Below are 72,089 nucleotides of genomic sequence, written 5' to 3'. Positions count from 1 at the left end.
GGGTGTATGTGTCTGTGTTTGTGTGTGTGTGACTGTGTGTGTCTCAGTAGTTCTATAAAAACTACATTTTCATCTTCAAGGTTCAAAGTAAAATAGACCACTTTAATGAAAAACATAACAAAAAGCCTTTATTGGTTCTCAATGGCAACACAACAACTTTGTCCTTTGCTCACTCAGTTACTGTTTGCAGACCCAGGAGCATTGCCTATAAGATACTGACTATTTTAGTCCCTGATACATAGTGGGAGCTTGATAATTGGCATGTTTTAAATACAATATTAATCTCTTTTATGACATATTTTCCATGTCTAAAATTATTGACTTTTGGTTTTTTCAAGTTCTTTCTAAAAGTAAGAGGCCACTCTATGACAGCTTATAGACAGTATCTCTTTAACGTCAGTTAATAGAAATGGTTTAGAGAAAATTATGAAGTGAGTGATGTTAACTTTCATTTTCCCTTACGTCCCATTCAGGTACTACTTTTAGCAATCTTATAACCCATAATCAATCATTCTCATTCAAAAATACACACTTCTAGCGTGATGCTTATTATGGAGAAGGAATAAAAAATAGAAATTAAAGACATCACTCTAGGGATCTTCATTATAATCTCTTTTAGAATGCTGTATCTCTACATCTATTAAAGTATCATAATTTATAACTATATACTAATTTGTATGACTATTCATGTTCTAATTATCTATTATTGCCTAAAAAATGCTCAAAAAGTTAACAACTGGAAACAACAAAAGTATTATTATATTTCATTATTTTATAGGGGAGAAATTCAGACAGGGTTTGTTGGGTGGTACTTTTTTCCACGTGCCCTGGATTGGGGCCACTTAGTGGTATTCAGTTGGTGTCAGAGCTGGTCTGGAGGGACAAGATGGTCACTCACATGACCAGCACCTTGGAGGTGACGGGTGGAAGGTTGGGCTCAGCTGAGCACCCTTCTACTCCATGTAGACTGGAGGCCTCTCAACAAGGTCTAACTTGCAAGATAGTAGAACTTCTTGCATGGCAGCTCGGGGCTCCGAGAACAGGGTAGAAGAAATCTAGCATAGTGTCTTAGATACAGCAAAGAATGAATAAATACTTATGACCCAAATGAATGCACTGCCTGGAAATAATTTCATTGTATTAGATAACTAGAAATAAGCTCCATAACTCAAAGGTATGGTTAATTAATTTTTAACATCAAAGGCACTATATTAAATCACACTCAATCAATGAGTATGGGTTTATGGATAATATACTGTTGCTTCACTTAACTTGACCACAACAAACTCTCCATTTGAGCACTGATAGTAAAAGTGCTTGGGTACCAGTTACATACATTACACTCTTCTGGATGCTGCAGAGGATGCAAGAACAAAAAAGGATTCAAAGCTTCCTGTATCATAAGTTATATGAGTACAGGGACCTTCTACACTGCACGGTGTGCAGTATTTGTTGGATAAATAAATGAAACCCTCTCAATAAGTATAGGTTTTTCTTACTGTTGAAAAGTCCACGACATTATATTTAGATTTGTTGTCGTTTTTATTTTAAAATAAAAATGTATTTTGCTGTTTAAAAATATAAATATTCTAGCATTTAAAATATTTATTCTTTCACACAGTTCATCTGCATGCTTCTATTAAATAGCAGTAAATTAAGATGGTAATTCATCTGGTCAATAAGAACAGGTTATACATGAAACTAGTTCAAAATCAGCATACTTAATTCTCCAGCTCATTATAAGATTCTTTAATTTTACTTGATTCTTATCAAAAGACAAATAAATTTAAAGTATGAAGACATGATTTGCAGCTTTGAATTATCGTCCTAAAGAACAAAACGGGAAAATATTTGTGCTTTATTAATCATTCAGAAACTGAAATTAAAATCAAGACCAAAACTAGAACTAAATAAAATACCAGTTTATGTTGGGAAGAATTAGGGAAAAAGAATAGCAGGCCACATTTTTTTTTTTCCTGAGGAAGATTCGCCCTGAGCTAGCATCCGTGCCAGTCTTCCTCTATTTTTTTTGCATGTGGGACACCTCCACAGTGTGGCTGGTGAGTGGAGTAGGACTGTGCCTGGAATCTGAACCCACAAACCCAGGCTGCCAAAGTGGAGTGCACAGAACTTTAACCACTCAGCCATGGGCCCAGGCTCCAAAACCACATTTTGAAACACGCATAACTAGTATCTAAATAACAATATCTACCATTTATTAAGCACTTACAATGAACAAAGCACAGAACCGTGTTGTATAATTCACTGTTCAAAAGAATCAGTGAATTGTCACACCAATTTTACAGATGAGGAAACTGAGTCCTACAGTTGTTAACTAGTTTTCTCCAATTTATCCAGTTAATAAGTAACAAACTAATATTTGAACCCAAGTCTGGTTAGTGCCAAAGTCTGCACCTAACCACCTTAGTGTATATGTGCTCTATTTATTTATTCATTCAACAGATAATGATTGGCTGGCTAAGAAGTATTAGGCAAACAATAAAGATAGGAACAAACCAGACAAAGACCCTGATCCTTTGCAGCTAACAATGCAGTTTGGAGAGAAATTAAGACATGTATAGAAGTCGTACTGTAATTAATGGTGTGAAGAAAAATAGAGTAGGTGAGGGGGATACGGATTTCCATATTGAGGTTGGTGTTAACATATAGTCAGTGAATAATATCTTGCTGAAATATTTAAAGCATTTTTTCATTTGTATGCTTCCAGGACCTTGAAAACGTGGAGGATACCATGTTTCTAATTATAATGAAAATCAAGTCACTGCAAGGAGCTCTGTACTGATTTATCCCTTCAGGTACAAAACGGGTTTAAACTCACAAGCACAGAAAGCTCCCTAACATATATAGTAGTAGTCAGCTGGTAACTCTTATGAGGCCTAGGGCATTACCTCAGACATGCAGAGTGTTAAAAACACAGGAAGTGAGAATGTATTTTTTCTCTTACAAACCATCTTAAGGGATGAGTATGGCCAAATTAAAATCACTTAACTAATAACCGTAGAGCAGAGCATGGTTATACATTCTACGTTTTGATTTACTATTACATAATATATTCTATTTCATAGGATATATTGGTCAATGTTATAATGTGTAATATATTATATATTATTGCAATATATATTATTGACCAATTATTGACCAATATTATATGGGTCAATATAATATATTTTTGGAGAGGCAAGAAATTGATTGCTTTGAATCAGCCTAAAGGCAAGGGTGGATCTAGTGGAAGTAGACTAGATTAGCTCAACATAACCAAAAGATGAAGATGAGGCAATGCCAGCTGCCTCACTGGACCAATCTGTGGTCCTCCCTGGGTGACATTAATATGACTTAGTCTCAACAAGCCCCAGATTTTGATGTCTCTTATTAGAGAGAGAGACCGTGAACGGCCAAGCTTGCACAAGGTATCTTGCCCTCTGGCTCAGTTAATGATGGCCTGGAGGACTAGGTGATGCTGCACAGACCTGGCCCATTGGAGAGTTGTTGACAGTCTCTGCTTCAGTGGGTGCCACGTTCTCTGTTTACATTCACCACAATTTCGTCAGTGCCTCGCAGAATGTCTGGCTCGTGATAGGAAATTAATAAGCATTAGTTAAAAGAATATTTTTCAGATATCAATGTAGCTGCACTCTATAATAGCCTGTTATGAGCACGGGCATGTAAAAGAGTATAATATTCTCGGGGCCAGCCCAGCGGCACAGAGGCTAATTGCGCACATTCCACTTCAGTGGCCCGGGGTTCGCAAGTTCGGATCCCAGGTGCGGACATGGCACCGCTTGGCAAGCCATGTTGTGGTAGGAGTCCCACATATAAAGTGGAGGAAGATGGGCACGGATGTTAGCTCAGGGCCAGTCTTCCTCAGCAAAAAGAGAATTGGCAGCAGATGTTAGCTCAGGGCTAATCTTCCTCAAAAAAAAAAAAAAAGAGTATAATATTCTCTTTTCAAAAAGTTTCTTTGGATCAGGCAGTCTTAGGAAAACTGGTTAAAACCAAGCAAGAATCCTCTTTTCACTGTTTCACAATTCCTCCATCAAAGCATTCAAATATTCAACTTTACTTAAAACACTTAGAGTTCTTGAGGCCTTTACCATTTATTGAATGTTTTTATCACTGAATTGAATGTATTTTATTAGTTAACTAATATAATAATGAATAACTGGTATTCGCTTTAGCTGCATAAAAGCCTGCAGTGAAGCAGGGTTACTGAAAGTATAAAGGCAAAGGATGCTTAAACAGAGGAATGCACACATGTTTCGGTGTTTTGTCTTCTCCGGAGATTAGCCTTAGGATTCAGTTCGCCAAATGCTTTGTGCAGTGAAAGTAGCAATCTGCTGTACTGTTACCCCAGCAGCCCAGATTTACAAGAACTGCCATCATCTACCAATATAAGGACCACTAAAGAATTAAAAAGATAGCTATGAAAAGAATTATAATAACCATTTTTTAAATTGTGCTTTATAACTATTTTGATGTTTGCTTTATAAATTGGAATAAAATCTAGGATGGGAAATCTTACCTCTATTTACAGTTGAAAAAACTGAGGGCCAGAGAAGCTGACTCCCCAAAGGAAATATAATACTCATCTATAGAATTGAGGTTCAAAATCCTATCTGACTGGCTCTGAAGGCCACGTTCCTCCCTTTACATTATCTTGCCTCTAATACGTTTTTTAAAACTGGGACTTGAGATGTTAGTGTGTATCTGTAAAAGAGTACCTGGAGAAATAGCACAAAATCAACTTGCCAACAGCTGGAAAAGAGGAAGCTACTGAATAACCAAAAACCAGACCATCTATTAGAGAAGCAAATCCTAAGAGACTGACAATGACATCCATTCTGTAGTTGTAGACACTTCTGGGAAACCAAACAAAATTATTTTTACCAACGGAAAAAGAAAGTTGCCCAAACGCTTGCAAAAGACATCATCACATTAAACTGTAACTTTAGATAAAATATTCTTCTGACACCTGCAGACTAAATTTGAATTCTTGTGACAAATATTTTAGGTGATGAGCAATCTAACAATAACATCAACCACTATGACTTCATCCAGTAAATTCATTCTTTAGAAATTTCTCATGAGACATTTCCTAATTGTTGTAACATTATGTTCTCTTCTTTATATAGAAAGGTGAAGAAACTGCTGCGTGGTTGATAATCTGGTTGAGAGCGCAGACGTTATCTTTTACATTGTGTAAAACAAAGCCAGCATTTAACACAGTACCTGGCAGAGAGCAAATATTCCGCAAATGTTGAATGAACACTTCTCCATTATATGAGATAGATTTGAACTGATCAAGGCACACTGTCGTACTCTGTCACTAATGGAACTGGAAAGCTAACTGCAGAAAGCCACTGTGCAGGCAGTGTTCATGGAGCCACCAGAAGTTAAATAGGCTGAGGTGGGGATTTAGACATGATTACAATCCACTCTGACAACACCACCAAGGCCTTCAGAATGTTTTGCCAATTCACTTGGGAATGAAAAGAACATAGAACGTAGAATCAAGTGAAAATGTAGCCCCCTTCCAACACCTCCCAATTATGTGACTTGTGTGAATATCAAATGAGATAATCAATAGAAAAGGTCCTTAAATTTCAAAGCACTTCACAAATTTTAGTAATTAATATTTTGGCACGTATTCCCCAAAATCATGTTTCCGTTAGTATCTCTCTTTAACATTTTGGTAACATGGTCCAAATCCCATCAATTAATCTGCAGTTCTCTATATGGATGAGTTTTCTGGAAATTTTGAATGCATTTAATCTGAACGTTGTGTAGAAATGACTATCCATAACTAGATGATTCTGCTGTCTTCTCCCTCAGTTCTAAGCCTTCATTTTCCCACTGAGAATTTGAGGAGGCAGGCTAGACCAGAAAGAGTACTCAGAAAGGATTCTGAGGACCTGAGTAACTGCCATATGATCTTAGGGAAATAATTCAAGTTCCCTTAACTTCCATTTGCATACCATTAAATGGGATTTTCTCCCTAACTCATAGTATAGCCGTGAGGATCAAATAACATGATGTACTTCTTAAATAATCATACAAATGTAAGATAATATTGCTGAACATCAGTTCACCATTTTGATATTTTTTTTCAGATGTCAATGGCAGAATCCTGGATGAATGCATATTTCTACCAGAACACTTGCCTCTTATAGGTATTGTCTTATGTGTCTCTTCCCTCCAGTACATGCAGTGAGGTTTAATTTTTTATTTTTCGCTTTTGACTTTTCAGATTGAATTTATTTTTAATTTTTTTAATTTATTTATTTTTTGGTTTTACAGTCCTTTAATATGTCTTAAAGTATTTTGGTTCATTTTGTCAGAATTTTGGTCATGTTTTACCTTACTTTTTCTCATTTTATTTTTTTAATTGAGGTTATGATAGTTTACGATATTGTGAGATTTCAGTTGTACATTATTATGTGTCACTCACCGTATAAGTGTGCCCCTTCGCCGTTTGTGCCCACCCCCAGCTCCCTTCCCCCTGGAAACCACTAAACAGCTCCCTTTGTCCGTGTATTTGTTTATCTTCCACATATGCGTGAACTCATACAGTGTTTGTCTTTCTCTTTCTGGTTTATTTCACTTAACATAATACCCTAAAGGTTCATCTATGTTGTTGTAAATGGGATGATTTTGTCATTTTTTGTGGCTGAGTAGTATTCCATTGTATATATATACCACATCTTCTTTATCCAATCATCAGCCGATGGACACTTGGGTTGCTTCCACTTCTTGGCTATAGTGAATAATGCTGCAATGAACACAGGGGTGCATAAGTCTCTTTGAATTGTTGATTTCAAGTTGTTTGGATAAATATCAGTAGTAGGAGAGCTGGGTCATCTGGTATTTCTATTTTTAATTTTTTGAGAAATCTCCGTACTGATTTCTATAGTGGCTGCACCAGTTTGCATTCCCATCAGCAGTGTATGAGGGTTCCCTTTTCTCCACAACCTCTACAACAATTGTCATTTTTTGTCTTGGTGATCATAGTCATTCTAACAGATATAAGGTGATATCTTCATGTAGTTTGATTTGCATTTCCCTGATGGTTAGTGATGTCTATTGGCCATCTGTATATCTTCTTTGGAGAAAAATCTGTTCATATCATTTGGCGGTTTTTTGATCGGTTTTTTTGTTGTTCAGTTGTGTGAATTCTTTGTATATTATGGAGATTAACCCCTTGTTGGATATATAATTTGCAAATATTTTCTCCCCATTAGTCGGTTGTCTTTTTGTTTTGACCCTGGTTTCTCTCGCCTTGCAGAAATTCTTTGGTCTGATGAAGTCTTACTTGTTTATTTTTTCTTTTGTTTCCCTCATCTGAGTAGACATGGTATTCAAAAAGATCCTTTTAAGACCCATGTGAAAGAGTATACTGCCTATATTTTCTTCTAGATGTTTTATGGTTTCAGGTCTTACCTTCAAGTCTTTGACCTGTTTTGAGTTTATTTTTGTGTATGGCATAAGGTAATGGTCTACTTTCATTCTTTTGCATGTGGCTGTCCAGTTTTCATAGCAGCATTTACTGAAGAGACTTTCCTTTCTCCATTGTATGTTCTTAGCACCTTTGTCAATGATCAGCTGTCCATAGATGTGTGGTTTTATTTCTGGGCTTTCAATTCTGTTCCATTGATCTGTGTGCCTGTTTTTTATTCCAGTACCATGCTGTTTTGATTACTATAGCTTTTAGTATATTTTGAAGTCAGGGATTGTGATGCCTCCAGCTTTGTTCTTTTTTCTCAGGATTGCTTTAGCTATTTGGGGTCTTTTGTTGCCCCATATGAATTTTAGGATCCTTTGTTCTATTTCTGGAAGAATGTCATTGGGATTCTGATTGGGCTTGCATTGAATCTGTAGATTGCTTTAGGTAGTTTGGACATGTTAACTATGTTTATTCTTCCAATCCATGTGCATGGAATATCTTTCCATTTCCTTATGTCATCGTCAATTTCTTTCAGTAATGTCTTATGGTTTTCATTGTCTAGGTCTTTTACTTCCTTGGTTAAATTTATTCCAAGATATCTTACTCCTTACTCTCTTCATTGTGATTGTAAATGGGATTGTGTTCTCTAGTTCTATTTCTGTTAGTTCATTATTTGAGTATAGAAATGCAACTGATTTTTGTAAGTTGATTTTGTACCCTGCAACTTTGCTGCAATTGTTGATTATTTCTAATAGTTTTTTGATGGATTCTTTAGGGTTTTCTACATATAAAATCATGTCATGTGCAAACAGCAAGAATTTCACTTCTTCATTGCCTATTTAGATTCCTTTTAGTTCTTTTTCTTGCCTAAGTGCTCTGGCCAAAATCTCCAGTAGTGTGTTGATTAACAGTGGTGAGAGTGGGCACCCTTGTCTTGTTCCTGTTCTCAGAGAGATGGCATTCAGTTTTTCCCCATTGAGTATGATGTTGGCTGTGGGTTTGTCATATATGGTCTTTATTATGTTGAGGTACTTTCTTTCTATATCCATTTTATTGAGAATTTTCATCACAAATGGATGTCAGATCTCATCAAATGTTTTCTCTGCATCTATTGAGATGATGATGTGGGGTTTTTTCCTCATTTTGTTAATGTTGTGTATCACATTGATTGATCTGTGCATGTTGAACCAGCCCTGGATCCCTGGTATAAATCCCATTTGATCATAGTATACAATCTTTGTAATGTATTATGGTATTTGGTTTGCCAATATTTTGTTGAGGATTTTTGCGTCAGTGTTCATCAGTGATATTGGCCTGTAATTTTTCTTCTTTGTTTTGTCCTTATCTAGCTTTGGTATCAGGGTGATGTTGGCCTGATAGAATGTGTTAGGAAGTGTTCCATCTTCCTTAATTTTTTGGAATAGTTTGAGAAGGGTAGGTACTAAATCTTTGAATGTTTGGTAGAATTCTCTAGAGAAGCCATCTGGTCGTGGACTTTTATTTTTTGGAAGGTTTTTGATTACTGTTTCAATCTCTTTACTTGTGATTGGCCTGTTCAGATTCTCTATTTCTTCTTGATTGCATTTTGGGAGGTTTTAAGAGTCTAAGAATTTATTCATTTCTTCTAGATTGTCCAATTTTTTGGCATATAGTTTTTCATAGTATTCTCTTATAATCCTTTGTATTTCTGTGGTATCTGTTATAATTTCTCCTCTTTCATTTCTAATTTTATTTGATCCTTCTCTCTTTTTTTCTTAGTGAGTCTGGCTAAGGGTTTGTCAATTTTGTTTATCTTTTCAAAGAACCAGGTCTTTGCTTCATTGATCCTTTCTACTGTATTTTTTGTTTCCACTTCATTTATTTCTGTTCTAATTTTTGTTATTTCCCTCCTTCTGCTGATGTTTGGCTTTGTTTGTTCTTCTTTTTCTAATTCTTTTAGGTGTAGTATAAGATAGTTTATTTGAGATTTTTCTTGTTTGTTAAGGTGAGCCTGTGTTCTAGTGAAGTTTTCCCTTACGACCACTTTTGCTACATCTTATATGAGTTGGTATTGTGTGTTTTCATTTTCATTTGTCTTCAGATATTTTTTTTATTTCTCCCTTAGTTTCTTCAATGATCCACAGCTTGTTCAGTAGCATGTTGTTTATTCTCCACATCTTTGTCCCTTTCCCAACTTTTTTCTTTTAGCTGATTTCTAGTTTCATAGCATTTTGGTCAGAAAAGATGCTTGATATGATTTCAATCCTCTTAAATTTATTGAGGCTTGCCTTGTTTCACAAATTATGGTCCATCCTTGAGAATGTTCCATATGCACTAGAGAAGAATGTGTAATCTGCTGTTTTTGGATGGAGTGTTCTATGTATATCTATTAAGTCCATCTGGTCTTAGTTTTCGTTTAATTCCACAATTTCCTTGTTGACTTTCTGTCTGGATGATTACCCATTGGTGTAAGTGAGGTGTTAAGGTCCCCTACTATTATTATGTTGTTGTTATTATCTCCTTTTAGGTTGTTAATAGTTGCTTTATGTGCTTGAGTGCCCCTGGGTTGGGTGCATATTTATAAGTGTTATGTCTTCTTGGTAGAGTGTCCCTTTTTTATCCTTGTATACTGCCATTCTTTGCCTCTCTTTACCTGTTTTATCTTGAAGTCTACTTGGTCTGATGCAAGTACAGCAACACCTGCTTTTTGTGTGCCCCTTTAGCTTGGAGTATCATCTTCCATCCCTTCCCTCTGAGCCTGTGCTTTTCTTTGAAGCTGAGATGTGTTTCTTGGAGGCAGCATATTGTTGGGACTTGTTTTTCAATCCATCCTATCACTCTATGTCTTTTGATTAGAGAATTCAATCCATTTACATTTAGAGTGATTATTGATATGCGAGGTCTTAATGCTTCCATTTTATTGCTTGTTTTCTGGTTCTTCTACGTTTTCTTTGTTTCTCATCCCATGTATTTCGAACTACCAATTTGGCTAGGTAGATTTCTATGCTTGTTTTTGTAGTTTTATCCTTATTTATCATTAGTGTCTCTGTTTTAATTGTTTGTTTGGTGGTTACTATGAGGTTTGCATAAAAAATCCCCTAGATGAGATAGTCCATTTTCTGATAGCCTCTTATTTCCTTAGTCTAAACCAATTCCATCCCTTTCCTCTTCTTCTAAGTTGTTATTGTCACATCTTATTCCATCTTGTGTTGTGATTTTGTGTTTAAAATGACAGAATTATATTTATTTTTGCTGTTTTGCTTCCTTTATCTTTCATGTTAAAATTAAGTGTTTGCTAACCTGTTCTCATAGAGAGCAGCAATTTTCTGATTTTGTCTGTCTATTTATCTCCTTGCTCAGGGTTTTATAAACCCTTTATTTTTTTTTTCAGGTAAGAGGTATTGAGGATTTCCTTTGGGGGGACAGGGTCTTTTGGTGATGAACTCCCTTAGCTTTTGTTTATCTGGGAAAGTTTTTGTTTCTCCATCATATCTGAAGGATAATTTCATTGGATAGAGTATTCTTAGCTGAAAGTTTTTGTCTTTCAGAATTTTGAATATATCATTCCACTCTCACCTAGCCAGTAAGTTTTCTGCTGAGAAATCTGCTGAAAGCCTGATAGGGGTTCCTTTGTAAGTTACTTTCTTCTGCCTTGCTGCCCTTAATATTTTTTCTTTGCCTTTGATTTTTGCCAGCTTTACTACTATATGCCTTGGAGAAGGTCTTTTTACATTGATATAGTTTGGTGATCTATTGGCTTCTGTCACATGTATTTCCAGCTTCATCCTCAGGTTTTGGAAGTTCTCAGCTATTATTTCTTTGAACAAGTTTCTGCCCTATTCTCCTCTTCTCCCTCTAGAACACCTATAATCCTTATGTTGCTTTTCCTAATTGAGTCAGATATTTCTCAGAGAACTTATTCATTTCTTTTTAGTTTTAGTTCTCTCTTCTTCTCCATCTGAAGCATTTCTATATTTCTGCCCTTAAGACTGCTGATTCATTCCTCCATAATATCAGCTCTATTGTTCAGGGAGTCCAGATTATTTTTTATCTCACCTATTGTGTTTTTCATCCACAACATTTCTGATTAGTTCTTCTTTATAGTTTCAATGTCTTTTGTGAAGAATTTCCTCTGCTCATTCAATTTGTTCTTGACTTCATTCAATTGTCTATCTGTATTTTCTTTTAACTCATTGAATTTATTTATGATAGCTATTTTGAATTCTCTATCATTTAGGTTATGAATTTCTGTGCCTTCAAGATTGATTTCTGGGTAATTGTCATCTTCCTTCTGGTCTGCAGATTTAATAAATTTTTTCATACTGCTTGACAGTGTCTATTTGTGTATCTGCATAGAGATAGTGTTTGGTTGCAGCTTCCCCATGCCGCCACTGGGGGGAGGGGGTAGAAGCTGTGTAATCTGAGCCCACCAGGATCTTTGTCGACTGTACCTGTCTGAGACTGAGCCACTCCTTGGGATTGCAGTGGTCCTGTGTGGTCTCCCACTAAATGGGAAAGCAATCATATGGGGGCTCCAGGCTGCTGCCATCTGTTCCTGCAGCCCTGCTGAGTTTCACTTTACCCTTCAGGGCTGCAGTGGTACTGTGAGTGTTTGTGGCTGGGGGCTTGTTCACCCAGGCAGCAGATACACCACCATCTGCTCCTAGGTCTGCTCCTAGGTCACACAAGCTGCTGTGCTTGGTGGGTGGGGCCCCCTCACTGAGTCCAAGCCAGAGCCACTCCCTGGGACCACAGTGGGACTGTGGGCTTTCCAACTAAACCAAAGAGTGATCATGTTGGGGCTCAGGGCTGCTGCTGCCTGCTCCCACAATCCCACCAACTTACACTCTCCACTTCAGGACCACTGCAGTACTGTGGGTGTTCGAGGCAGCCAGGGGCTTGTTTGCCCAGGCTTACAGCTCTGTCTCCACCTGTTCCTAGGTAACATTAGCCTTTGTGCTTGGTGGCTGGGGCCTCCCCACTGGGTCCAAGCCTGAGCCACTCCCTGTGGACCACACAACCCTGTGGACTCTCCCACCAGATGGGAAAGTGATCACATGAGTGCTCAGGGCTGCTGTCCCCTGTTTCCCCAGTCATCCCAAGGCACACGCCCACCCTCAGGGCCACAGAAGTACTACGAGTTCTTCAGCCAGGAAAGCAGTTGGATGTGGGTACTGGGCTGCCTGGGAGCCTGAGAATGCTCACCTATCTCCACCACCTCCCCAGGGGTAGTCCATCAACCTTCACATGTATAGCAGCTTGGGTATCTCAGGCGTCCTGATGTGCTGTGTGTGTTTCCTCTGCTGATCAATGAATGTCGATTTAGTTGTAGTTCAAGGGGGAGAGACAAGGAAATAGCTCACTCTGCCATGCTGCTGATGTCACTCCATAGGTTAATTTTCTAGTGTCCCTTCAAATGCTTTTGTTAACTTACATGTCAATCTTTCAGCAAGTATTACTAAGTGCCATAATTAAGTGTAAGTTATGCTGGAGTATGGGAATCCAATAGTGGGCTAGATGTCCTCTCCCTTGTCCTCAGAGAGCAACTACATCACCAGAATGTGACAAAGTCACTCTTTACTACTCAGTGCTTCTCAGTGAGATAAAGTGTTTGGAATATGGCAAAACTGCATTAGAGTTGAAGAGACATCATATAAAGCCCAGTACAACAAGACTCTAGGAATTTCTCCCTCTTAGAGCTATTATCTCTATTTTCCCACTTGGACATCTTGATGAGATAAAAAATAGGTGAAACATCCAGTCTGACCAAGTTCCTATTCAGATAGCCTACATAATAAAAACAATATTTCTGGGATCACCTGAATTTTGCAGTTACCATTAAGTACTATTTAGAAATAGCCTGTTATCATACAGTGAAATACATATGAACCCGAAAATGAGAAAGGAAAAGGATTATTGTGACTGTTTATATTAAAATAATTACCCTCCACCTTTGTTCATTGCCAAAAATGTGTGATTCTAGGTACATGCCCAAAAATCCTGGTTTCAGAGCACGATGAAAACTCCTTCAACTCACCTTGATCAAGAAACAAGTGAATTTGCTAGAAATTATGTTCTCCCTGGAATTTGAAGGGCAATGATGACATTAATGACATTCTGTTGTATGTCAAACCGATATAAAAGCTGTAAACATCTGACAAAAGACTCCCATCCCTAAATGGCAGAAATTATTGAAACCACAGGGCATATAGCACTCTTTCTGCGAAGCTTTATCAGGGAACAGTTGGAGGTGGGCTTTTTGGAGCAGCCTGTAGTTACCCCTCAATTCATGCTGGTCAGGTCTTTTACCAAGAGAGTTTGCTTTCAGTATTTATGTAGTGCAGCAGGCAACTGTTTACCTCAGGGCATGAGAGTTGATCCAGCACTTCAGAATCAGTGCACCACAGGCAGGGGCAAATCTGCTGCCCATGGAAACAAAGGCTTCTTTGGAGGGAGGGAGCTCTGCAAGGGGCAAGGCAGAAGATAATCCCATCAATTTTATCCAGTGCCCTACTTGCAGGTGTTTTTGCTGCATGAACAATAGCCACAAAAAATTGTGTGGGATTACAATATTTTACGATGATTTAAGAAATTGTTTTTGAGATCTCTGAATCATATACAGTAATAGGTCCATACTCCTTTAAATACATTGGTCCTAAGTAGAGTAAACATTCAACTGGGAATGATTTATATACTTTCTCCTACCTCAGCAAAGAGAGGGCAAATGTGGATGCTAATTCTTCTCTAACACGTAGGGGAAGGTTCTCAGATTGTGTCATTAAAAAGAAAGCTTTGGACATAGAGTAAGGCTGGACCACGATGCGTGTTTTAAAATGTCATGAAAATGGCTTGAACTAGGATTTCATGAATGTCTCCCATCTTTCTTCCAACATTCAAAATATAAATTAAATCTCATGTTAGATTTCATTATTAATAAACATTTATGGGGATTAGCGGCCTGACCTTTCCTGTGACCTTGTAATCAGCTCACTTTGTGCCCAGATAGCAGAGTAAAAGAGAGATTGCAAAAGAGATAGAGAATGAGAAATCATTGAGGACATAATGGCAACAATCTAATGAATAATGTATAAGGCAAAGGGGACAGAAATGGAAAAGAGAGAAAGAGGAAGAGGGAGAAATTTGTATTTATTGAGCACATCACTTGCACCAGGCTTTGAGCCAGAAACTTCACATAAATTACCTCATGTAACCATCCTAATAAACCTGAGAGACAGCTATCATCATCTCAATTTTAGACAGTGGGGGATTAAAGGGAAAACTTTGGAGATGGACTTCACCTGTTTCTCAATAAATGTATGAGTAAAAGACAGTAGCTTTTCAAAACTGTTTCTGAATATCCAACAAGTCAGATTATACCTATCATTTTTGCCACTGTGCCTGCAATACCGAAGGCATGGATGAGATTAGAAAATGGTAATATTTTATCAATGAATTATGTCATTCGCAGAAACCAAACTATGGCTGCCTACATTATGTGATATATTCTGAGCATAACATCAAGCCTGGAGAAGGTTGGGTTGTGAGAACTCTGACTCACTATTTTTCTTGAACATCTTTATAATCTGATCTCACTTTACTTGAGATTCAGTTTTAATATCCCCAAAAAGAATAGAGTAAATTCAACTCTATTCTACCCCAAAGGAATATCTATGAGAACAAACAAGGCAAAAAACACAACTTGATTTTCCTGAGATATATAAAGTTTGTTAAAAACCTGGTGATTTTCTTTTATGGATCCATTTATGAGACAGGCAAACTTCCTGGGTAACAATCTGGACTCTGCCACTGGCTAGCTGTGTGGCTTTGGACATGTTACTTAATATTTCTATGACTCAGTTTCCTCACTTCCAACACGAGAATTCCACTATCTCTACCACAATGTTGTAGTGAACAAGCCACATTAGGCAAAACTGTTTTAATCATGACCCTGGTTGCATATCATAGGAAAAGTTATCAAAAGTCTCTGAGCGCAGAAGAATATGGAGGAACAACTAACAGAACAAATGCAATAAATGTCAGTTCAGTTCAAGATGCTCTTATTGGTACCTATTGCAGGAAGTATGTGGTAACACATGGATACACAAAGACAAATCAGACATCATCTCTGGGCCTGTGGTACTTATTATCTAGTGGGAAGAAAAATGCCTAAATCATCTTAATATAAGGTAATAAGGCTGAGAGATCTATACATAGGCTATTACAAGACAACAAAAGAGAGAGAGTTATGATGAGCTGTAGGCTTCCTGGGATGAAAACTACCCTATATCTTAAGGATGAACACAATTAAGAAAAGCAAAAATTTTAATAAGTGTGTTCTAGATAGAGTGGGTACAATATCAAGCTTAAAAAGATGCAAAACAGCAAAGTGTAGAGAAATGTAAATATAGTTTGAGCAAATCTTTAATACTAAGCCAAAGAGATTGAAATTTATCTTATAGGTGGTGAGGAACCACTGAAGGGGTGTTAAAAGAAGAATGATATGGACAAATTTTTATTTTTGAAAGGTGACTCCGGCTGCAAGATGGTGGATGGATTGGCTGATGAGGTTGGAATCACGGGTCACACTGAAGGTAAAGAGTTATGTTACTTGGCTATTTCACTATTTTATACTAATGAGAATGAAAGACTGTTTGAACTTGGTATTGCTGGGGAGGGGGAAAATTTTCCCTCTACCCTCTTGGTTGTTTTGATTCATCTAATTATTAGATTGGCACAAGACAGATTAACAAGAGAAAAAAAATAATTCGTACATATGGAGGTCTCATAGATATGCGACTCAAATAAATGACCAAAGCAGGTAGCTTTTATAATTATTAGACAAAGAAATAATAAATTTGTGAGGAATTAGCAAGACGAAGAAACTTAGGCTTGGGCACTTAATTAGTGAAGAATCTAAGCAGGGTTCATTTACATAGGCTTCTTGGCCCTGCATTCCTTATCTCTGGCGATAAGGATGTCTGTCTACCTCCTGGTGCAGGGAGGGTACCTTTCATATGGGAGATTTATTTCCTGCTTTCAGAGGGACTGAGGAGGGTCAGAGTGCCTTTTTTGCACTGGCTATTTCTCAAATACCTTAATTCAAAATAATCAATATGCCACTGTGCCATATCTTGGGGCAGCTTGCCCTGAGTCCCAATAGTTTCAGATGGTTGTAGTGCAAAGTAGGAAATAGATTTCAGAACAATTTAGAGATGAGATCACAAGGATTTGGCAATTGGTTGGATGTGATGGGTTGGGGATAAGATTCAATGATAACTTCAGTATAGGGAGACCAGGTGGACAGTGATGCTTTTTCAAAGCTATGCAATGTGGGGAAAAAACAAAATCTGGAAGACAAGTATATGAATTTTTTCGAGAAAGACCTGTTAAATATTATTATTTCTACAATGTTTGGGTGGCAATGTGCAGCAAGAAGTTAGACTGCCTCAGGGGAAATTGCGGCTATAGAATTTACATTTGTCTCTCACATGCATATAGGGTAAAGGGTTCTATCTAAAAGAGAAGAGAACAGTATCCAAGGAGACTAAGATTTAAAGTGAGCAGAGTGGTAGGCTGTCAGAATAGAATACGAGAAATCATCCCAGTTTAAGTGGTATGCAGAAGACATGCTCATGGGAGAAATTTAGAAGTAGAGGTCAGAGAAGATAAGAGGCTAACTGGTCCCACAGAAGGAAATTAAGAATTTCAAGAAAGTCAAAGAGCTTATACACCCATCCAATAAAAGTTATTGCTGTAGGCCTTTATCCCAGGAATATAAAAGTTGAAACATGTCTATTGGTTGTTGACCCTTGCCAGAGCAATTTCAGGTTGTTTGGTACAAAAGCTAACTGCTGTGAGCTGTATTATAAATGAGAAATGAGGAAGTGGGAACAATGAGTGCAGATTACCTTTTCATGAAGGAGAAGAGGTCAATGAGGCTGTAACCACAAGGAGGTACAAGGTCAAGACAGGCAAATTTAGGCAGTGGAAGATCTAAGGACATTTAGAAGAAGAACAAAGATGACACTAGAGTGGAGAAATTTGGAAAGGAGTGGTAGTGGTAAATGACAGAGCAAGGCCAGAGGGGACAACAGGAGCTGTGTTTGACAACAGTGGGAAAGGCAGAAGGAGGAGCGCTACCTCACCTTTGAGAATAAAAAAGGAACACAGACATATGTCCACTTCCACTATCCGCCACTCATAATAGTGACATTAGACAATTTACTATTTCAAATTCCTAATAATATTATCTCCCCTCGTGGAGGAAGTAGTTTAAACAAAGTAAGGCAAGTAAAACAGATCTTTCAAGTAATATTAATATTGGATTATAAGTGAGGATGGACAAGGTAAAGTTATCTATATGTATGTGACAAGGAGAAGGTTAGCTAAGGAAAACCAAACTATTTCCTCAAATTTCTTAATGTTGTCAGTGAGATCTTCTTTCCCTTTGCTCCTCCATGTGTCCACATTCCTTGGGATATAGTCGGGGTGGGAGGTAGACAAAGCATGTGTTTCTAAAAATGTCAAAGTTCAACTCAAAATTTGTTGATCATCTGCTATATTCAAAGCACTCAACCAAGGGAAAGTGTTAAAAAGTTAATTAAGGCAGAGACCTAGCCCAATCAAGCTCACAGTTTAGTAGGTCAGAGAGAGAAACAAAAAAACACCCAAAGGGTAAATATATTGTCAACTAAAGTTGCATCTTTTACCTCTTGAAAAGCAAAATAGAATCCAGCTGTTTTAGAACACCACTCTCCTTTAAGGACTGAGACATTTGGAACTCTTGAAATGATATTTGATGTATAGAAACATTTGACATACATTCAAGAAGAAGCAACCTAAGAGGTTTTCCAGACCAGAGCAAGTGTGACTTTCCAGCCTAAGAGGGGTGATGGAAGCCATTGGAATGATTTATTGATAAGAGATGATGCGCAGTTGTAGTTCAAAGAAGGGCAGAGTCAGCTTTGCATAATAAGAAATTCCATTCCCAGGGTATCTTGCATTTTTTTATTTATTTCAGATACAAAAATAAGGTGCAGGCAGGGAGAATTGCTTTGCTTAAAACAGGAACTTCTACAAAGTGAAAAACTTGAAATTAGATTGTACATCAGCATCAACAAGATAGCCTAGCATGTTCTTCACTTGCAACTTTGGTGCCTTGCTAACATGCCTGGGGCCTTGGCAGAGCTGTGTGTATAAAATAGAGATTGTCTTCCTCACATGGCATTCTCTCCTTCTTGGACCTGTGGAGAAAAGTTCTTCCTTTGTTACTCTAAGATGATTTTCAGATTAGTAAATAGACTACACACGCAGCTCTGCAGCCCAGTTGTGGAATATGTAGGAAAAAGATTTATGTGTATAAGAGAATCTTGTATTCCTTTGATTCAATACATCTTGGGGCACAATTTATTTTTAAAAAAAAGATTTCAAACTGTATAATATTTAATTTCAATGCTTACTTTTACCAAGTATATCCCCAAAAAGTGCCCAAGTACATCCACTAAATGACTTGAATTTCAAAATTCTTTGTGAAAAATAAAGTTTTATACAAGGTAGAATCTGTGATTTTCAGTGCGTCATGAAATAAAATAACCAAAGCAATAGAAAGTGGAAAGTATGAAGGTAAAATCTGAGAAATTTAAAAATATAATAGAAAAAATTATAGATATGCAAAATATTTATATAAACTCACCTATGTACCTCTAATTTGTAGTTTACTTTAAAGGTTTTGTGTTTTTTTTTGTTTTTTAAGGAATATTAGTCCTGAGCTAACATCTACTGCCAATTATCCTCTTTTTGCTGAGGAAGACTGGTCCTGAGCTACTCTTTGGGAAGGAAGAAAGTCTGCTCCACTTCCAGAATACTTCAGTCCAGCACTGGTGGAAGCATAATTGGAAGAGCCCATAGCTTGAGGTTGAGGCACAAAGACAACATTTTCCATAGAGAAAGGCTCAAAGTACTTTCTTTTTTTTTTTAATTCTTTTTTTTTTTTCCTTTTTGAGGAAGATTAGCCCTGAGCTAACATCTGCTGCCAATCCTCCTCTTTCTGCTGAGGAAGACTGGCCCTGAGCTAACATCCATGCCCATCTTCCTCTACTTTATATATGGGATGCCTACCACAGCATGGCTTGACAAGCAGTGCCATGTCCACACCAGCGATCCGAACCGGTGAACTCCGGGCCGCTGAAGCTGAAAGTGTGCATTTAACCGCTGCACCACCGGGCCAGCCCCAAGAGGTTCTTAACACAACAAAATATCTGGGAAAGGGAAGAGTGGCAGCCCAGGGTTATGTAGAATATTGGGTCAGACAGACATGTGGAGATACTTGGGGTCCCAGGGAAAATTTATTTCAACTTCATAGTCTTTTTCCCAGTTTCTCTCCCTATTGTGGACGGAATGTTTGTGTCCACGCAAAAATCATATGTTGAAACTCTTTCCCCCCATGCGATTGTATTAGGAGTTGGGGCCTTTGGGAGATACTTAGGATTAGATGAGGTCATATGGGTGGAACCCTCATGAATAGGATTAGTGCCCGTAGAAGAATCGTGAGAGAGTCTACTTCCAATCTCTGCTCTCCACGATGTGAGGATACCAGGAGACATATGTGCAGTCTGCAGCCCGGAAGAGGGACCTCACCAGAACTCACCCATGCTGGCACCTTGAGTTCAGCCTTCCAGCCTCTAGAACTATGAGAAATAAATTTCGTTTTTTTATGAGCCATCCAGTCTGTGGTATTCTAGTAGAGCCGCCAGAACAGACCAAGATTCTCCCCTACTTTTCTTTCTTTTGAATTCTCCTTGTATTATCCAACATTTTTTGGCTGAATTTATAAATACTTATATATGTTGAACTCCAGACCCTCCTGCAACAAAATTATTGTTTTTATTTCTTTTTAGAGCTATTTGAAATTAATCCAATTGGCCTAAATCGATTTAGATGGTATTTAAGATTTGTGGATGAAGTGTCTCTGAGACAATGATACAGTCTATCTTTTCCCTTCTCAGATGCGAGTACTAGACAAAAGCTCCTTCTGCGTCTTCGTCCCATTACTCTCCACTTCAATACATCCAAATTCAGGCAGGATCTATATTTAAATATCAAGGATAAAATATTTACAGGGAGACTGGTAAACTCAGCAAAGTTCAGGTTTATGCTAAAGGAGGGCTTTTCAAAAAATTCAAGTATGTGGGGCCGGCCCCGTGGCCAGTAAAGTTCGCGCGCTCGGGGGCGGTGGCACAGGGTTCAGATCCTGGGCGCAGACATGGCACTGCTCATCAGGTCACGCTGAGGCAGTGTCCCACATGCCACAACTGGAAGGACCCACAACTAAGGTATACAACTATGTATGGGGGGGTTTGGGGAGGTAAAGCAGGAAAAAAAAAAAAGATTGGCAACGGTTGTTAGCTCAGGTGCCAATCTTTAAAAAAAAAAATTCAAGTATAAATTCAAATGAGATAAATCAATTGTTTTGTACTTATTATTGGTATTTCTTATCCCTAAGAAAATGCTAACAACAAATGTGTATGTATGTGTGTGCGTGTGTGTTGTGTACGTTGAAATGCAGGGTAGATTTAGTTGATCCAGCATGAAGCATAATAAGAAAGGAGAATATAAATACCCTTTTAAATAATTCTGTATATAGATGCTTTTTCTATAAGTACTGGAACAGTTTATAATTTATAAATCATAATGACTACTTAACCATAGATCATTACTTAAAAGCAGATTGGTTATCTGCTTCTGTTTACTGCTTCTAGTCCATATCCTAGAGAAATATGAATGCTTAAGACTCTCATGTCACAGCCACTTCCTTTTAGACAAGGCTAACACAGAAATGATTCTTCCTCTTATGTTGGAAAATAGTAAACATAGGCTTACACGCTACAGGAAAACAATCCTTCACAATTAAAATTTAAATCACTTTGAAAATCAAGAAAATGTTACTGTGTTTTTCTAACATTTCCTATGGCTCTAAATAAATGGGTCAGAAAAATAGTGTGACTTGCAGGCTTACAGAGGAATTGGGGTCATGAATTCTAAGATGCAGTCAGTCATATATTGGGGGAGGTTTGCAGTAGAGCTAGCGTTGAACTCCAGACAGGAGGTGATGGAATATGATACAGAGGAAAAGGCCCAGGAAACAGAAGCTAAGATGGAAAAAGACTTGACAAAAAAATCACAAAGAATGACACATCAGAAAGTGGAGGTTTATACACACACACACACACACAAATCCTAATTCCCAACCACAGATCCAAGAATGGCGAGCTATTTCAAGTTGTATGTGCATATTCCCACTCCACTCCCCTCCACTCTCCTCCCCTATCTGGGTCTCAGCCTCCTTCTTGCCTAATTGTTTAGATTATAGCCCTTTTTCTATCATGCACATATTTACATCTCTATACCTAGAAAAGATTACGTTAGCATATTCATCTGGAATTCTAAGAGGGGATCCCTCATGGCCACAGACGCTTCACAATAAAAAGAGGAGTGGGACTCCATTAAAATTGCAGGCACCTCTGTGAGATGGTCAAAGAGGCCTGTGGTGTTGGGATCTAGAAAGCTGGTTTGGATTGACACTCACATGGCACTTCAGCTGTGCCCACTTCAGAGTCGACTTCTCTTCCCACATCAACAGCAGCTAGCTGAAACAGGCTTAAGCCAGTTTTTCTGTTCTGGTTGCTGAGCCCAAAGGACAGGAAATCATTACAGGGAAAACATTTCTAGCAAAGGTCACTTTAATAGAAAATTATATCAATCACCTTGAAGAAAAAAATACATTTCAATTGATGTCATCTGTCCATGGGATAACATCCATTTTAGTTTCTGACTTGAGTTTTTAAAAGTTAGTGTAACTTTTGGAGAAAACACATTAAAAATTAACCATGCCTTCAACAGTGATTTCAATCTTTTGAAAAGGAAGAGATAGTGATTAGCTGTTTCATGTCAGAAGCTAAATGGTTACCTACTTAGAAAGGGGAAGAGAATTTTTTTTTGGATGTACTCCCAATGGAATGCTAAAAGGAGCAAATCTTTCAGTTAGAGGATCAAGTGTTTACTTGTTTAGCATACTTTCTTACATGACTGAAATTTGGCAGATGCATATCTTAAAGATAGTGATTTTTTCCTATGTATTTTAAATATGTGATATTTACTTCCTAAAAATACTTTAATTGCTTTGCCTGTGTGTATATGTACAAGAAAGAAAGGAAGGAAGGAAAGAAGGAAGGAAATTTTTAAAAAGGCAACTAAATGACAAGTACAAATGTTCCAACTCTTTCTGGTTGTCCTTCAACCCTGAAGAAGAGCTGAAACGTGCTAGAGTGTGCTGACCTGAAATGCCCACTGTCTATTATTTGAATATAATAATGTTAGAAACTATGTAGAATGTTTAAGACTGACATTAAGTATAGATTCATCATGTAGGTATATTGCTGCAAATGATTCTATTTTAATGAGCAGCCTTAAGAGGCCTGGGTGGCCCCGCCTCCCAAACTCCAAACACATTCCAAACTTGATCTTTGAACCATCCTTTCTCTTAACAGGCAACTAAAGTGCAAAGTCTGAGCAGCACACCTGGGAAAACACTTGCTTGAACTCTAAGAACAACTTTTATCTGCCCTACTGCAGTGGTTCTTCAAGCATGGGCCCCAGACTAGCAACATCAGCATCACCTGAAAGGTTTCAGGCTTCATCTCGGACCTACTGAATCAAACACCCTGGAAGCAGAGCCCAGCAATCTGCATGTCAGCAAGCTCTCCAGGTGATACAGATGAACACCGAAGTCTGAGAACCACTGCCCTACTAGAATCAGATTGAGACCGAGTCCCACCTTCCTCTTCTCTGTCTAGCAGCCCTGAGCCCCTGGACCTGATAAAAATGTACGAGATTATTTGACAAAATGTGCCAGAAGAAATGGCTGGAGGTTCTGGAGCTTATCTACAATTTTTATTTCACTGGCACAGGCTGCTTCTGTTTCCCAAGGCCAGGGTCAGCAGGCCAGTGGCCATCAGGAGCAAACCCCCATAGACCTGAAAGGATTTACTCTGGAGAGTAAGTCTATCTAGGACAGTGATCTGGAAGCACATTAATCATTACCATTTGGTAGGATTTAAACTGAGCTGGGGAAGCTCTTTGATCACAATACCTCATGATGCTTCTTTAGAACCTTACTTGGATATGTCATTCATCAAAGAAGAGATGAAATGAGGCAACTTGGAAAGTGTTGTCCCAAGGGTGGCCTGTCTCTTCATATTCTCGCCACAATATGTTTCTTCTCTGTGTCTCGTGGCCAGGGGTTTGAGTCAGAACAAATGAGTTCATATTCCTGTTATCATGGGGAGATGAAGGCAATTGGTACAAACCACAACTTCTCAGAATTCAGTAGTTAGTAATCTCTCTCAGTTGGGGCAGCTTTCTGAGAATTTCTCCTTTCTCTGTAAACTTATATGTTTTTATTGCAAATATCACTCCTAAACCATCCCCAGTCATAGAGATCTTTGCATATAAGAGCCTGTCATTTCATTAGTTGTTGGAAATCTTGCTCAAAATGTCTTTTCTTCAGTATTAGATTTATTTCTCTCCTCTACATTTTTATGCTTTGACTAGATTATGTAAATTTTTCTCTTGTGGTATTATTTTAAGCCAAAAGGCCAACATACTAAAAAGCTTTAGCAAAATAATAGCATATCCACCAAAGGGAAAACTTTTATTCTAGTAATTTTTTTCCACATCAGAATGGAATAAAAAAATGCTGTTGAGAAATCTCAGTGCCAAAGAGATACTGCTATGCGTGCTGTGGTGAGATTGTGTTAGTTTCTCTGGGGATTTAGAATATGTTTCAGCTTGCCAAATTGAGCAATAGCATTCCCCAAATGAGCTATCTAATGGCAATAAAACATTTGAATCCCAAACAAAATGGAAAATCCATTTGGGGAGCCAAAGTTGATGAAAAGCCTTGGGTTCCTCCTCCGTAGGATCTGACCTAACAGAAGTAATGAGGAGTAGCCTATGCCTTTGTAGGGGAGGAACTATAATTTTTGCTCTATCCTTCTGAGTTTTTAGCTGAGACCCCTGCAATAAAAGACAGACTAATAAGATGAAAACAAACAAAAGCGTATTGATATATATACCTTATGTATACATGGGAGATACCTGGGGAAAAATGAGGGAGCTTGGAATTCAGACAAACAACATCTTAATACTGAAAGAGGAAAAGGAATGTAGGCCTCTTAGGGGAGAGTAAATGATTTTTAGAAAAGATGAATGGGCCCTTAGAAGAATACATGGAAGGTGTGATAGTTTGTGACAAAGTCTGAATGTGGTATCAACTTCTAGTCTCCTGTCCTATCATAAGGGTCAATCCTTCCTGGTTGATGAAACTCTCAGGGAGGGGATTTATGACAAATGAGTTCTTTTTGGAGCATCTGTCTTTAGGCAGATAAAGGGAGTTCAGAGAAGGCCTGTCTCTGCATTTGCTGTTTAAGTGCCTACTGCTCAAAATACTCAATACACCTGAGTGGCATGTTTTGGAGTGACATCTCCTAAACTCCTGCAGTCATACTTTAGGGGTGCATATTCTGCTACTCTTCACCTTCTGATCTTGACTTCTCCTCAACTGGCAGAAATCTTAAGACTTTGCAAAGATGCTTCCTTCCAGGTCTCCAGACTTGCTGTGGGAGGATTCACTTTCATTGGTCTCATGCTGGGGACAATGATCCATAGGGTGGAGGGTCTCCTTTCCAAAGCTCCTAACATCCTAATATATAAGGCAGAGATAATAAATAATGTTTATGAATGTTGGACAAATCTCTTCTCTATCACTGAACAGGAAGCTGAAGACCTTAACTCATGGGTGGACTGAGAAGTCCTGGGCAGCCAGCATTGTCTTTCTCCACTTGTTGACTTATGTATAGTGGGCTAGAATCCTGGTCTGGCCCCAGGAGAGCTCTGTTTCAAACCTTGGGCAAGATGTCATAAGTCTTGGATTATGTCCTTTAACAATTTAGGGAGCTCTCTCTTCTAGAAAAGAGACTTACCAAAAACATTCTAGTGTACCAGTAATGTCAAAACGTTTGCCAGATTAACTGGGTGTTCTGCCTTCATCAAGGGACAATGCTACCAATCTTACCCACCCCAAAGCCTTAGTAGATCCCACTGTTCAGTGAAGACTCTGTTGGATTCCAAGCATAACTTTGAAATGCAACGAGAAGTGCTCTCCTGTGGAAATACCTACAATCCTAGTACAGATGATGTGTGCTTTTCTTCCCTCCACACTCAACCACTAATGTCTTTGGGGAAACAAGATAGCTCAGAATCAGCTGAACATTAGTCTAATTACCTTGACATCAGATAAAGGACTGGGTTACTTAAACCAGAGACTTCGATTCCATAAGGAAACCCAATGTCCTTACCACACCTGGGCAATGTGCATGAGAATTTAAAATACAGTGTTCCGACAAGGGACCCTTCACTTGCCTTGAAATTCTATGGTGAAAAATACATATACAAATAAGTAAATATTTTTAATAAGTTTGGTTTTCAAAGAAGCTATATTCTTTGCTTTCCTTCTTTTCTGAATATCTCAGTCTTCTATGCTGGCTCCTGAGAACAACACTTAGAAAAGGAAATTCATGAGAACAGACTTTCTATGTGTTGCTATCTTCCCACTTAGAAACAAACTGAAAGTAAAAATCGTTATGATTACTCAACAAACTTAGTGTGGTTGGATAATATTTTGAGATATTATCACCTGTATTATTTCCCTTTTTTCCCCTCCATTTTGGCAGTTAGCTGGTTCTGTTCCACATTGCTTCAGGGTATATACGTGATAAGTCAGAAGGTTGAAGTGGCATTCTAGAGTTCTTAGCTCCCGTTTCTAAAAGTTTAAGCCCACAGCAAAAATAACATAAGGAAGATGGTTTAGTGGTTAGGAGTGGACTCCAGAGTCAGTGAGTCCTCATTCTAAGTCTCACTTTGTTATGTAATAGTTGTGTGACCTTGGGTAAAATATTTAACTCTGTGTTCCTCAGTTTTTTATCTCCTAAACAGCATTAATGCTGGTATTTATTTCATAAAGTTTTAATATTGAGAGACTGTATTTAAAGTGACTCAACCATGCTTTAAAATGGTAATGGTAATAAATGACACTTATTGAGCACTTCCTTTGTGTCGGACTCTGTTCTGAGATACAGTGACTCAGTTAATACACGCAGAGACCTTGCGCTATAGATATTATACCACCAGCACCATCACCAGCACCGTCATCATCCTTAAGCAGATGAAGAAACAATGGCACACTGCAGTTGATTGCCTGTGGATCTGATGGACTCGGCTGGGATACGATGATTCCACTTCAGGCAGCAAGTTTGGTTCAGGACTTCTGCAAGTATTTATTTATTTTTGGAACAGCTGCTATTGGAACCATGGTGACTCATAAGAACACAAGAGAAAAAAGCCACACTCGACAGCACATTTAAAGTCTCTGCTTGTGTCACATCACAATCAAGACCTCCAGCAAAGGGCGAGGAGGTAAATTTTGGTTGCTGGCAAGCCATGATAAGGATGGGGAAGTATAATGTTCTTGAGAGGAAGAGAATGAGAAAAACATTAATCCAATCTACCATAATAGTCTAACAGAGAAGATATGCACAGAAGACTTTACAATATGATGCAATGAAATCACATTTAAAGTGAAGGTTGGAATATAAAGTCAGTGAGTCAGAGGAAGATTGTATATAGTTAAGAAATTTCCCAGAAAACCCTTTAGGAAGACACCTTGTCAAAGATTGAGTCTTTCGTTAAATCTGTTCAATCAGGTTTCCTTTCAGTGTTGGAACAGATCATCGTTTTATTGGTTGATTAGCAAATCAAGCATAAGCCTGTGTACAGGGGTCATGTTGAATGAACCCAGTGTGATGGTGAGATCTTCTTTCTGAGACGTAGGTAATTCAGAAGAGCTAAGGGAACCAGCCTAGCAACTCATGCTCATTCAGAACATTTGCTTTGAAAGGAATAGGATATGGTTGGGGACTACAAAATCACCCTCTATTTCTCTCTCTCACTCTCTGTCTCTCTCTTTATTCCCAACCCCTGTCCATGCACATTTAGTTGAATTTGCATTATTAAGTGAATGTTTAATGAAATTACTGGAGGCATATACTAGAAAGAGAAATAACTATGGACTGGACTACAAATCCTTCCTAGAAGAGAGAAAGCCTGTGGCTACTCAGTGAATGGCTGTAAAGATAAGGCACTAGGCTGGTATACACTTAATGACAATTAAGCCGAAACTTAAAAAAATGGTTGGGATTTAAATAGACATAGATATGAAGGAAGGGTATTCCAGGTGGAGAGCACAGCTTGAGCAAATGCACAGAGGCAGGAAAATTAAACAACCGAGACTAATCCCAATTCATAATGTTAGAGAATAAGAGTCAAGAATCAATTACCAGGGCGTTATTTTTACTGAAATATGTAATGTCATTCAGAGCTGATATTTACAATGCTAGAATGCTATTAGCACAAGAATTTGTTTAAACAATCATTAGGCCAAATTCTCTCTAATTCTCAAAATAACAGTTTTAACAACGATTTAGGAAGTTATTTTCAAAATAACACACCCGTTTAAAAAATATACTTTGAATTACTATGAAACCTGATAATGTGTCATCTATTTAAGTTACAAGTGAGTTTATTGGACAATAGATAGCATTCCAACAATAAATTGGCACTTTAGAAAAAAATCGAGTTTAAAATAATTAAGGAAGCAATTCTAGCATTAGGATAATAAACTGTGAGTTAATTTAAAGAAAATTATAGTTGCTATTTTATAGTCAGACAAATATAAAGGCCTACTTGAACATCATTCATATTGAGGCATACAAATAAAAGCCAATTTCTCTACATGATTTGTGTTTTACCTAAAAAGTAGATATCACCCTGCATTTCCCAGGTTTTCAGGGTAAATGATAACTCAAAAAAGTTAAAAGTTTGAATTTCTTTATGTATGAGGGTGGATACCATGGGTTATTAAAATATATATAAGTGCTATGAATAAAATATCACATAAATCAGTGTACCTGATAACGTAACAAATGGCCTTACTATGTGTACCTGGTCTATGATTTGTAAGGTCATTTAATAAATTTAACTTCCCTAAATCTCAAAATCCTGAAAGCAAAGCTTAAAACTATCCATTATCTTTACACCTATAATTATTAATCCAACAGCAGAAAAGAGAATTGTGTTAATCAATATTTACTGAACCCTCAGAATCTGCATGGCAGTGTAAAGGAACTGTAGGTATTTAGAAAGCAAGCATTTCTTCAACTCATGATATATTTCTTTTGTATTCAAGGTAGCTCTTTTGAAAACTCAGTCTGTGTTTATGATACCAGGGCCAAGCCTTTTTGAAAATCAACTCATCCTAATACTCAGTTAATGTCGCTTTTTTACATGAGTCCAATTCTTTTGCATCTGCAGCACACAAAATAGAACAAGAGTACAAAGCTCACCAATTAAAATTCAAAAGCCTTTATTCACACGTGGCCAGGCACTGTAATAGGAGCTGGAATACAAGGTTGAATAACATAAGATCCAGACTATATTCTAAAAGACCTGAAAAAAGTGAGTAAAATGATCAGTAGGCAACGTGAGAATGCTAATTAATAGAGATGGCTCAAAATACTAAGAGCAGACAAAGCCTGGGGGTTATGGAAGGTGTCATTAAAGAAGATAATATATAAGCTGGAATTTTATAAAGAGAGAGAGACAGCTTTCGAGGTTGACAAGTGGTGGGGAAAGACACAGTATCCTGGGATGATAATGGATCTCTCTGTGTAGATTTGTATGGGCAGATTCCCCTCTCTTCCTCAACCCCAAAACTCCATATTCATTATTCCCTTTTTTTTTGGTCTCACAATATCCCAGCAGGGGTTGATAACTTAAAGTAATACTGTAAAAGCCCAACGAAGCAAGGAGAAAACTCACATTAGATATGAAACTCATCTCCCTTATTAGGGTTTGGGGACTTGCTACATGGAGCATTTTTTTCCCTAGCAATTACACCACTATTCTTGTGAATTTATAGTTAAACTAAACACGATGAAATCATTCAAGACAAGCAAATTTAGTATTATTTGCATGTGCTCCCCTCTTGTTTTGGAGTCTCCTCTGTAGTCTCAGATTGGGGTTAATTACTGATGATTTCTCCCTTTGTATTCATAATTTTTCTCTGGCAGTTTCACATTGTTATTATTGGGACTTTCTTTTGTCCTGCTTAATTAAATGCTGAAAAGCTTCCAGTTGATTTTGCAGTCTGCTGAGGTAGCTAGATAATTTGCAATCTAAATAAAGTGTTCAGCATTGACTCAACTCGCAAGACTCAGTCTCTCGTAGGTATGTGTATGAGATGATGCTGTTGGTGTTATTCATCTGTGATTAAAAACAAACAGACAAGCATTGGTTTAGAATGAGCTTCACTATCCTTCAAACGAGACCCTGTTTCTTGGGTTTTGGCTTTCGGTGCTTTCTCTATAATTCACTCAGTATTAAGAACTAATTGCCATTGTCACATTGAGTCCACCCATGCTAGAGAAATAAAATGCAGCACTCCTCGGGTGACAGTGACAGACCCAAAGCAGCAGGCAGCTGCATGTATGAAGCAGTTGAGAATGGCTCCATGTCACCAAGGAAAATGGCCCCTTGGCAACATGACAGAAATCTCACTGTATGCATGTAAGAGTCAGTGCACTAAGAAGGCAGTTTAAGACACAGAAATACATTTCTGTAAGGTCAGCTGGAGAGAAGCTGTTTCTCAGAAAAAGCAGTAAAAACAGGGATACTGGGCAGCGTTCGGTGGGTGTTTACATAATAAATAACAGTGCATGTGCTCATGCACACTTGCATTGTTCTAACAAATAACCAAAGCCCCAGGAGGAAATTATTTGAGATCTGAAAGCCAATTGCCATAGCATATAGCCCTGTGAAATATACACATGGAAGTACTGTGGCTTTCTGACCACTTTGTGATCTGTAATGCACTGCTTAAGGCTAATTAATAAAATGAAGCCCACAATTCCCATTTCTGTTCAGAAGAGGCACTGTGGGAGTAATGAGAACCTAGATTTTCCCACAAACCTTTTCTGTAGATTAGGTATACCGCTGGTTCCTCTCCACAAACCTTTTTAATCCATGGGCACTTTCTCTGAGAGCTGCGTTATGATGGTGAGAGGGGTTCTGTAGCACAGCAACTGCTGCTGCTTACCGAGCATATCACCTACTTGAAACACACGCTGGAAACAAAAAGGAGATTGACTCCTCGGGTGTGTTGTGAAGTGGGAGTCAGCAGTCCTTTCCATGGAAAGATTACCATCTCCAAATCCATTTGATCTTCAGTACGGTTACATTAGGGTCTTTGAGAAACCTGGTAATGTTCTCTTCAGCCTTTATGCAAAGTTAAACCTAAATCATGGAATATCACTCACCTGTGAAGTATTCATCTAACAGTTTCTCTGATCCCAGGCACACAAGGCATTACGAGAGACAGGGAAATACAAAACTTGGTTCCTGCCTTCAAACAGGGTACAAATAAGTTAAAGACAGAACTGCAACCAAAATCATGACAAAATAAAAAATCTGTATGCTGAATATGATTTAAATAGCGCTTTTTATAACATAACCGTAGATTTCTACCAATTAATAATAGGAGTCACTGAAGCTTAAAATCACCAAGGAAGGAAAAACTCTTACTACTAATAGTGTGCTCCACACGCCAGCAACAGGAGTACCACCTGGGAGCTTGTTGAATGAAGACTCTCAAGCCGTGCACCAAATCTACTACATCAGAGATTAGATTTTAATAAGATCCAGGTGAGTTGTACGCACAATAGAGTTGGAGAAACTTTCTTTTTCTTTTTGTTTTGAGAAACGCTGGGCCAAACTCTAAGGTTTAAGAAAGTCGGAATCCAAGCTATATATTTTTATGGCTGATGTCCTGTGTCTAGTCTCCCAGTATTGATAAATGATCAATAAACATTCACTAAAGAAAACAATGTGGTCCATTGCTAAGCACATAGATCACAGGGGAAAATCAAGGGTACATATCAAGATAAAAAGGAAGTAGATAGTTTTAAAATATCCAGAAAACTCTTACTCTTGGCATGAAAAAATAATATTTAGATTAATTAGAAGAATCTTCATTTGGTTTGAGAATATCACCTGAATTCCTGGGGAGTGATATTTAAAATATCATTTAAAGAAAAGACATTTTTATTTATTAATCTCTATTAAATAACAAATTGTTTATAATATTTTAAATAAAACATTATCTTTTGGTATGCAAGTGTAAAAATGGAAAATTATAAATTTATGACTTCAGAACATAAATTAAAATAGACTTTAGAGATATTTTGCTTTCATCTAATTGTTCTTTATTGATAAGATTCTATGAAAATGCATTTTACATTAAACTCTCAAAAGAAAATTAAGAAAAACATGACATTACTTACTATGCCCGTTATTGAGTAAATGAAAAGTTAGAACTTCATAACATTAGAAATGTAATCAAACAGCTTTAAAAAGCATGTTTGTCTAAATTTTATTATCAGGTTTCTACAACTGGGCATAATTTTGTAATTTTTTAAATGTTGGAAAATTCCAACACAAAAATTAATTTCAATTCCAATTCCAGTTCCAATTGGAATTTGTAAAATTCCAGTACCAAAAAGCACAGAAAACATTATATGAAAACTTCTCATTGGTCTCTGCGTTATGTTTTGAATTAGGAAGAGCCTGGCCTAAGTCAGTGGTTCTCAACAATGGCAACTCATTTTAGTAGCCTGCATAGCTTAGCAAAAATGTCAACAGCCACATCTCACTCAGTCCTATCAAGTCAGAATTTCTGAGTGTGAGACTTCACTACCTGTTAGGCGAAGGAGGTGTAGCTATATTATGCCATCCTCTTATAGATTCCTTTAATTACATTTCTCACTTATATACACTATATTTTGTTTTCAGTCTTTATATTTTGCGGTGACATTATTGGCATAAGTCATACAAGTACTTTGGCTAGGAATAAAGGAAAGGCTCAAGATGATAAAATTCAAAGTCAATCTATCTTTCATTTCTTGTTGACTCTTCAAGAAAGACAAAAAGGATGTAGGGCTTTTAGTCTTCATTAAATTATAACTCTGGGGGCTGGCCCTGTGGCCTGGTGGTTAGGTTTGGTGTGCTCTACTTCAAGAGCTGGGTTCAGTTCCCAGGCACAGACCTACACCACTCATCAGGAGCCATGTTGTGGTGGCAATGCACATGTAAAATAGAGGAAGATTGGCAACAGATGTTAGCTCAGGACTAATCTTCCTCAAGCAAAAAAAAAAAAAAAAAAGGAGGAGGAGTTTGGCGACTAATGTTAGCTCAGAGTCAATCTTCTGTAGCAAAAAATTAAATAACTAGCTAAATAAATAAATACTAACTCTGAGCCCTGTCTCTGATTCTACTCTTGAGCATAGATACAGAGTTGATGATGATGGCTGGAGATAATCCTTTGTACAAGCGCTCTCCCCCTCTACTTGCTCCATTTTAGGAATTCATTTCTATGGTCATTTCCTTTGGGGCAACAGCTTAGTGTGTCTGCATAATTCTTCCATAAAGCATGAGTCAAAATTTTCAGGTTATAAAAATTACATAAAGCAATAAAAGTTTAGCTCTTATTTCTAATTTACTTAGCAAAGATTTATTGAGGGTTTACTGTGTGTCAGTTTCTATTCTACACATTGGGATATGGCAGTGAAAATAGCAGACACAGTGCATGTACTCCAGGGGCATCCACTCCAGTCATGGAAGACAGACAATACACAGCAGCAAATAAGATAATTTCAGGTAGTGGCCAGTGCTATGGAGAAACAAAAACAGACAACAACAGATTAACGTGATCCTCAGTAACAGGATGAGGTGGATGGTCAGGTAAGGCCTCTCTGGCAATGCTACATTTGAGCTAAGATTTAATTGCAAGAAAGAGCCATCCATAGGAAGATTTGGGGAAGAATATTCCAGTCAGAAAGAACAGCTTACTGTAAAGGCTGTAAGGTAGGAATGAATTTGGCATTTTCAGAGAACAGAGTAAAAGCTTATATGGCTGGAGCAGAATGAGCATGAGTTTGAGTAATAAGAAATTGAGTGAAAGAGGATAAGTAGAAGTCACATGATGTGCCACTTTAGTGACCAGGGTAGGATTTTGAATGCATGATCTTGTATTTTCAATGAGGTGAGAAGCCATGCAATTTAAGAACATGCAGGGCAGTAGGACAGGAAGAGGAGTGGGAGCATTAGGCAGCGGATAACATGTCTTGCACAAGGAGTATCTGGGAATCTCTCTTGATTTTTGCATTGGTTTTTATGGAAACAATTCCCTTCGTAAGTATTTTGGTTTAAGCTGTCTTTTTTTTGAGCATATCCTTAATATATAATGTAAAGCTTTTGCGTTATTTTACATTCAATTAAACAGACTCAGAGAGTTTCAAAGAATTTGCCAAAGGCCACATAGCTGGTAAATGGTAAGACTTGGAGTTAAATTCAAGTTCTAAAAGTTGGAGTTACACTTTCATTTTTGGTGTTAAAAATAAATGAGAATAAAATGACAAAAACAAGAACAATAAACAAGCAGCTCTTTCTATTTGATAAATATTAGAATTTCTAATGTGAAGATTTGTACTTACAAAAATGTTCTCTAAGAGTAATGTGCAGGAAAGCTGCAAATTTCAAAATGTGAGCACTTTGACTTTAAGGCAGTGTGGTGATAACAATGTGTGATAAGCCGTGTCCTCCTCACCGTTAAATTATCCACTCAAAACAAACAAAGACAAAAACTGTCAACAGCTTGAACTGAGGCCAACTAAAATGACCCATTTTCAGGAGTGTGGGAGGCAGCCCGAGTATTTCTGTTGTTGGGTAGAGCTTCTCAAAGCCCCAGGGAGGTAGTACAGAAATGAACAAGAAGCACAACAAGATAGGGAAACTAAGGATGGGTCTGGGCCACCTGTAGTGGTTAAATGTTCATGTATGTGGTTCCTTTCCTTGAATTACCTCTAACCATCATTAAAATATGAAAGTCAGAGTCTGGGCTCCTATACGTTGTGGGGAATAAGAACATTCCCCATCCTTAGGGAGAAGCAGATGAGTGGAAGGTAAAGTTCTCTCTCCAAGATCACAGGAGGGTAATTTGGCTGTCACCTATGGAGAAGGTCTGTCCCTAGCGCAACTGGCATTGCCCAGGGAAACTCTCTGAACTTGCTGGAAAACATCTTTAAAATAAGGATAATAATTGCATGTATTTCATAGCATTGTAAGGGAGCAGACTTTGCCACCCAAAAATGCATATCTTTGGCTTGATTATTATTAAAAAAAAAAAGACTCAGGAAGAAACTTTGACCTTCCCTCTCACTATCTAAAAGAATTTAAGATAGAGGCCTGTTCCAAGAAGGAGCTATCACCATAGATAACTATGGTATAATATGAACTAGGTGTGATAGGGGACGAACCTAGCAAGGCCCATTTGATCAAAGTCCTCTCCACGTCCCATTGTCTTTCCAAGGCATGGCAAACATTTGTTTACCAAACATTTGCTTTTCTATCTCCATGTGAATTGCCTTCCTCCTCTCTGAAATCCCAAACCACTACCCTCAACATCCTCTTTTGTCTTTAACTGAAGATGGTATTTATGATGGTGGCCTTGGCCGTTTTGGTGAGTTACTCAGTTTTCCTTGATTCTCCCACGTGTACATGTTATTAAACTTTGATTTTCTCCTGTTATTCTGTCTCATGTCAATTTAATTCTTAGACTAGACAGAATAACCTGCAGGGTAGAGAAAAATTTCTTCCTTTCCTACAGAATTAATATGAAAACTAAGTGAACTGAGTATACACAGGGCGTGGAAAAGTGCCTGGTACATAATAAGTGCTATGTAAACATTGACTGTATTATTAGTATTAACATTAGTATTGCTGTTGATGTACTTATGTAGCTCCTAGCCTGGAAGAGGCTGAATAAATGTGTGCATTGGAGAAGGGTGCTAATGGAACCCACAGACTGGTTCTGTATCTTCAAAATGTGAATAGTAGTCTGCGACTTTGGTGTTTAGTCTATTTTCAATATAAAAAACATAAATACACCTGTAGATTGTTGATGAAAATGTACACACTTTTCTACGTAAAACTCTCAATACTTATTTACAACAAATGGAGTAAAATGAATGAGGTGAGAGACTGTATGTACTGTAAACACCATAAAATTATATATAGTCATGCACCACACGACAATGTGCCAGTCAACAACAAACTGCATATACGACGGTGGTTCCACAAGATTAGTACCATATAGCATAGGTGTATAGTAAACTATACCACCTAGGTTTGTGTAAGTACACTCTATGATGTTCACACAATGACAAAATCACCTAATATCATATTTTTCAAAACCATCCCTGTTGTTAAGTGATGCATGACTTGTATAAGATCTTCAACATGACTCAATTTATTTTATTTTTTTAAAATAGTTTTTTTTTCTTTGAGGAAGATTAGCCCTGAGCTAACTACTGTCAGTCCTCCTCTTTTTGCTGAGGAAGACTGGTCCTGAGCTAACATCCATGCCCATCTCCCTCTACTTTATATGTGGGATGACTACCACAACATGGCTTGACCAGCGGTGCTGTGTCCACACCCGGGATCTGAACCGGTGAACCCCGGGGTGCCAAGGAGTGGAATGTATGCACTTTACCACTGCATCTCTGGGCCAGTCCCTCAATTTATTTTTATAATCTTAATATCTGTTACTGCGAACAGGATTCATCATTAAAAATAAATGTTATTTAACAACGATTTATTAATTGACGCTATTTTATTTTTTCCAGTTTTATTGAGATATAATTGACATTCAGCACTGTATTAGTTTAAGGTATACAGCATGAGGATTTGACTTACATATACTGCAAAATGATTTCTCCATTACGTTTAGTTAACATGACCATCTCATATTTAATTTTTTAAATAGACTAAGAGCCACATGTTAGGCAGACACCAAGATCAAACATATTTAGTAAAGGAGTAAAACGGACATATTTTAATGTGAACAAACTGTGACACAAATCCTGGCAGCCACCTGGAAATCAGGCCCAGCCACCCTGCTGGCTAGCAACTTTGTCATTCACCCACCTCTCCCTCTCCTCCAGTTCAGCAGCCCTGCCCATCTATTCAACCTAAGAATGTCAGCCATTGTGATTAAGTCCTTGCTGAAACTGAAATAGTGTCTGGAAGAAATTTTAAACCTTCAAAATGAGTACATCCCTGATATGAAATGGTAAAGACAGGATTTGAAGAAGGAAAATAAGACTCTCCTTTTTCCTCCATCAGAACGCCATTTTCTTTTCTGACCTTGCACGGACCCTCTCGTCACTGAGTCCCATAATCATTGGACTATCACACCTCAACTCACCCCTCGGTCAGCCTGCTGCCCACCTTCTCTTCTCCACACAACTAGCTACCCTCCCAAGGCCGGATCTTCCTACTAATTCCAGGCCTGCTAGTGAATCTTGGATGCTTTCCTCAGCTAGCTTCCACTTTCCCAGTTGACTTCTGTCTTATAAAATGTCTCAGCACTAAACTTAGCTCTTTACATGACCCTTGCCTCTCAGCCCCAGAGAATTTCATATCCTCAGTTAGCCCCTAGGTCAGTTTTATCCACTACATAATATACATTATTTATGGCATTATCTGTGGGCATTCCAGGCCATGATCTGGAAACTGAGGAATCAAGGCTAAATCCGAGGATCTTTTAGTTTAGCCAGAAAGCAACATCTATGCAATCAGTAAAACATTGTATGTGCAATAAAAGGAGAATGTACGAAGTACCTGGGAGCACAGAGCAGAGACTGACTAGGGAGGAGATGGGGGCCACTTCCTAGGAATTGACATTCGAGACAAGTCTAAAAGGACAAGACAAGATCCACCAGCAGAAAAGCTGGGGATGTAGTGGGTGGGATGGGAAACACATTTTAGGCAAAGGAAATAATATTTATGAAAGCCTAAAATATTACTGATTCCACCTTAATTTTATAAAACCTTTTACCTGTGTAGATTCTCTATTCTTCTACGAGTATCTGTTTCTTGCTTATCCCTATCACAATTTGAAAAATTAACACCTACCTCTAGCCCCTATTCTTTGAGTTCTCATTCCATCACAGCAAAATATCCAATCAAAGCATAAGCTTAAAAATAAATAACTTAGTAAATTGTATTCATATTACTTGTTAGACTTCTGAGACATAAATGGAAAAGAAAGTGGAACACATTCCAGATGGATCAAATATTTAAATATAAAAAAGGAAACTATACAACTATAGACATAGAAAAAATATAAAGGAACATTTTTTATAATCTTGGAGTGGGAATAGCCTAAATGTGACGTCACTACCGGAAGCTATAAAGAAGTTTAAACAATTTGATTAAATAAAAATTAGATACATAAATTTGGCAAAAGGCAGCATGAGCAAAGATAAAAATGACCTGTAGTTTTGCCTCTTGAGATGCGCATTCCATCCTTTTTTAATTTGTTCTCTATCCCTATGAATGAATAGTGAACTTCCAGGGCCTCCAGGAACTGCTGAGATGGACTCAGTCAGGGGCTCCTGAGGGCTCTCTGGTTTCCTTGGGCTCAGCCATACAGAGCCCGAGCAGGCTTGGTGGTCACTTAGAAGTTCCCGTGCTGCTCAATGTTCATTGTTCTTCTCAGTTTGCAGAAACCTCTCCCTCCCTTTGTCACTTCACCCCAGAGATAGTCAGCTCTGGGTTACCGCATAATCCCTTGTGGTTCCTCCATCCCACGTCTTCTAAAACAAGGTCCTGTGAGCTTTGTAATTGAATTTTCTCCAATTATCCTAATTTTTTTTCTTTCTTTTCCTTTTTTTTTTTTTGTGAGGAAGATCAGCCCTGAGCTAACTACTGCCAGTCCTCCTCTTTTTTGCTGAGGAAGACTAGCCCTGAGCTAACATCTGTGCCCATCTTATTCCACTTTATATATGGGACGCCTGCCACAGCATGTTGTGCCAAGCGGTGCCATGTCCACACCTCGGATCAGAACCGGTGAACCCCAGAGCCACCGAGAAACGGAAGGTGTGAACTTAACCACTGCGCCACCGGGCTGGTCCCTAATTATCCTAATTTGATTGTGCCTTGTGTTTTTTGTTGGGACCCTTACAGATACACTGGGAAATTTAAATACATATAACAAAGATTAATGTTTATATACATCATAAGAGAATAATAATTGCAACATTAACAGTAACTGCTATTTATTGTTTACTCCATCCCAGTTACTTCGCAAAACATGTTCCAAGAACTAATCTGCTAATTCTCATAACTATACTAAGAAAATTCCAGCTTTACTAATAAATAAAGCACAGAGAGAGGAAGTAGCTTGCTCAGAGTCACATGACCAGTAGTTGGAGCACGGATGTCCAAATCCTATATGATTACAGAATTCACACTTTTAACTATAATGCTATACTACTCAGAAGAGAAAAAAAGATTAAGTGATCTGAGTAGTAGCAACAATAGTTAGCACTTACATATCATGGGAACTTTTCCAAGCATTTTGTTTATATTAACTCATCTAATCCTCAGAAAAACTTAATGAGGTAGAAGGACTACGTAATGTACTCAAGGTCATACAGGTAGTAAGCAGTTTTCAAATGTAGATACACTGATTTGAGAATCTGTGAACTTCATCTCTATACTTTACTGACTTTGTAATGAATAGAAAATTTACCAGAAAAGAAATACAAATGAATATGCCCTACATATCAAATAATCAAAGAATTGAAAATAACATTGAGATATTTCTTTTTGTCTATAAGATTGGCCAAAATTATTAAGATTTTTAAAAAGCTAGTTTGAGTGAGATTTAGAGAAATTGGACATCGTAATATGCTACCAGTGGTAGTGTAAATTGGAGTAATATTTCTTCAGAACCTAGATTATTTATCGCTAGAGAATCCAATAAACAAATTGTGGGACCATGCAGCACTGCCAAAACTAAGCTCCATAGATATACCCATTGACAGGGAGAGGATATGGAATTGTTTTTCAGTTTTAAGAGAAGCCTATAAAACAGTATGCTAAATATGATGCCATTTACATAACATTGTACACAACGCCATAGAGTAATGTCTAGAATGTGCTCACTAAAATGTTCATAATGATTACCCCTGTATAGGGCCAATGCTGCCCCGTATGGTGCCCGTGTGAATTAAAATGCCCTTTCCTACTCTTCTACCCCTCAGGGGAGCAGACTGTAGGCTGGACATTAGTTTCCATTGGCCCTCTGAGCCAGATGCCTGCATAGACTCCATAGCTTGCCAGTGTATATAGCACCTCCTTCTGGGTGGTGTTATACTTTAACTGAAATATATTTTATCAGAAAGCAAAAACACTCTTTTTAGTTTGAAAAAATAAATAAATAAAAGCACATCCCTTATGAATTTTTCCTACCTAATCCACATTGTTTGTAGTTTAACTATCTGATTCTGAGATGCAGTAATAACTAGTATTTATTGGCCTTGTCTGTTTTGTTTAATTTAGAGCACATGATTAATCACCTGAAATATTTTCTACCAATATTCAATTTCACTTTTATGCCAGAACCTCCCAGGAATTCTTTAGCCCTTAACCAATTTCCAATTTTTCTCATCTAATCCTATACCCTGCATTCTGAGCTCACTTTAATATCATACAATTGTGTGGATGCTTTTCAAATTCAGTGGGTCTCAATCTAAACCATATTAAAATGTTTTTACTGTGCTTGTTCAGATCTGTCTCTCACTTACTTGATTAAAAACTTCCAAACTTTCACCACCCTCTGCAAGCATTCCACCCAACATTCACCTCTCTTTTTCAGAAGGCTGACTTGCCACTTAACCAAGAAGATTAAAAGTGTCACCGTGAACTGCCTCAAACTGGAAGCACCTGCCTTTCACCCATCTTGCTTCTTTTGAGGCCAACCTCTAGCTATGGCTTTAATCCTGTTCCCTTTTGCCACCTTTGCACTTTGCTCCATCTGTCCTATATTTTCAAGGTCTCTCTCTTATTTCTTCTCCCTCAAATCTCTCTGAGCACATCATCATCACGCCATTTCTCCACCCAGGGTAACTCCATTACTGACACTCCATCTCTTCTTTCTCAGCCAAGCTTCTTAAAAAAGGATTATACTCACTTTTTCCATGTCTTTCCTTTCATTCACTTCTCCAGCCTTCAGCTGTCCTCACTTCTCTGAAATTACTGTGACCAAAGTCACGAGAGCAGCCCATCTATTTTACTAAATCTGATGGACACTTCTTGCATCTTATTTTATCTATCTTACTGGATCTCTGCTGCTTTTGATATAGTTTTGTTCTGATTTCTTCTTCAAAATTTTCTATTGCTATGGCTTCTGTGGAATATATTACCTCATAAAATTTCATCTAACCAAATACTGTTTTAGCCTATTTCATGTTTTTGCCATTGTCTTTCAGTCTCTGTCATGCTCTCCCAGTCCCACCTTTAGCCTTCACTTCAGTGTCCTTTATCAAATTGCCTGCTGTAGGGCTTACAGATACCGCAGTGAGCAACACAAAGTCCCCGCTCTCAAGTAGTTTGCATCCTGGATTGTACCTGTGTCTGGTAGGTGAAGTCAGAGACAGAGAGACAGACAATCTAGAACAAAATTAACTGTAGAAAACAACAGATTATGATATGCACTTTGCAGACAATTAAATTAACCTGAAATAGAGAGTGATTGGGAGTCTAAGGAGGTTTGATTGAGGGGGTGGCATTTGAGCTGAGATTGAATGACGAGATGAAGGTAGTCAAGTGAAGTTGCCTGGAAGAGCAGTTCAAGCAGACGGAATGGCAAGTCCAATGTTGTAAATGAACTGAATGTTTGAGGAGAACAGAGATGTCTATTGGGTTGAAAGTCTAGATAAAAAGACATGATGTAGTAGGAGAATGTTCTAGATCAGTAGAGGCTTTATAGCCAGTGTGAGTAGGGTTTAATGGGAAACAGGGGAGTGACATGATAGAATTTATATCTTTATAAGATCGTTCTGCTTGTGGAAAATAAATTGTAACCAGGGAGAAGTGGCAAGAAGAAGACCATTTAGGTGACTTCTGTAGTGGACTGTTTAAGATATAACAATGGTATCCTGGACTAGAGTGGTACCAGTAGAGGTGACAGCAGTGGTTATCGGATACATTTGGAGATAGTGGCACAAGTTACTGGTAAATTGAGAATAAAGAGTCGATGGAACGGAACAAATCAAGAACTGATTGGCTCAATCAATGTTTTACCAGTGATACAATTCATTAAAATGAGGAATGGGTAAGTGGTGGTGATGGCAGACAAACAGGTATCAAGAATTCTGTGTTGTCAATGTTTGCGATTATTATTGATATGCCTGTGGAGGTGTCAGGTAAGAATTTGGAGAAGTCCATTCTGGAATTTGAGGGAATGCACAATGCAGATGATAAATTTAGAAGTTACTGCGTATGACTTGTATTTAAAACTGGTCTACCAGGGAGATTGTGTTGATATAAAGGCAGGGGAGGATGGAGCACTGGTTCATTCCAAGGTTTAGTAATCAAAAGAGAATCAGCCAGCAACAGAGATTGAGAAGAGAAATAACCAGAATAATAAAGTATTATAGAAGTCAAGAGAAAAATGTGTTTTAAGAAGGAAAGAATGAATAACTGATTTAGTGCTGCTTTGAGTCAAATAAGATAAGAATAGTGATGAAAACATTTGATTTTTGACAAAGTGAAAGTCATATGTGACCGACACAGGAACAGTCTCAGTGAAATGGTGAGCGCAGGGACCTTAATACAGGAGCTGAGAGGACAAGGTGAGAGGAAATGGAGTCAGCAACTCTAGATAATACTTCCAAGAAGTTTTGTTATCAGGAGTAGCAGAGAAATGAAGTAATAACTAGAAGAAATGAAGTCAAGAGAGGATTTTTTCTTTCTGTCTGTTGTATTTGTTTGATTTCATTTTTAAGACAGATGAAACTTCTTCACATTTATTCCAGATTTCTGTGAAGGCACCACTATCAACTCCATCCCTCAAGACTGGAACATGGAAATTTTCTACTCTCCTTTCTCTCCCTCACTCATATTCTATCAAGTATTGTAAACAGATTTACTTCCTGCTTCTTGAATCTAGCTCCTCCTCTCCATTTCTATTACTATTGTTTTTTTGCTCAGACACTTACCTAGATAACCTCCCTTCTCCAATCTTACCAGCCTTTAAATCCTTTCTTTAAATTAAATTACCACAGTCAACCAGATAAAATTCAACTATTTCATTACCTTCCATAAAATGCCTAATCCCATTCTCTACAGAGTTAAGCTCAAGCATTGCAACGTGGGATAAAAAGTCCAATCAATTTTCTTAATTTCACTCATTAACTTTCTTCTCACTTCTTGCTTTAGTATTTACCAATGCTGTGGAATATGGAACTACTGGACTAGATTTTTGTTGAGTGCCTGTATTGTTTTGTCTGGGGTATTTCTCAGGCTGACTTGCCCATTCCTTACTGGATAATTCTTGATTATTCTTTAAGATTTATATTAATATTCCACATTAAAAAAAAAGTGTTCCCTGAAATTTAAGATTGGGTTAAGAATACAGCTTTGTGTATGCCTGTGAAAGTTTTTTGTTTGTGTTTTTGTGTGTGTTTGTTCCATTGAACTGAAATTAGCTGCTTAAACGTTTGTCTCTATCACTAGTGTGGGGTCCTTTAGGACAAGGGCCATTTACTAGTCATTTTTGTTGTCCCAAGCCATGGCTGTTCCCTTAGAAGCACTGAGTAAGTGGTTGCTAGTCTACACACTAGCCCACTACGCAGATCTAATGCTCAGTGACGCTTAAGCTGTGCAAATATCCTTTCCCAAATGGAATTTGCATGCTTAGAAGATAAAGGGAAACTTGCTATAGCAAAAAACTATACACTTTGGATACAGAAGAAATCGCCTTCAAATTCCAGGACTATTCATTACCTATCCTGCAAGTCAATCAGGCTTTCTGAGCCAGAGTTTCTTCAATTGTAAAAAAGAGATACTAATATTTATTTTCCTGGTGTTACTAATGCTTACAATATTTTGAGAAATAAAAGACAATATTTATAAAACTATACACTGGGGGTAAAGCCTGGCAAATAACAATCAGTCTATAAATGATCCTGTCCCTTCCGTCTGTGAACTTCAGATTCATTCATTCTCCAAATATTTATTAAGCACCAACTATGATGTAGACAGCATTCTAGGAATTAGAATACAAAAATAAGCAAAACAAAAATGGTTCTTTTTTTTTTTTTTTTAAAGATTTTATTTTTTTCCTTTTTCTCCCCAAAGCCTCCTGGTACATAGTTGTATATTCTTCGTTGTGCGTCCTTCTAGTTGTGGTATGTGGGACGCTGCCTCAGCGTGGTTTGGTGAGCAGTGCCATGTCCGCGCCCAGGATTCGAACCAACGAAACACTGGGCCGCCTGCAGCGGAGCGCGCGAACTTAACCACTCGGCCACGGGGCCAGCCCCCAAAAATGGTTCTTACAATAATAGAATGTATATACCGTAATGGGGAAGACTGAGGCTCAACAAACAATTACACTTTTTATTCTTTAATTAAAATTGTGCAAAGTACAACCAAGAAGCAGAGTGTGCTATGAGAGCCTTTAAGCTCGCCACCCATAGCTTTCTTTTCATTCCTTCCCTCATCTGTCCTTTGTTACCAGAGTTCATTTAGACACTTGCTCAACAATATTGCTTTTGATTTGGAGATAATCTATCAGTGATCAAATATACATCAAGTGCTCAGAGAGCAAAGACCTGGGTTATTCACTGTAAGAGATACTAGTAAGCATGCTATAGTCTTTGATGTCGAGGAGCTTAGTAGTGGAAATTAGCACTAAAAATGAGTAAATAAGTGCCATAGGAATCTAAAGCCAGAGATTCCCAGATGTGAAAGGTTTCAGCTTGAAGATGGCATCTGATTTGGATCTTTCGAAATTGAAACAAGTTTGAAAATGGGTCCTCATTCCAATACCTAACAACTCTTACCAATAAATTACACATTTTAATCTCTCAAAATCTTCCCTCCTATCCAATAGTCACTAGATTAATTTAGGTCCTTATTATCCATCAACTAGATTATGAAAAGGTCTTCTAAATGACTGTCTCCTCCAATCTCTTCCTTCTTTGTTTTAGGGTGATCTGTGCAAAATCACAAATCCGATTCTGTCACATCCCTCCATTCAATCTGTCAGTGGCTTTTTAGGTTTTCAAATAAAGCCAGCATTCTCAACATGGCCTTTGAGCTCTTGCATGTTCCAAGTGCCCCGGTCTAGCACTGTAGTGAACTCCCCGTGTGCTGAAGCCTAGCAATAGCAAACAACATACCACCGCCGGTTGGCTCATGCTCTCTCAGATCACTGTCCTCTTCTCCATTTTCCCTCTTCATTTCATTTTCCTAACTGCTCCTATGGTTTAGATCATATGCCATCTTTTATAGGAGCCTTTGCCTACTCTCTTCTAGTTCCTGATAAGAATGTTCATCTGCTCCCATAAAACTCACTGCCCACCTCTATCTTAGCAGCTATTGTCTGTACTCACTTGTCTACTTGTCACTTTTCCCCATTAGACTGTGATCTTGCAGGGCAAAGACTATGTTCCTTGTCTTTGTTTCTCCAACACCTAATAGACTTCATGCCAACACAAAGAAGCCCACGTATTTTGTATGAATAAACACGTGAATTCTTGAAGTAGTAGAGGGATTCCAAGTCAGAGTGTTAAAGCAAGCACAACGGCTGAAAACGCAAGGTGCAATCCATGAGAGGAAAGAAACCAGTCTAATTCGGCAGGAGCAGAAATTTTCTGGAAAGGAACAACAGTTAGCAAGTATAGAAAAAATACGGAGCAGGACTATTAGATAGAACCTTCTGCAACGATGAATATTTTCTATTTTGCATTAATGCAATAGCCAGTACTTGAAATGGGCCCTTTAAATGTAGCTAGTGCAGTAGAAAAATTAAACTTTTGATTTTACTCAATTTTAATTAATTTAAATTTAAATAGCCACTTGTGGTCTACTATATTGGATAACACAAAAGGGACAAGTCGGCGGAAGACACTGGGTATCAGGGAAATGAGACAATACTTTCTGGAGGTAATACAAAAAATTTGAAGGGCTCTAAGCATAAAATTGACGTAATCCAAAGAGTATCTTAATGAGATATGAAAGCTAAATACTGATAAGCAATAATATAAAAGTATGAAAATCATATATTACTATAATTGGTATTCTGGTTTATATCTACTAGAAATTTTATTTGTCTCTCACTTTGTGTAATGAGGTGAAGATAATGGACAACAATTTTGTTATCTAATTTACTAACGTAAAGAGACAATGTAATTTGGGGAAAACATTACTCATAGAATTAGAGTAAAAAGTTCGACTATCACTTATTTCCTTGTAATCTAATTAATTGGATAGTGAAATGCAATTTTAAAAATTACAACTGTAATTTTGAAAATATTTTGACTTTTTATTGTATATATTTCATGTGATAGATAAATAACATGCTCGTCTGTTTGATCTGCATCCAGAAAAATGTTAATGTTATTCAGCTATCTGACAATGACTTAGGTATAAGATGACTACAAACCTTACTTTCCTGGGGACAGTCCCAGTTACACCTGATGTAAATGAGTTGACATCTGTTAATAGATTTCTAACATCCCTTTCAGCCTCAAAAGTGTCCATATTTGGATGATAAATTATATGGTCACTATTTATACATCCCTATCGCAAACTGCAATCTATTTTCTTTTAGAAAACAAGTATGTTAGACTACATCATCGTGAAAAGGTCCAATACGCTTCTCTTATTTGTTTTGTTCTCTGCCAGCAAAAGCATGAGCAGAGAGCCTGAGATTCTCAGAAGGGAGAGCAGCTCAGAGACCGTGGTGAAGACATTCTTAATACATTTGAAATGCTTGTGAACATCAAACTGTGAGGTAAGCTTCCTAAATTTGGACACAACATTGTAGTTTCCTCGTGGTTTATCAGGATTCATTAAAATGATTATATAAAGGACTCAACACAGTACCGGGCAGAAACTAACTGATTAGTGAGTATTGGCTGTTATAATTCTTATTGTTATTTTGCGTTATTATTATTAATGTTGATTTTCTGTTCTACGAACCGTCTGGGCAGGTTCAACCATCCTGGGGTGAGGCTGGGCCAGCAAGAACATGCCCAGCGTTAGGTAGATCAGGTGGCTCCAATCCTAGGCAGGCCAAGCAGAGCCTCAGGAAACTGACTTTCTGCCTTCTCCTCGGCCATGGATTCTAACACGTGTCAGAACAGGGCAGGTGTAAAACTACACCTGACCAGACTTAGCAAAGGAGGCAATGTCTGAAGTACCCCATGAGGTCTCATGTAGGAATCCCTGCACTATATCTCTATACAATATTCCCCAAAGTGCTGCCTATTCCACACCCAAAGCAGGCTTGCTCTCGCGCATTTCAAATCACCGAGGCCTTACAGCATGGAGTGAGACTGCATCACCTTATTTCGACAGTATTGCTGCCTCAGAAGTTGGGATGATTAAAGACAATGTTTAGAAAATACTGTTTCCTTGTAAGTGTTTTAAAAAATTGTAACTGTTATTATTTTCTAATTGATGTAGAGATCCTGATAGATGAACTGTATTGGGAAAATATGAACAAAGCCATATAAGAAAAAGAAAAGCAAGGAAAATAAATTAATTCAAAACAGTGCCCGCTTTGGATTTAAGAGAATTCATGAATTGGAGGAAGACTCAAAATCTTTCTAGAAATCTGAGAAGTTTACCTGGAAGTGAAGAGCATTCAGGTAGAGTCTTAAGCTATTTTTAAAAAATTCTAACATAAGTGTATAATCCTAGGAAGGAAACAACTTCAAACATGCCAAAGATGTTTAGAAAGAATTTAAGGTGGGGATGAATGAAAGGCAGAGCTGTACAGACATGCGCCGTGAGAGTGAATTTGAGATGGGCTAGGGAGTGAAGAGACAAGAGGAGAGGGCTCTGTAATGACAGTTAGGTCTCAAAAGAAAATTATAAGCTTCTGAAAGAGAGGATGCCAGGATCTAAATGACAGCTCAGGAAACTGTTTTGTCCTGCTGTATGTAGGATGACTCGCACATGGTGAGAGGCTCTGGGAAAGTAATAAGTAAATTGAATCCAGGTAAAAAAAGCAGCAGTTAGGACACGATGGGGGCAGGGTGAAATATTAGTGATTTAGCTTTCTTATTTGTTCTTTAAAAGAAAGAAGAAAGCCATTCATGTTATTTTCAGATAATACTAAATTGGGACATGTTAATAACCTCAATGGGGATAGAAAACCAAAGCAGCCATTCCTATATAATAAGCACATGAACCAACATATTAACCAGATTCTTTATGGAAATTCATCAACAAAACACTACTCTAACTGACATAATTAAGCAGAGTAAAAGAAATGATGAGTTGACAAAATAGGTTGTTCTTTTCTTTTTGCTCCTCAATGGACCCAAAACATAGCCAGTTGATTTTTATATTGAATCACACAGTACTTTCCCTTAAACTTGGGAGAATGTTTAGGATTTCGGCTAGTGTAGGATGGTGCTTTTCATTAGTCTGAAAGGAAATTTGTTCTAAACTTAACACCAATATTGTATCTAATGACCCAGGCTCATCCACTCAGCGCCAAGAGAACAGGACTTTTGGGAAAAACTTTTGTCAAGAACCAGCCAGGAGATTAGGATATTGAGGAAAAGAGGTAGAATAGTTCAAAGACAAGTGAAAATGGGGAATATCCTAGAAGAATACAACCACAATATCGTCAAAATAAAAACAATCCAGACTTAGAAAGGAAGAGACTTTGTTTAGAAGAAAGACTATTGCATTAGGGAGAAAACTCCAATCTCAGAAATCTGCAGCATCTTAAAATCAACAGAAAAAAAAGCTTTTCTTTTATAGGGTAAGGAGGGAAAAGCAAAGACAAGAGGAATCTCTTAAAGGGAAGTTGGACAAGCAAGGAGAAATGACCAGTTGTGTATGACAGGACATGTGTCTTGCTGATATCCAGGAGAAGCTGATAAGAGGACATATTAGAGTTTTCAGTGCTTGCTTAGGCTGAGGGACAACAAAGCTCAGGGGCCTGTAGGAAGGAGAGATGCCTGACTAAAGTTTGGTCAAGAGAAAGTGAAGTTAAGAAATGGGCAGCTGTGATCACTTGGCCAAGATTATCCCAGTAGTATGAATATCATACAAAGATACATGCTTGAGTGTGAAGCTATATACAAAATTTAGGGGAAAACAGGATTGTGGGAAACCAGAGTAGAAATTAGGACTCGTTTCAGAGCTAGAACTAGAAGGTAAGGGAGCTCAAACGTTGGGAACAATTCGTACCAGGGCCTAACATCATCACCCAGTGCCCCATTCATAATGTGTTGAGGAGAGTTACCCAGCCAATGCAGGAGGAGCTAGGAGCAATAGAAGAAGCCCCTTATTGGAGCAGAATGAAAAACTGGACCAAACTCCTCAGATAATAGAAAGAGATACTCATAATGTGGCTCCATTATTTTATATGACATTTTTCTCAACTTTCTCATTGTAGTAAGTAGCTTTAAAAAACTGAAAAGTCATCTGACAAAAGTTAAAAAAAAATTGAATTAGGATTGTCCTGAATGATTCAAGAAACACCACTGCTAATCTATGTGCAGCAAGATGGATATATATGCAGAACAATCATAGTAATGGTGCTTAATATTTATTGAGTATTTACTATGTGCCTACCACAGAGCTGAGGCCTTTCATTCATTATAACGTGTAATCTTCTCAATAACCTGATGGGTAGGTATTATTATTATTACCTTTTTGCAGATAATGATAACCTTTACTACAGTCCCATGAGGTAAGTAAATGAGGCTCTGAACACTTAATTACTTACTGAAGGTCACATAGCTCCTGAGGGCAGAACTAGAAATTGAAGCCAGATGTTTCCAATTTCAAAAGCCATGCTCTTTCCCCTACCATACACTGTATAAAAGAGTTACAATCCAAAGAATGTGCTTTCATTATCTGATGTTCTGACATATTCAGACCACTGAAACCCCTTCACATACACATACATTTGGACTGGACGTGTGTACTTAATATACTCAGATCACTCCCGCTGAAATCTCTGGGGGTCCACCTTCTTTGGTTTAAGTCGCCTCACTTCATAACTCTTCAGCTCTGATATAGCTTTTGTACTATGTTATCTCCCACTTGTTTATAGGTTCTTGAGCTTTCTAGCTTGGGAGTCTTTTCTGTTCAACTGGGTATCAGGAACCGTGAGGGCAACTACAATGGTATCCTTGACATTTCCCGAAGATTCGAAGGCACTAGTTAATGATATTTATGTTATGAAATTACACAAGAAATTTATAAAACAAACAGCATGTATAATAGAAAAAATGTCTAATGCACAGAGTTATTAACTGTACTTACAAATATAATGACTATTACGCTTCAATTCTACTAAATTATTTAAGGGTTTGAGGATTGGGGAAAGAAAGAAGAAAAGGAACTAACATCTACTGAGAGCAAACTATGTGCCAGCCATTTCACACACTTTATTTCATTTAATCTTATCAAGTACCATATAATTTAAGCATTACTGCCCCTCTTACACACGAGGAAACTAAGGCTGAGAAGTTAAACAACTTTCTTGAGTAAATATTGTCAATATGTTCATTAACCTGAAACCTGAAGTTAGATTTCTGTGACCCTGAAGCGTGTAACTTTCTCACTCACATCTGCTCCGTTCGGTCATCTGGTGACCTCAGCAACTCTTCCTTTGAAGATTCTGCATCATCACTAGATAACAGAACAAACTTAACAACTAACCAAATGTATTTCTAAATTAATTTATTTAAACTACAAGGTTTCATTCTACCTTGCTTCCTGTATCAGTATTCAGCTGTCTACTGTTAAGCCAGACATGAAAGAGATTTACAAATATGTAAAACAATGCTGCCCTTATACTTTTTTGTTGTTGTTGTTTTGGAAAATGTAGTTATTATTCATAAAAATATGCTATTTATGTTAACATGTAATGGGTTTATTGCTCTTATTTTTAAATGAATTAATATTTTAATTCTCAGTTTTAGTTTCTAATGGAGAAGGTATCTGTAAATACCCACACAAATAAAAACACTGGTATTCTCAAGAATTTTTAAGAATTAAGGGAATCCTGAGACTGAAAATTTGAGAACTGTGCTTCTAAGCCAATATGAGTGTTTTCTCAGTTTCTAAAACTCAAGGGAGCAGAAAGTTTAACTTCCCACCACCCTACTCAGAGTAATCAGCCAACGCCTAGGAGCCAAGGCTTTCAAGAATCCTTTGCTGTACATTTATTTTGTGTTTACAATAATGTCTAGGATCTGCTTTGTACCCAGTAAGTAGATTATACATGCTTAACAAATAAATTGCATCATTTAATACCCACCTCCCAGATTCAGCGCTACCATTAGGAAGCAGTGTGTCCAGTAGACACAACATCATGTTCCTGGAAAAGCAGGAGAATAAAGGTCCAGTCTGAGGTCACATCTCACAAGATTATTTTAGATAGTGAATATGGTTCATTCATTTCTTCAACAAATATTTATAACATACTACTCAGTGCAGACACTATTGTAAGACACTGGAGAGTTCGAACTAAATATGATTGACACAGCTCCTGCCATCTTAGAACTTACGTTTTGGGGAGAGAGAGCCATTATTCAACTATTTGCACAATCAATGGATGAATTATATTTGTAGTAAATGTTACAACGGAGACTTATAAGACACTATAAAATCCTACAAGGCATGTAAAAATGAACCTATATTGTCAAGTGCCTGCCTTTATAAGCCAGAAAAGGGGCTTAGGCTAGTTTCTTCCTATTTAGAATAAGGGGGGTAGTAGTAGTGGAGGGGAGTGGCTTATTCCATGTAATATTTAGCAAATTTTTATTCAGATAATTGTTTTATTCAATGTCTTGTTTTCTCCACTAGTCTATAAGATCCATGGAAGAAATGGCTATTTCTAATTCGTTCACATCAGAACTCCCTGAATCTAGCAAAGCACATGATACGTGGTGAGACATGGTAGGTGCTCAATAGTATGTTTCTTGGGTAAGTGAAGGAATACCGCACTTATCCAGAAGGCTTAGTAGAGTTTCCTAATAGAGTCCTCCTAGTTTTATATTGAGTTTTCTTAACATATAAAACTTAGATTAGAAAGGACTCACAAAGGCTAAGGATTTTTAAACTGCGATTAATTTTTGCTAAGCAAGAGTCTGTTCTAGTACATTAACGTGCCAAGATAAACTCATTCAAAAACAAGAAACTAGCGAACACCAAACACAGAACTTTCTTTGGCAAACAAATAGCCAAAGCAGGAGCAACCAAAGAAGAAAATTGAGGAAGAAAAGAAAAGGAACTGAGGACATCACTCAATAGAAATGGTGCCATAAATAGGACAAACGCAAACTGGAAAACAAGGTTCCAGTGAGTGAGAAAACAGTATGAATACAAAAGCAGCTGGAGAAACAGAGAATTTATTGAAATAATAATACAGTCTGTGGAATAAGAACAGAGGTTGATGGTCACATTGTGAGATACAGGTGACGAGCAGAGAGAACAGAGAGAACAAGAGAGAAGGAAAGAGAAAGGAAGAAGTAGACTGAAAGCCCATCCAAACCACCTCGGGTTGGTCAATTTTAACTGACTCCCCAAGAGAGATGGAATAAATGATTCGAACAAAATCTTGCTTGTAAAGGCTTTCATGTATCTAATTTTGCATGCTGAATGCAAAAGGTTGATACACTTATTTCAGGTCTACCCACAGTGGTAATAACACATTATCAAGGAAACACTCCAATAAAAAAATAGCAGAAGGTTAAGGGTTATGTCCAAAATACCAAAGTTTGTTTACATGCTATCAACCATTTGATCATTAAAGTGGTGCCTGGGAAGATTCTTTTTTTCTTCTTCTAAAACTATGTATCTTACTTAGTGGTACTTATGCTGGTGGTACCTTCACCAGGGCTACTGATTTGTTTGCATATGTGTGTGTGTATGACTGTGATATGTGATTTATGGTAAGAAACATATATTTGGTCTTTGTCCTGATTTCCGGCATGGAGTCCCCCAAACCCTTGGAATTTCCGAAGTGATGAGTGAGATAAAGGTGTCTTTCATTATTTATAGCAAGCCTCTTTCAACCACACCTGAGTTTACATTAATTAGGTGACTTTTGAAAAGCCGCTAGGTAACTTAAGGACTTGGGCTAGTTGCCAGGGAAACTAACCATGATTAGAGGGTTGGAACTTTCAGTCCAGTCCTCGGGAGGGGAGTGGGACTAGAGACTGAGTTCAATCACCAATGGCCAACGATTTAATCAATCACGCCTGTGTAATACAACCTCCATAAAAATCCAAATGAAGGACTTTGGAGAGCTTCTGGGTTGGTGAACATGTAGAGATGTGGGGACAGTGGTGCCCAAAGAGCATGGAAGCTCCATGACCTTTCCCTCATGCCTTACCCTATGCATCTCTTCTGTCTGGGTGTTCCTGAGTTATATCCTTTCTTAATAAACCAGTAACCTAGTAAATAAACCATTTTCCTGAGTTCTATGAGCCACTCTAGCAAATTAATCCAACCTGAGAAGAGGGTCATAGAAACCTCAGATTTAGAGCTGGTCTGTCAGAAGCACAGGTGACCTCCTGGACTTGCAATTGATGTCTGAAGTGGGGAGAGAGGACTGAGTCTTGTGGGACTGAGTCCTTAGCCTGTGAGATCTGTCACTATCTCCAGACAGATAGTGTCAGAATTGAGTTAAATTGTAGGACACCCAGCCAGTGTCTGGAGAATCTGAGAATTTTTTGGTGTGGGAAAAACTACCACGCGTTTGGTGATCAGAAGTACCAGAAGTGAAGCAGAGACTGATAGTGGAGGAAATACACAGAGGAATGTTTTTCCTCAGAGTGATGGCATGTAATTTATAACAGTATTATTTTATGAAAATAAGTATCATTAAAGAGCGAAAATTCAACTGAGTAAGTGTAAAAGTCTAATTGGCTTTATTCAATGATTCATGTATCGGGGCTGCATCCCTAGTAAAGAGAAAGGCGCTTCAGGAGTTGTAAAAATGTAAGGTATTTATAGGCAGAAACTGGATAGGACAAGAAGGTTATCAGCAAAAGAAAAGAAAATATTGGGGCTGGCCCCATGGTGCAGTGGTTAGGTTCACACGTTCCACTTCGATGGCCCAGGGTTCGCCGGTTCAAATCCCGGGTGCAGACATGGCACCACTTGGTAAGCCATGCTGTGGTAGCTGTCCCACATATAAAGTAGACGAAGATGGGCATAGATGTTAGCTCAGGACCAGTCTTCCTCAGCAAAAAAAAAAATGAGGAGGATTGGCAGCAGATGTTAGCTCAGGGCTAATATTCCGAAAAGAAAAGAAAAGAAAAGAAAAGAAAAGATTGTTTTAGGCAGGGTCACCTTTCTTTGAGGGAAGGGCAGGGGTCTTATCAGGCAGATTACATCACTAGTGTTGATTAGGAATTTTCTGATCAGGACTGACTGGTTTAAAGTCACATTCTTGGGAGGAGCTGAAACTTCAATTGAGTCTTGATTTGCTCTCTTGGGGGTGAGTGACTCCACTTTGGGCCTGTTGCTTCTTGGATTTTTTTTTGTGATGAGGAAGATTGGCCTTGAGCTAACATCTGTTGCCAATCTTCCTCTTTTTGCTTGAGGAAGATTATTGCTGAGCTAACATCTGTGTCCATCTTCCTCTATTTTATATGTGGGATGCTGCCACAGCATTGCTTGATGAGCAGTGTGTAGGTCTGCACCAAGCATCCAAGCTCATGAAGCCTGCGCCACCAAAGCAGAGCACATGAACTTAACCACGACACCACTGGGCCAGCCCTCTGTTGCTTCTTTTCTTAACAGTGTGCTTATGTGAAAATTTTATATAGGTTTTGAACATAAGCATAATACTTCAAAAAAATTCATTCATAAGCAAACATTACTCATCAGATCAAACATGCCCCCTTCCATGGTGTACTTTAGAAGAAAAAGTGTAAAGTTCTGCATTGGGTCTGCTTAATGGCTGAGGAAAAGAAATACTATAATACCATAGAAATTGTACCGAATAATTAACATTCCCTTAATGTTAGTTTTTATAATGTAGGCTGACAATAGATAGATAAAAAAATTAAGGTAACATCAAAATTCCTTCCTAACCAAGGTTATCTTCATTCTTATCTAGCTGTTGAGTGGTACTAATAATTGGTAGCAAAATTAACTGATTTTAGTTCAACCTTCCTTTTCCCACAGCCTCATCTCCAGGATAATCCTCCTACAAAGATCAAAATATCTATACAACCCAAGAGCAAGAAAACTGCTGTGGTCTGAATAGTTGTATCCTCCCCCAAATTCAAAGTTAAAAACTTAAGGCCTAATGTGATGGTTTAGCAGGTGGGGCCTTTGGGAGGTGATTAGGTCCTAAATGGAATTAGTGTTCTTATAAAAGAGGCCCAAGGGAGCTCCCTTTCCCTTCCTCCTCGTGAAGTTCTAGTGAGAAGACAGGCTTCTACGAGAAAGTGGGCCCTCACCAGACACCAAGTCTAGTGGCCCCTAGATCTTGGACTCCCCAGCCTCCAGAACTGTAGGAAATTCATGTCTATTGTTAATAAGCTCCTTGGTTTATGGCAATTTTGTTACAGCAGCCTGAACGGACTAAGACAAAAAAACAAGAACAGAAAGAACAGTCATTGCCCCTGCAAAAACATGGAAGTCTTCAGTATTGCCGGGAGAGGAAGTCGTGTGTTGATTGTTCTTTTGACCATTTATGAAGTTTCCAGCATGGAACATATGGCTCAGACATTTCTTGTCACTTCTCAGTTTCTCTTGTCTCAACTAGAACGAAAACATTGTGAAAAAACATTCACTGTCCTAACATTTATGGCTGTTGAGATTCTCATTTGATTGGGATATAAATAGATTTTGTGAATATTAGTGAGTTAATCAATGCTAATACTTGGGAAACAAATTAGGAGTATAAATTGTTGACTAAAAATAACTGCTTCATAGGGACCCAATCCCACGATGAGGGGGAATGAGTAAAGCATGTTCCTCTTGGGAATAAAGGACTTTCCAAGATGAATTGTAATTCATAATAAAGGGAGTAAGTAATAAGTAAGTAATAAAAGAAGAAAGCCACATTCTTAACTGGTGAATGGAAATCCCTGAGAGGAAAAGTGCTCATTTGTACTTTTCTTCTTTTGTGTGAGGCTGATTTCTAAAATGTTGATTTTATTGTGTGAGCTACTTCTTTTCTGCTCTCAGGTTTGTCTGGATAGAGAATATTGGCATATAATTGCTCTGATTATTTTAACTCAATTTTACTAAATGTTCTGGTTTGTGATTTTTTCTTTACAGCCTTTAATTGATATATCATTTATGTTAGAAGCTATTAAGAAAATATATAAAATACACATTAACCAAAATAATAAAGAGAACTTTCCTCCCCTGCCCACACTCATTCACACCACAATTACTGCTCCCCATGACCTTGACATATCCTGTCTTCCCCATTTTATTCTTGTCCATAATACTTATCACCATCTGACATATTGTATATGTGGGTAAGCGTAATGCTAAGATGACCCCCGTGAGTCACATCCATGTACAACACCCTACGCTTGAATTCAGGTAGGACTGGGGACCTACTTCTAGACAAGAATATGGCAAAAGTGAAGGGATATTGCTCCTTTGATTAGGTTATGTTATATAAGACTCCTTCTTAGCAAATTGGAGCAAAAAATTCTCCTGATGGCCTTGAAGAAGGAAGATGCCAGGTTGCGAAAGGACCACATGGGAAGGAACTGTGGAGGCCTCCAGGAGCTGAGAGAGTCCCCTGCTGACAGCCAGCAAGGAAACAGACACCTCAGTCCTACAGCTTCAAGCAACTATATTCTGCCAACAACCACGTGGCCGTGGAAGAGAACCCCAGGCTCAAGTAAGGAACGCATTCCAGCTGACACCTTGATGGCAACCTTGCGGAGGACCAAACTAAGCTGTACCCAGACTCCTGCCCATGGAGACCGTGAGATAATAAAACACATTGTGAACTGCTAACTTTGTGGTAATCTGTTATCTAGCAATAGAAAACTAATATATTATGCAATTTACTTATCCATATATCTGCATATGTATTATCTGCCCCCTCTCCCTCTCAACATACCCATGAGCTTATAAGCATCATGAGAACAGGATTTTTTATTTTTTTTGCCTAATTTTCAAACTGCTGTATCTCCAGTACCTAGAAAATTACTCAGCACCTGGTAGGCTTTCCCTAAATGTATGTTAAATGAAAGAAAATTTTTGGAAAGTTCCAAGTTTTCATCAGTGAATATATCTCACATCAAAGCTGCTATAAAATAAAATTCAAGATAACGTGTTTTAAAATGAATGGCCTATTAATTTAGAGCATTGGGTTCCGTCTATCCCATGGCTCTATTTTAAATTTTGATTAGAAAGTTCTTTTTTTTAAACAAAAGGAGAACATTCAAAAATTATTTAATCATGCATTCAACTAACATATTAAACACCTATAGTGAGCGGCTAACTGTACTGGGTATTGGGGAGTACAGAGCTGAAGGACACCCACTTCTTTCTTCTCTTCAGTCCAATATGGGAGATAAGCAAGTAATCCAGAATTGCATAAAAGTACAAAGAATTCCATAATAGCCATGCTGGGAAAGTGCTATGTCAACAAAGAAGGATAAGAGTCCTAACAGCTGGCTTCACTGAGTTTTTGCTGCGTGCCGCACTCTCTTGCAAAGCGCTGTATATGCATTATGCCATTTTGTTCTTTGTTCACAGCTCTGTTTTATAGCTGAAGAAAATTAGGTTCAGATAGTTTAGGTAACCAACCCATGGTCACAGCGTAAGTGAACAAGCTGAGATTTGGACTCATATCTGCCTAATTCTAGAGCCCAAACATACAATCACTATATCCATGACTCTCAAACTAATGTGAATAAGCATTACATGGAAAGTCTGTTAAAAATCAGGGTTCTAGAGGTCCTTTCTCCAGTGAATCTAGAGGAAGCTCAGAAATAAGCGTTTTTTTTTTTTTCCCAAAGCGATTATCCTATTGAGTCTGATTCAGAGAATCTAGGACTGTACTTTAAATAACATTACACTTTCCTATAAATTGAGTCTTTGGGAGAGGTGAAAGGAAGGCTTCATCTGATAGGGAACACTTGGTAAGACGTAATTCAGGTCAAAAAGGAGAAGGGAAGATGAAAGAGCCTAGGCCAATATCCCAAAATACAAAAAATGTAGATTAGGGCAGCATTGCAAGCTGCAGGAATTAAGTGAATGTAACTGAGACAAGGTGGGTATGCTGGTGTGTGGGGAATTAAGAGAAGAGAGAGGCAGAGACTGCCATCCTAGAAAAGATCCTCACGTAGTAATTAAAAGCACAGAATTTGGAGACAAACTACTATTTGGAGTCAATTCTAAGCACTTCTTTATAAGAGATTTGAGAATATGGATAATTTACTTAATCGCTCTGTGACTCAGTTTCCTTATCTGTAATTGGAGGTAATAAGCCCACCTTGCAGATTTATTTAGATAAAATAATATACATAAAACGCTTTGAATAGTGCCTGGCACATAAGCACACAAGAAACATTAGCCATTAATTTCATGAAGTCAGCGTGTTGGCCCTGAGTAATTTTTATGCCAAGTCTCTCTCTGGTAGCTTTTTAGTAGTTGATTTAATGGAGGGAAATACGGAAAACAAGATGACCACTTAGGAGACTATTCACAGTGTGCCAAATGTATACAGTCAGTGGAGGCATGGAGAAGCAGGGTCAGCTTTGAGAAATATGTCGGAGTAAAAGTTACAGAATTTAGGAATGATCGGATATTGGGAGTGAGAGAGAATGAGGATAACTTGCGGATTTCTGACCTGAGTAACTGGTGGTTGCACTAGTGAATTTCCCTCACTGTGGCCCAGATGCCTGCGTTGTTAGGTTATGATAGCAGATTTTGGATTTTTTCCATCTTTCACTAAGTGACTGTCTAAGAGGGTTGCTAATCTTCTCTATGCTGAAAGCAACATCATAGCTTCATCTGCTTGAGGGACACTAACACAGCCGATTTCACGGTTTCATCAAGCTGCCTTGGCTTTGTTTCTGGTTATATCTTGATTTATATCAACATACTTTACGCCTCGTTAATGTCACCCAGGGTAGACTGTCAACTGGAATAAACTTTCTAGCAAGTTTTCTCTCACCTTCTCTCACTTTCAGGTTTATCAAACAAGGCATATGTTTCTATCGTTGCCAAATTACTGACATACACCACAGAAAGTGCATTCCCATTAATTACAAGGCTGTGTCAGATCCACCTTGATGCTGGAGCTGGTGAAGATACCCATTATGCATGCACTAACGGTACACTTTGTACCCATCTCCCAAAGCCCAGCTACAAAAGGCCAAGCATTTGTCATCATGAAGCGAAATCATTACAGAATAGGGGTGACTTTTGACAAGTACCTACACTTGAAGAACTTTTAGCCAATTGCAAATCAAGGTAGCATATTTCTGGAGAGAGTGAACCTTAGAAATAAATAGTTATTTTTAATTTATATTGATAAGTAATGAGAAGTCCCTGATTCAATATGAGGCTCTAGCCCTTATCCTATAATGACAATTTTCCTCAGTATATCCTGTTGGTTATCCCTAAAGAATCAGAGGAAACAAGATGCAAGTTTATATATAAACGTGAGGAATGTCAGTGGGGCAGAAAGTCAATAATATAGGGACCAATATATATTTTAAAAAATCAATATATGGCAAGATGAAGGATGGATTTGAGGAATAAAAATTTGAGACACAATGATCACTTGGGAGATTATTGCTGATAAAAAAGGTTGAGAACTTGAACTGGACCAGTGATGGTAGAGATTAGTCTGGGTGTCAAAAGAGATAGTACAAACACAGTTTGTTGTTTTGCCAGAATCCACAGATACAATTCCACAATTTAAAATCATCTCCAATGGTTCCCCCTTCTAATGAATAAAATTCAGCCTCGTTGATTCTACAGCCTTATCTTTTTCTATACTAAACCTGCCATCCTCTGAATGATTTCTACCTCATTTATTCTATTTTTTGCCACATAGGATTAAACTTATCATACTACTTCCACTAATTCATTCAAAAATCTTACTCAACAAATATTTATTGTGCAGCTACTATATGCCATATCTGTTTCTCCTATGGTCTCTATTCTAGAGATGCAAGCACTCAACATGAATTAGAAATCTGAAAATCACTTAGTCATGTAACTGATAAGTTTATTGAGCACCTGCCATGTTTCAGACAATGTTCTGAGTACTAGGAATGTGACAATGAACAAAAGAGACTCAAGTTCCTGCCTACAATGGCCTCACAGTCTAGCTAGGGGGACCACAGCCAATAACAAAATAAATAAAATATTTGCTGCACAGATGCCTCTAAGTACTGTGGAGAACAGTAAATTGGAGGAGTGGAAAGGGGGTAGATTAAGAGTGTTGGCTCGGGGGAAGGAAATTTTAAATAAGGTTGTCAGAGAAGACCTACTTCCAAGCCGCATTCGAGCAAGGCCATGTAGAAGATAGAGAAGCAAGCCATGCAGATACCCGAAGGGAGAGCGTTCCAGGCCACGGAAAGTGTGAATGCGAAGCTCCACGGTGGGAGCGTGTCCAGGGTATTCCAGGAACAGCAAGGAAAACAGTGACCAGAGCAGAGTGAGCCTGGGGGAGAGACGAGGACGATGAAGTGGCATAGGAAATGTGGGGTCAGATTGTGTAGACCTTTGTAAGGATATCAGGTTTTACCCAGAGCAAGAATTTTGAGTAGAAGAATAATACAATACGACCTGGGTTTCCACAAAGCATAAAGGTCAAAGCGGGGAGTCTAGTCAGGAGGGTGTTGCAGTAATCCTGACAAGCGGCAATATTATTGTGGACTAAGTGACTGTTGTACAGGTGGGGAGAATTGGTAGATTCTGAACACATTTTTGATTGGTTTCTACATAAGATGTAGGGTGTTAGAGAAAGAAAGAACTCAAGGAGAGCTGAAAACTTCTAAGTTGTCGTTTACTCAGATGGGAAAGACATTAGGAGAAGCAGCTTTCAGAGAAAAGTCCACAAGTGGGATCTTAATCTGCCAAGTCTAACGTCCACTGGAAATCTAAGTGGAGCTATTAAGTAGACTGTTGGATATAGTCTTGCATTAAAGTGAAAGACCCAAGCTAAAGACAGAAATTTAGGAAATGTCATTTTTGCTGCCCAATATGATAGTCATTAGCCACATGTGGCTATTCAAATTAAATTAATTTAAAAAATAAAATTAAAAATTCAGTGAGTCCCACTAGCCAAATTTCAAATGCTCATTGTAGCCAGTAGCACATGTGCCTAGTAGCTGTCATATTAGACAACCCGGATAGAGAACATTTCCATCATCACAGAAAGTTCTATTGAACAGCACCAGACTGGTAGTATTTAAAGACATGAGACATGAGACTTGAAATCACCAAGAGAGTGAGTCTGTTTCTAAGCTTGGAGAGAGAGAGATGTTGGCAGGGATGTGGTGGGGATTGGGAGGATTGTTTTTCTCACAACCCCACAAATAATTGGTTGAAAAATCCTTTGGATTTTACTCGTAGAAATTAATCTAGTTAATCGCGCCTTCTCTCCCTCTGCCTTCACTTTGTATTTCTGGCCTGCCTTCCTCTTGCTTGGATGCTTACAGTAGCCTCCTAACTGATCTTCCAACTGAGGTTTCTGTCCCTCATATTTCTCTTCCACATCCGTAAGATAAAGATCCCACTAAGTCATTCTTCAGTTTAAAACCTCCTAATAGCTTCATTACAAGCTAGAGAGTAAAGTCCAAATAAGGTATTATTGCATATGAAGCTCCTACAACCTGCACCTCCCCTTTCTCTTCAACCTCATATGTCATATTGTCTGTCTGTATCTTTATGATCCAACAATAATGAACTCCTAGGAGTCCTCTTTCTAACCTCTGTTTCTTTCTCAGTTCCTTCTGGTCGCCTTTTTCTGAGATAAATATTCCACCTTTGACAGACTAACATTTACCCATTTTATAAGGCAGAGCTCAAACGTTGCCTCCTCTAGATTTGGATAAGATGTTCCATACCTGTGCTCTTATAACACCTTATACTCCTCTCTACCATAATATTTAACACCTGTTACTGGAAGGATCTGCTCGTTCCAGTGAACTACAGCTCTCAGAGATCCGTGACCATATTTTCTACATTTTTTATTTGCAAGGCTGACTATACTTCTTAGCACATGGAAGAAAGCAATGACCACCTTTTGAACTGAAATGGAAATAACAGAAGGCTGTGGTTTGCTGCCATGTACATGAAGCATTCTCATGTTTGCTCACACTACTTCAATATCCTTCCTATTCCCCGAATTGTCCTATCCTTTCTCATCCTTCAATGCTCAAGTTAAATGCCATTTTTGCTGTGATCTTATGTGTCCTCACCCTAAACAATCTCATCTTTTCTTCAAATAGAAGCCCTTAGCCCTATTTGTATGTCTCGAAAATAGCACTTTTCACAGCAATAACTATGTCTCTTTGGCTCTTCTGTTTACGGACAGAGAGACTGTGACTCATTTATTCCACCTTGTGTCTTTTGTACAGTTTAGCACACAGCAAACATTCAATAAGTGCTTGTGGAATAAATCTCTTAATTAATTATCACATTGATTTACTAAGAGTTCCTGAAGTGGATACCATTATAAACCACTTGATTACAAATAAAAAACCGTGATTAGAAGTACATATGAACGTAAATTTTTTTAATGATTAAATGTAGCATGAACTTTGAAATTAATCAATTTTACAGGCGAAGAAACTAATGCCAAGAGAGTTAAAATTAGTTTTGAGGCCAGAAAGCTTTCAAGGGTCCCACCATCATGCAGGCTCCTGCTTTGCTCACTCGACATTCTCTTGCCTTGTTTCTCCCAGTTCTTCCACATCTAGCTTCTCACTCCATCCTCGCAACAGTGCAGCCTGTGCGTGGACATTGGATCTGACGGACAAAGATAAAACTACGTATTTCCGCAGCTATGTATTACAGTGGCATTTTGATTATGGGGTTAAGATTTCTCACTGACTAGAAACAAAAGCTAATACAATATTTAATGTAGAAATAATATAAATCACCAGCCCGATCTGTTTCTCCCCACAGGAGTCTAAAACCTCCTGTACTTATTCAATAAAAAGAAATGGAATGATCAGATTTCTTGCAATAAGTTATTTCAGGCCAGAACAATGCTTAGAGAGAGCTAGAAATAAGTCTGTCTCCTGAATGCGCAGTGAGAGAAACAATTGCCACACAGAGGGCTGAGCTTCTTAATATCCATTTTAATTGCAGGAGAGTTGAGTTTTCTAGGACAAAAACAATCTATAGACTCAGTCTCCATTACTTAATCATGCATACATGCACACAAACATACAGGCACAGGGGACAATGCGCAGAAATAAAGTATAGTGATGCCCCCCCACCCCGGAAACTACCAGAGATCCGTGCAGTCATACCAAGAACATTAAGAGACCTAATAATGAGCATTTACCATGAGTGAAACTGAGCTAATTGCTACTTTACAATTAAAAACACTTGAACAAATAGCAGAATACTCATAAATGTAATTGACCCAGAACCCTAACCTTTAAAATATTTTTCTTGGAAAGCAGAGGGCATGTCTTTAAGGAATATTCTCTAAAAGTATTAAGGAAATGATACTTTGTCAAAATTCTAAATTAAAATTATGAAGACTATTTCTGGTTTTCAAAGAAACCAGATTCCAAAGAAACCATACCATAATTAGAGAATGCCTGATATATATTTTTTTGGTTTTATGTATCTTTGCTCCAAGACTTTTGTCTCAAATTTTTTCAATACATTTTTCTCTTATGAAAAATCTTATTTTAAACTAATTTTCTATTTTTCACATATATATAATGAGCATGAATAAGAAATTTATGAGAGAAACTCCCAGGATCTTGTGTCCTCCAGGTTGGGTAGTATAAAGCAGAAAGGGTCTGAAAATCATAGATTTTATAGCTAAGTTTATACATCAGTATTTAGTCTTTAAATACAGTAGTCCAACACCATGGACTTGGTTACCCTTGATTAACAGATCACAAACTTTGGTTCCAGTGCAAAAGATGGGCTTAGTTCAAGGTTGCATTTACTATGGCTTACTCCCAGAGCAACTAATGCATTTTACAATAAATCTAAATTAGATAACACTGTAGAGGTGTAGACACTGCTTTCTATTGCTTCTCTGTATTCCTCTTAAGCATGTCCTCCAGTTCAGAGCTCTCAGAAGTCTATGTGGAGAGAGAAGTCCTCTGGGTCAGAGACTTATGGAATAGTGGTCTATCTGACTTTTTTTTGGTGAGGAAGACTGGCCCTGAGCTAACATCTGTTGCTGATCTTCATCTTTTTTTTCCTCCCCAAAGCCTCAGTACATAGCTATAAGTCATTCTAGTTTTTCTATGTGGGACACCGCCACAGCATGGCTTGATGAACAGTGTGTAGGTCCACACCCAGGATCCAAACCGGCGAACTCTGGGCCACCGAAGCAGAGGGCATGAACTTAACTACTTGGCCACGGGGCCGGCCCCCACTCTGTCTTTTATATTCAGAGCCACATCAGCACATAGCGTCAGCTCATATTCTTCTACTCAAACCACATCACAAGGTCTGCTTTCCAAGATTCGGTTCTCGCAATTCTTATGTTGGCACAGGGATGATGTCCCTTTCTCTGTGTGTGCCTGCCTCATAAATCTTGCATGTTTTTTATTTATTTTCATATGGGGACTTCCAGAGCAGACCAAACAAGACTACCATACCTCTTAAGGAAAAAAGTTGCATTTGCATCCTTATGGGAAAATAAATAAGAGCAGCGGTATTATCTGTAGTTTAAGTCCCTTCATTACTGCAGCTCTTCTCCTGTAGAGAGAGAATGTTAGGTGAAAAAGAAAAAGAATCCAGTATCTATGTTCTCAATGTCACTTATACAGAGGGACCTTCAGATGAAGTTCTGCAGTGATTTTTTTCTTTTTTATTAAAGCCTGTCTTGGAGACAGCCAAAAATTTCAATTAGCACAAAATATGGCAACATATTTATTTTAAAGTAAAATCTATTTTACAATAGGCCAATGTATGTTAAGTGCTTTATATTATCCAGTTGGATAAAAACTACAAAAGGAAGGGGCAAATTACTATTCCTGCAAACAATTTTTTTCTTTTTCTTTTTTCTGGAGGAAGATTAGCCCTGAGCTAACTACCGCCAGTCCTCCTCTTTTTTTTTTTTTTTGCTGAGGAAGCCTGGCCCTGAGCTAACATCCGTGCCCATCTTCCTCTACTTTATATGTGGGACACCTTCCACAGCATGGTGTGCCAAGTGGTGCCATGTCTGCACCCGGGATCTGAACCAGCGGACCCCAGGCCACTGAGAAGCAGAACATGTGCACTTAACCGCTGCGCCACCGGGCCGGCCCCCCTGCAAACAATTTTGAAGTCTACCACCACGAATTATTTAAAAACTTGTAAGAGGCTATTATATATTTCCAAGGGATATTTTAAATTAAAAAAATTAAATATTCTTGTTCCAGATGCCATATTGTAAATAATAGGACAGTCACTTCAACATATTTTCCCTTGTCAAGAGAAGAGAAAGAATTATATATGAATCTCTTTAGTATCTTCTGTCTGGAGTAATGGTGTTCTGAGTGGCTAGGGACTCAATTTATCTGGAAGGAATATTATCAATATTAAAGGACTGGGGCTCTGTCCCAGATTCTCCAAAACTGACAGATTGATTCAGCTATATAACCAAAGGCACAAAAACTCCCCAATATACTGGTCTTCCTCACTTGTAAAGATGGCATTCCTCATTGTCCCTGAAACACAGATGGGTCACTTGAACCCTGCACTATTTTTCCATGTTGTTTCATCACTGTTATTCTCAAGGACATGATAGAGTGATAAATATTATAATAGATATGAAAATAGGGTGTAATGGGGACATACAGGTGATGTTTTCACCTCCAATTCTCAAAGAGACATTGAGGAGAAAATAGTATTTAGCCAGGCAAAGAATAGTTGATGGACATTTCAGAAAGAATTATGTGAAAAAGAATAAAGAATTAATATTTTATAGGAGAGAAAGTAAGAAATTCTGGAGGGCTTTGTGTGATTACCAAGTCTGGACTGTATCCAGAACACTAGAATGAGTCAAAGAAGGATTTAAAGAAAACAGAGAAAATGAACGCAATTGCATTTTAGAAAGAGAACTTTGGAAACAATGAGGAGGATTGATTCAATCAAGTTAAGACTAAAGACTTAGCATAGTTTAGAAGTAACTAAAATGCATTCCCTCCCCAGAAAGAAATGATGAGTGATTGAATTAAGTCAATGGCTATGAGAATAGAGACAGGATGGATCCCAGAAATGAGAACTAGATTGGCGACAAACAAGATGGGGAAAGTAATAAAGAGGAAGAAACTCAGATTGATTCTCAAGTCATTGGGTTCAAAAACTATATGAATGACACCACTATCCACAGAGGCATGGAATTAAAGAACCCAAAGTTGTTGTGGTTTTTTTGGGGGGGTGGGGGGGTGGCATGGAAATAATGAATTTAAGTAAACTATAGGTTATGAAATAATAATAAAATTAGTGATATAGACTAACAGGCACTGATCTCACCTATTTTTATCTTAATCTCATTTTCTCTTTGCAAAAAAACCTCTGTGAAGTAAATATCATTATCATTTATCATTACTACTCTGTGTTACAAATAAGGAAATTTAAAGAAACGAAGTAATCCTTTCAATGTTACAGAGATAGCTAAATTCCATGCCCAGTAGACTATTAGATATATATGGTTAAAGCTCAGAAGAGAGAGCTTATGTGGACATTTAAGTGTAGAACTTGCTAGCTTTGTAGTTGAAGTCATGAAAGCAGACGTGTCCACCCAGTTTTAAAGTGTAGAGGGAGAAGGAAAGACCAAAGGCAAACCTCTGGGGAAGACCAATCTCTCAAGAACGGAGTGAAGCAGAACATGGAAAGGCAAGAAGTCTAGGTAGCAAATATTATCAAGAAGGAAGAAATGCTTGAAAGTTTAAGACCTTTGTATTGTTCAGGTACTACAGCATGGTGGATGTCATCTGGATTTAGCAGCTAGTACTTGGAGTGGCTTGGAAGAGAGAAAGCATGTTGGAAATTTCAGGGCTGAAATCAGATAATCGTGTGTGCAGACATGATTAGGAGGAAAGTGGAGATAGGAAACTGAATATGATTTTTTAAAGTAACTGTGCTGTGAATGCAGAGGAGAGAGTAGCAAGATCTAGGGAGTGGGCTGATTTATTGTGTCGTTGTTTTAAGATGGGTAAAATTTGAATAGAGTCAGAGTGAGTATAAAGTTAGGGATAAAAGAGGGGACAGTGATGTTCCTTAGGAGATGGGTTTTAGCAAAAATGAATTGATGAGCCTTAAACAGTAGCAAGAGCCCCTCTTCCACTAAACAGAGGACAGTTCTTTCTGTCAAGACTTGCATCCTTCATGTAGGTATTCTAAACAAGAGGGAGGGATGTATGAGTAAAGTTGTTTATTTTTGTTTTAATATTATTTGAAGTATTTTCAGGAATTTAAAATTCCTCTTCCCAACGATAATCTCCAGCTAATGACTTTAGTTTCAAGATCAAATGCTTTCTTTTTGTTTATCACTGACTTAAATCTTTAGATCTCTTTTACTTCTCGGATAGTTGTGTTGTGGAAGACATCATACATGCAATCCTCTAGTGAAAATGTGTTTTTTTCCCCCAAATACATTCTTCTGTTGGAAGCTTAATAGCCATTGTAGGCAAAGGATGAAGTACCTCAGAAAAGGATGCAGATGCGTATTAAAATATTTTGTTCACTTTACTGTCTCTGCTGCCTCACAATTCTAGATTGCATTTATTTTTCACTCTCCATACCTGTCTCTGTGTCTCCAAATGACATTTCTAATCCTTGTTTGTCTTAGTCTCCTCAGGCTGCCATAACAACCACTAACTGGGTAGCTTAAACAACAGAAATTTGTTGTCTCACTTCTGGAGGCTGGAAATCCAAGATCAGGGTAAGAGCATGGTTGGGTTCTGGTGAAAGCTCTCTTCCTGGCTTGCAAATGGCTGCCTTCTCCCTACGTCCTCGCATTGCAGAGAGATTTCTTTCTACCTCTTCTTATAAGGCTGCCGTCCTATTGGATTAGAGCCCCACCTTTATAACCTCATTTAATCTCAGTTATCTCCTAAAGACCTTTCTCCAGATATAGTCGCACTGGGAGCTAGGACTCCAACCTATGAATTTGAGGGGGACACAATTCAGTCCATAGCATTGGTATTACAGTTAATGTCCTTCATGAAATGACCAACCTGCCTTTCTAGCTTCATCAGTTATTGATCTTTTGAGGGTATATAAGCACATAGCACATTTGCCACACCTTGGACAGTGTTTAATGTGGGGAAACTAGTAACAAGTCCACAGTCCCTTCATTGTCCATGGCTCTGAGGCAGCACAAAGGGACCTGTGGACAGGGAGAGGGATCCTGGCTCTTGGGCTGTGGAGCTTAAAATCATATGATAAAGGAAGCATTAGTGGCTCTTCTAGAAAGACCACTGGCTCGTTCAAGGCTTGCAGTTAGAGCAGCAAGTGGTGGTGAAATCTTGTTCTATCTTCTAGGTAGCCTGCTAGGATATGTATGTCCATGTCCTTTTCCATTTATTAACCTTCCCTTTCCAAGCCAGTATTTCTATGCAGAAGTCCACCTTTTGCTCTGGGCTGCAGCTGCAAAGGACCAGTCTCACATCAGGTTAACTCTAACCTCTCATTTTCCTGCCCTACCCACATACCAGCCACTCAAAGCTGATTATTTTTCCCAAGTAGTTATACTGTTTCACAAACCTACTGTTTGAGTTCCCCCCTCTCTGCCTAGGATTTCTCTTTCTTCTTTTCCCCTTGGGGAACAACTTCTAATAATCTTTTATTTATGAGATATACTCTACCCACCACAACATAGCCAAGAGAGATCTCTTCTTCAGTCATCTTACCACATCAATTGGAAGATCCCTCTATTACTTATAATAACATATCAAAAGTATTTGTTCTATTTCTTGAGTATAAATTTATTAAAGGCAATAATCATATCTCACCCTTCCTCGTATTCCCAAGTTTTATTACCATGTGTAGTATATGGTAGATGCTTGATTCTTTATTCAGCAATTCATTCTTTCATCAAAGAGCTATTTGATACTTTTTACATTGCAAACATAAAATTGGGCCTCCTGGGTACAACCATGAACAGCAAAGTGGAGCCTGGAGTCAGGACTGAGTTGTCTTCTGGGCTCTTCCACAGTGCATGGTTTTGGGCAAGACACTTTACCTCTTCAAGCTCCAGTTTCATTACATAAAAAATGTGGAAGTCATAGTGCTTTCTTATGTGGTATGCTATGAGTGCTAAATATAATAAATCAATTAAAAATGTTTAGCGTTTTTTGACATAGTAAAGACTCAGTAAAGGATATCCTTTTTCTTCTTCTCTTTCTACTTCTTGTCGTTGTTACTTGAAGAATGATCTCTGCTCTCACGGATCCCGTCCTTAGTAAGTACATATGGGCCCTTTGTATTGACATCAAGTTGTTTCACATGTGTAAATATTACTTGTCTGATTAGATTTTATATTCCTTGAAGGCAGGGATCTTGTATAAACAGAACCTCTTTGTGAAGAGCAATTTCTCCTTCATGATAACATTGTAATATCATTGTTAAAGGGCTGCAACACTAGTCAGGGAAAAAGTTTAGTTGTTTGACATATGCATTGAAGAGGGAGAAGAATCGGGGTTGAATCCTATCCAGTGGATGAACAACAAGTGCAATAATAAAAACATACGTAGACAGAATGGTTGCCATGAATTGGGCTCAGTCTCTACATGGGTTATATCATTTCTCCTCACAGCAACCACCTGATGTAAAACTACTTTACCACTGTGGAAACTGAGCTTCAGAAATCTTAAGTAAGCTGCCTAAAGTCACTTCCTCTTCCACTCATACTTCACTGGGCTAGTGATCACCAGTTTTTAAAACAGTTTAAAAAAAACCCTGGCACTTTATATTTTATCTTGTGATATTTTGTCTCTTCCCAATCTCATTTCCATCTTTCTGTCCATCCCCAAATTGTAAAGTAATATAGGACACATCATATTTTTGTCTTTTAGAAATACACTTAAAGTATTTTTGTTTTAAAGAACTCTGGAGCTCTAAAAAAGAATAGAAATACTCTGGGAAATAGAAAAATCAGGGTGGGAAATAAGCCGAGAGAAATAAGTAGGGATAACATTGCATATGTTGGGTATGGGGAGAGTCAAATATGTACCCAAGAGATCTGTGCCATATTTGGCTCAAATAGGAGCCAGAGGGAGCAAATGCATGCAATGGATGTCTTGGGCAGCCGCATTAGTTTGGCTCATTTTATCTTCTCTTGAAATGCTTTATAGTCTCTATTGGTTATTATTATATGTTAAATTTTGAATTTTTTGTGTTCTTCTTTTTTGTTAAGTGCGTATTTTTAGTGAATGGTAATTGGATACAGTAACCCTATGTCCTGATCTAGCAATTGCCCTGCCTTTTTCATTTTTTAATAAAGTGCTATTGTTAATAGTTACAATGAAATAAGCCACTGTGGATCTGGAAGACAGCTCCCCCGCATGCCCATTTTATTTTTCCTGCTGTTAGCATAGTCATATCTGCTGGTTTGTGAAGTTTATATGTAGTGAACAGAAATCACACTTTAACAGACAAACCTGAAAGATAACCACAGATAATTGATCTTTCCTTCCCAACTCTTTTTTGGGGCAACGTAACTAACACTGCCCTTTCAAGGGAAGCATGCAGTGTACTTCTGAAAAAAAAGAAGTGTTCTTGGACAACAATGGCTAAAAGCAGCATATTTCTTCCAGTCTTGGATAGAGGTCAAGAAGTAGTCAATACCACTACCTTATGAGACATTTGGTGAACCAGCTACTGTGCAGGGGCTTACACAGTGATCTAAGAGCTGCATGAAGCTACCAGACTATCAGCTGGCCTGTAGGGTGCTCAATAGAGAAGAAATGACTGTCGTCAAAGTATACATCATAGAACAACGTTCTCCTCGCATCTCTGTGTGATCATTATTCTAGTGTTAAGAGACGGTCATGACTACTGAGTAGAGGTCTCTAGTATTACTAACAACCTAAACAGACCCATTCTCTCAGATAATGCTTCTCCCTCTTAGTAATTACCATTTATTGCACCCATTGGGAACAAGAGATTGGGGGTCAGCTTCAATCTCCGTTGTAAATTCCTCTGCTTGTAAGGCCCCAGGCTTCTCCTAGGCTAAAAGTACCACCAGGGCATTCTTGCAGTTGTCCTTCTCAGGAGATGAAGCTCTTCATGATCCTACCTCCTGAAGGGGAAAGGCACGCTCATGATGACTCAGACCTCCATTTCTATTCATGTGCTCTGAAGTCCTGGAGAGAAATCCTCTTTATTTTAAAGCCCCCATCCTTTGTCTAAACTTTGAGTAAAGATTGCTGCAAACTTTGGCCTACAGAAACTAGATTTTGTTAGACTTTAAAAGATTCTCTAGTGTTCAGTTTGTTCTATCAGATGAATCTGTGTTACATAAAGACAAGAAATGAAGGGGAAAAAATAAAGCAGAGACGAGAGATACACAGTTCCATGGATTTCAGTTTTAGGTCAATTAGTCACAGAAAGTTTCACTGAGAAGATAACATCGAAGAAAAGTTCTAAAGGAAATGAGGAAGATGCCGTGAAATGTTAGGGGAAGGAACATTCCAGACTGAAGAAAAATTAAAATGCAAAGGCCCTCCAGCAGGAACACGCCTGGTGGGTTCAAGGAAGAGCGAGGAAGACAGTACGGTAAGAAATGGTAACAAAGCAGCAGGACAGGAGGCCAGAAAGATAATGGAGCCTAGACTTTAGCACATCACTGTCCAAGAAAAATATAATGTGAGTCGCATATGTAATTTTAAATTTTCCAGTAGCCACATTATAAAGTGGAAAATGGGACATGTGAAATTAATATTAATAATGTTATTTAGTCCAATATACGAAAAGTATTATCATGCTGACTGTAAATATTGACATATTTTCGATTTTTTGGTACAAAGTCTTTGTAATCTGGTATGTATTTGCTACTTACAGCACATCTGAATTTGAATTCCGTATCTGGAGTGCTCAGTAGCCACGTGTGGCAATGGCTACTGTGTGGGCAGTGAAGGCTAGAGTCTTGAAAGCTACTCTGAGACATAAAGTTTTGCTGTTAGTGCCTTCAATTAGATTCTGACTCCTAGCGAGCCTGTATCCTGCTGGGTCT

The sequence above is a fragment of the Equus przewalskii genome, unplaced genomic scaffold (assembly GCF_037783145.1).
Source record: "Equus przewalskii isolate Varuska unplaced genomic scaffold, EquPr2 ChrUn-13, whole genome shotgun sequence".
Classification (NCBI taxonomy): domain Eukaryota; kingdom Metazoa; phylum Chordata; class Mammalia; order Perissodactyla; family Equidae; genus Equus; species Equus przewalskii.
The sequence above is the reverse complement of the archived record's forward strand: the minus strand, read 5'-3'. Positions refer to the sequence as shown.